At 33.0% G+C, this 72089-nt stretch overlaps 5 protein-coding genes and 2 long non-coding RNA genes across 7 annotated transcripts; 4 read left to right on the forward strand and 3 right to left on the reverse strand.

Moving 5' to 3' along the window:
• Nucleotides 1-17846: 17846 nt before the first annotated feature.
• On the reverse strand, nt 17847-18592 carry LOC114378141. Its single transcript, XM_028336686.1, has one exon. The coding sequence runs from the start codon at nt 18495-18497 to the stop codon at nt 18048-18050; it is 450 nt and encodes a 149-aa protein (XP_028192487.1). The 5' UTR covers nt 18498-18592; the 3' UTR covers nt 17847-18047.
• Nucleotides 18593-27841: 9249 nt separating this feature from the next.
• Nucleotides 27842-29254, reverse strand: LOC114378142. The gene is made up of 3 exons (XR_003659261.1): nt 29036-29254; nt 28701-28811; nt 27842-28022 (listed from the first exon to the last, which is right to left on the reverse strand). It is a non-coding gene; the product is annotated as an uncharacterized LOC114378142 (long non-coding RNA).
• A 3761-nt stretch (nt 29255-33015) lies between these two features.
• Nucleotides 33016-34672, forward strand: LOC114378138 (aquaporin PIP2-7-like). Its single transcript, XM_028336684.1, has 4 exons — nt 33016-33394; nt 33556-33851; nt 33958-34098; nt 34209-34672. Exons 1-4 carry the CDS (start codon nt 33082-33084, stop codon nt 34320-34322), a joined length of 864 nt encoding a protein of 287 aa, XP_028192485.1. The 5' UTR covers nt 33016-33081; the 3' UTR covers nt 34323-34672.
• Nucleotides 34673-38993: 4321 nt separating this feature from the next.
• LOC114378143 lies at nt 38994-41073 on the forward strand. The gene is made up of 4 exons (XR_003659262.1): nt 38994-39309; nt 39389-40021; nt 40135-40752; nt 40845-41073. It is a non-coding gene; the product is annotated as an uncharacterized LOC114378143 (long non-coding RNA).
• A 731-nt stretch (nt 41074-41804) lies between these two features.
• Nucleotides 41805-42353, reverse strand: LOC114378977. Its single transcript, XM_028337552.1, has one exon. It carries the CDS (start codon nt 42351-42353, stop codon nt 41805-41807), a length of 549 nt encoding a protein of 182 aa, XP_028193353.1.
• Nucleotides 42354-54945: 12592 nt separating this feature from the next.
• LOC114378139 lies at nt 54946-55748 on the forward strand. The gene has a single exon (XM_028336685.1). It carries the CDS (start codon nt 55003-55005, stop codon nt 55534-55536), a length of 534 nt encoding a protein of 177 aa, XP_028192486.1. The 5' UTR covers nt 54946-55002; the 3' UTR covers nt 55537-55748.
• Nucleotides 55749-58857: 3109 nt separating this feature from the next.
• Nucleotides 58858-59479, forward strand: LOC114378978. Its single transcript, XM_028337553.1, has 2 exons — nt 58858-59372; nt 59476-59479. Exons 1-2 carry the CDS (start codon nt 58858-58860, stop codon nt 59477-59479), a joined length of 519 nt encoding a protein of 172 aa, XP_028193354.1.
• The last annotated feature ends 12610 nt before the right edge of the window (nt 59480-72089 follow it).

Raw genomic sequence — 72089 nt, forward strand, 5'->3', positions numbered from 1 at the left:
TAGCTCGTTGACTATTATGACGTACCTTGCAGCTCAAGTACTTAACTTTTTTGCCTTCTCTTCGTCTGTCAAAAGCATGCCTTTGAGCAGATATTCAACATCTGACTCTCAAAGCTCCTACTTCCTTGGATAGTCTTAGGCCTGCTAACAATGCTTCATATTTGACCTGGTTGCAAGTGGCTTTAAATTTGAAACGCAGAGATTATGACAAGCCATCAACATGTAGAGTACACTGCTAATCCTACAACTGAGGCAATGGTGGGTAAATTCATTTATGAAATCTGCTATGCTTTGGGCTCAAATGATGCCTTTGGATTCATAATAGATCTCATACTCTAATAACTCAACGAACCAAGCCATCATCCTCTTGGCCAACTCAGGCTTTCACAACATTTCAGCTATTAGGCAGTCGATTGAAGCATTAATCCTATGGCTTTCTGAATACTGCCGAAGACACTGAGCAGTAGTAACCAATGCCCATGCCATTTTCTCCATTACCTGATACTGAGTTTCTTGATCTTGTAACACTTAGCTAACAAAGTATATCGATCTTAACTCATTGTTTTCTTCTTGGACAAGGACATCACTTATGGCTTCAATGGAGACTGAGAGGTATACTAAGAGTATCTTACTAGTGCTAGGTTTTGAAGGCACTGGAGGGTTGCACGTCTAACTTTCAACTATCGAAAGGTTTCTTCACACTCATCATTCCATTGGAAGTTCTTTGCCTTTTTACGAAGATTCATTATCGATTTGGCCTTCTCGACAATTCTTGGCAAAAACCTAGACAAGGAGGTTATTCTACAAACCAACCTTTGTGCTTCCTTCATGTTCCTAGGACTACTCATCTCCAAAATGGCTTGACATTTATCAAGGTTTGAGTGTATTCCTCTATGTGTCAACATAAAGCCTAAGAATTTCGTCCTTTTACCCCGAAGACACATTTTTTGGGGTTTAGCCTCATGTTATGTTTTTGAAGTTGTCCAAACACCTCCTTTAGATCCTTAATGTCTGCCGACAAGTCGTCGAACTTGAGGAACATGTCATCCACATATAGTTCCAGGTTTTGCCATAATTATGCATCAAATACCTTATCCATTAGTCTTTGATATGTGACTCTAACATTTTTCAACCCGAATGGCATAACTTTGTAACAATAGTTTGTCGATCCAGTGATAAAAGTGATTTTATCATCATCTTCTAAGTCCATCTTGATTTGGTTGTAGCCTAAATAGGCATCAAGGAAACTCAACATTCAATATCCTTCTACGCCATCTACTAAGCGATCGATCTTGGGGAGGCGGTATGCATCCTTTGGACAAGCACGATTCAAGTCTGTATAGTCTATGCACATCTTTCATTTACCATTCAGTTTTTTGAGAATGACTAAATTTGATAGCTATGTGGTGTAGTCCACCTTTCTAATAAATTGGGCCACCATCAGTTTGGAAACCTCTTGTTGCACTACCTAACACCTTTCTTCCCTCATATTTCTCTTCCTTTGAGCAATGGGTTTGGTGTCTTAACATATGGATAATTTATGGCAATGGAAGGCTAGATCTATGCCTAGCATGTCAGTCATGGACCATGCAAATAGGTCGGCATGCACTCGAATAACTTGTTGTAAGTTGTTCTTATCTTCCATGGAGACTTGATTGCCAAATTTAGTAACATGTTTTAATGTCGAGTTGAAAAGCAAATATTTCTTCAATTGGTTTAACCCCATTGTTGTCATTGGTTCTCAGGTCTAGATCTAACTCCTTGAATCCTTTGGCTCCCGCCCCAATCTCGATATATTGAATAACTCAATATGGCTCATCTTTCGTTAAGGGCCAAGCGTGAGACTTGCTATAGAATTCTCTAATTGTTCTCTGAAGGGAACTCCATGGCTAAGTGGAGGGTGGACACTATGGCACCAGAGCATTTAGGGACGGGTGACTGAGAAGTATGTTGTAGGAGATGTGGGAATGCACCATCACATATCAAATCTTCAAACCATCTGATACTTGTACCTACGGACTCCTTTTACCATTAAGGATAAGTCGGTTTGGTCCTCCATGTGTGCTTCTCTATGCTATTGAATCCCTGGTTGTTCAATTGTTGTTATGTTTGTTCCATATCATGTAAATGCCATAATTCTTGGGGTTGGGGGACTATATTACACAACCCCACAATAGGCGGCAAAAATGTTTCTATGACAATATAACTAAGTACTACTCCTTGTGTTGAAGGGTCCTTGTTGTTCCTCATTCTTCTTTACTTCATTTGACGGGTGATCCAAAGGAGGGGTACTTGGAAAAGGTACTCTAATGCTCAAGTAAGGATTCAACCTAGAGTAATAAATACGGATAATAAATGTTAATTCAATAAATAGTGGTTTTTATCTGGGGGTTCCTACCCTTCTTATATCAACCTTATTGGGCCCTAGACCTTGAGCTTGTGTGTACTGATTACCATCTAGGTAATTTTTCCTCTAAGCAAGATTAAGTGGCCTAACCTTACGATTACTTGTAACTGCAATTTCCATCTGGGGTTCCTACCCTTTTCATATACTTCTTACTTTTAATTTTAAATTTAATTTGATTCCTACATTACTGCAATTTCCAATGTAGGAAGTTTAGCTGAATCGAAAAAATGCATGGTTAACGAAGATCGTCCATCTCCATGGATCATGTTATATCATTCAGTAAAGGCTTCATCAACTAGCAAAATCATATGATAAGAACCCATTGTGTGTTCTCATTCTGATAAGGCCTAAATTAAACATCTGGTTATTTCATTCCAGTTTTCCCTACTTTTCCCAATTCAATTAAATTTATTTTTAACACACATCAAATATTCACTTAATGCATGTAAAATTACAAAACTACCCTTAATACTAAAACTAGTCTAGGTGTTCTAAAATACAACGACTGAAAAATCCAACATTTCTAGGATACCTTACCTATATTATGGAGTCCTAAATACAAGGCCCAAAAATAATGAAACATTAATCTAATATGTACAAAGATAACTGAGCTCATACTTAGCCCGTGGGCCTAAAATCTACCCTAAGGCTCATGAGAACCCTAGGGTCTTCTCTTGCATCTTTGACCCAATCTTCTTGGAGTCTTTTATCTAATACCCTTGGGGGTAGGATTGAATCATAGGTAATGTGACATAAAGATTCAACCACAACAAGTAACAAACATAAGTCTTGAAGATTCAAAATTCACGTAATGTGATGGCCCTAGAAAGGGAATCCTAATTAGGAGTGAAAAATTGAGTCTTGAAACCTATTCAAATGCAACCTATGCAGGCTCTTGCTTGATAGGACTTAGGAGGTCAACATTACGGTATTGTAATTTTCTAGGAGGAGAAAATTGGTCACATGAAAGAGTAAGAAACAAAATAGAGTGGCTAGACCACCTCCAGAATTAGAATTCATGTCATTTTCCTAAGGATCGTGTGAACTTCCATGGCTAAAGATTATTCTAAATGACTTGAAGTTGAATTAGAAGGTCCCGTGAAGCTCTATTGTGACAACACATCAACAATCAATATTGCTCATAAACCTATATAGCATGAAAGAGAAAACATATTGAAATTGATAGACACCTTATCAAGGAAAAATTGGAAGTAGCTGATATGTTGACTACAGGGACTGAGTAGCTCCAAATTCCATGATGTAGTTAACAAGTTAGGAATGGAAGACATCTATTCCTCTGCTTGAGGGGTTACTGAGTGATAACGATTGTCAAATCATTCCGAAATAAATAAAATTAGGATTAATTTTGCAGTACAAGAATAAACTAGGTTGACTCAGAGATACAATTCATTAGGCTTCTAACTTTAATCCACTTATAAATAACAGGATATTTTAACAAATAGTTTGCAGACAATAGAAGAAAATTCAGAAACACAAACAAAAATCCAGAAATTGACACAGTTTGTTACAAATGATGATCATATTGTGTAATAGATTCAAGAGCATCAGTCCAATTCATCAAATCCAAGCAATTTGAGATATCATAGCTTGCTACAGAGGATGATCATATTGTAAAAGTGTAGTCAATGTCATTATAGGTAACTCAATCAAATTAATCCCTAAATCCATTGAGATCACAAAACAAATTGAAATATCATCCAATCAATATGTAATTTGATTCAAATTAGGAAATTAACCAACAACCTAATATTTCTAGCATCAAAGCAAGTTTGTAGTTTGTTGTGTTTGGTTATTCAGTTCTTTAGGCTACATATTTCTATTTTCTAAAAAATGGAAAACTATCAATGATATTATTAAGTTCCATTGAATTAGTTATTAGCAGCACCCTCTCTCGCCATCCTATAGATGACCGAACAATTATTTAGCTCGGCCAGTTGAAGTATGACTATCGAATTGATGTATGAGCTGCTAATTGTGCAGATGGTTGTATTCTTAGTTTTGTTAATGGCTACATTTGTCACTACTGCTCTTTGTTTATTTAATTCTGTTACACTTCAGACTTTTTAGATAGAAAATGGTTTATGCTTCTTTTTTCGTTTCACTTCCTCTGTTTTTGTAGAACGTGTACTCTTACACCTTCCTAGCTGACTCTTCCTTTAAACACCTCTTTTTAGTATGGGATGAATGTATTCAATTTCCTCTTCCATGGCAACCTCTGTCCAGGTCTACTAAAAGCAGAAAAATAAAAATAAAAATAATAATAATTCATAACTAGTCACACAAAAAAAAATATCAAGTAACACAAATAAATAAAAAATGCTGAAACTACGGTGAGGTGGAAGGAAAATGAGCCACTCATGTCAAAAACCCAGATAACTACTTTTAATTGTTTTTTTATCCAACTCTAATACTAAGGTAAAAGGGTATTAAGTTAATTAAATACAGTGAGTAATTTCAATTAAACAATTCACGACATTTTAAATTTATGTTTTTGAGATAATTAGTTTATAAGAGCATGTGTTAAATTCTTGTCTTTATTGTTTTAATTAAGAAAGAAACAAATTTCAAAACAAAGCGAGATAGATTTACATGTTATTTATGTTTCAAGTCGTAAAGATACCACGTGCCAAAATATTTAATATAATATCATTCATGTTTAAAAAAAAATATCTTTTGATATAATTGATGGCTCCGTGTTTCCATTGCCATCCTTAGCAATTGCCAGAAAGAATCATATGCATCATTATATTACTTGAAACAGATTGGAACACTACAATATGACGAGCAATATTGATAGATGCAGGTAAATTTGGAGCCTCTTCCATAATCATGTTAAAATAGAAAGCAACCAATTTATCAACACACTGTGATAAAAAATCAAAAGCGTTGGACAAAGGTAGAGTACTAAAAGAAATCAAATACAAAATATTTACACCAGCAGAATCTCACCTAAGGAAATGCCATGGGTTCAGAGAACCACTGAATTGGTTTCAGTATATTAGTCTAACATAAGCAAGCCAGCTGACCTGTTTCAGTATTTGCAGTTCTCACATTGAATATCAATTGAAACTTGTCCAATATCGGATCTAGTAGTTATCTACCCTTGCATAACCTAATAAGTTAAACTGTAATGTTTCAGTATGATAATATTATAATAACATATTTATAAAAAGAGGAATAATAGCAAAAACACAACACAAATGAATTGATGAAGTATCTCCCAAAAGATATATCTCTAGCTAGAGTATATTGCAGGCAAGTGATGCTCAAAATCATGATTACAACAAAAAAATGTAAAAAAAAAAAAAAACAAACAAAAGTAACTCCATAACCATGTACACATACAAATCATCCTCAAAAGCATTATAGAACTAAACCATATTTTCACGGCCTGTAAATTCCAAGTCCTACAGCTTTTCCTTTTAGTTGTTTTGTGAAGATCATTAATCCTTCATTTTCATCAGGATCAAGGAAAATCATCAAGGTTGAAAGCAGTAGAGATTTCTGCTGCATACACTTCCTTGTCTTTGATTTTTCATATTCAGACTAATTGATTTTCCCTTGAACTTTGATCTTTCAGTATTGTGTTGTATAGGTGGACTAAAAATATGTAACTTCACCCGTGCAAATCAAGTCTATATCCAATTTACAATCAACATATTTGGTTAGGATTAGATAAAAGATTCACTTTTGATTGTAAGAAATGGTCAACGGTTCTGTGGACTGAGTAATATAGAATATATTTAGTTTCCCATGTTTAGTTAATTTAACTGTCTCCACTCTCCAACACTTGCCAAGTTCCCAGAATTAAAGTATTTGAAAAGGACATTCAATTGAAATAATACAAAGAGGAAATCATAATGACGGGTGGTTAAGTTGTAGTACTTTCATAGTATGAAAAGTAGAGGCAATTTTTTTTGTTTGTAATTGTGAGCATCTTCCAAACACATGTTTAGAATGAAACTTAAACGATATAATTATCTCATTCAACCAATTTAGTTATCCCTCAGTCACTTAGTTGTCATCATTAGCTATAGGATTATGATTTTTTTAACACTTTCTCTTATATATATATATATATATATATATATATATATATATATATATATATATATATATATATATTGTTAATCATACATTATTGATCACATCTATCAAATATAACAATTTTCACTAGACACATCGTATTTCAAGCACACACGAGCAATTAAAACGAAAGTCTTAATTATTTCTTAACCAAAAGGGGATCTGAAATTCCATGAATTATAAGATAATAACAATATTCTTGTATCTATCCAAATAGAAAACAAAAGTTCATACATAATATGTTTAACAAGTTTTCAATTTCTTAGAGTAAGCTAAGCATGCTATACAACCTTCAAACACAAAAATACGGGCTTCCAGCGTTGTCAATGAACAATCATCAATGTGATCTCTTGCGGTACTTTTGATATATTTATCGCATTGGTCTAAGAACCCAATTTTACTGATTAATGTAGTGAGGGATTGCCAGATGGATTTCATATAACTCCTGCATTGTAAGATTTTGAAAAGGAACCTCATTCTGATGATCAATGTGGTGAGTGATAGGGCCATCAAGATTTGGAAAAGAAACTCCATTCTACTGGTAAATGCGGTGAGGGACAGGACCATCTGGTAGGACCATGTCATGAATGCTTCTTCTTTTGCCTTTATTACTTGAGGCCTGACGAAGGAAATACTTTTGGGCATGACTAGCAACTTGAGTTGGGTTTCTTGTTTTGATGATTCTTGAAATTTTTATCCAATCTCCCTTTCCATATTTCTAAAGCCCATGCAGAAACAACCTGTCATAAGAAAACAAATCGGTATAAATATTTGAGAAAAATGAAATATTCAAGAAACAAAATACTTTTAAGAGACACAGACAGTACCTGTGTTCTTCTTCACTCCATCTTCTGCACTCATTGGACTTCAAAGAACTGCCTTTCCGTGACAGCGAGTGATTGATTTGGGAGCCTGGCCACATGGGAGCAACCTGGTTCGCTGCACTATTAACAAACTGTGTCTGCGGGTGATCATAAGCGTTGTTCCCGCTATTGATGTTCTGTAACGCTGACAATTGATCTTGGAGGTTGGGTTGAACGTAGGTGGCATCCTCCACCGGCGGCAACATAGGAGGAACCCGAGTGGCGGTGGTCTCCGATGGGGGAGACATCGATAGTGGAATAACCTTAGGGGCAAAGTTATTTGACAGAGACAATAAATCGAGAGGAAGGCAAATGAGGGTGCCTTCCCACTCCAGATCTTGCAACGCGGGGTACTTCAAATACAGTGGCTCATCGAAGTCATCATAAAACGTTATCATCAATTGGACCAGACTTAATTTTTATATTTGATGAACATGATGAGGAAGATGTTATTGATACTGTAAAATAAAATATAATACAATAAGTTGACAAGAAAATTTATACATTATTTGTACATAATATAAAAAAAAATTAAGTACATTTATAAAAACTTAATTAAATATATATACAAAATAAATTATGTAACACAATATGTAACAAAAATTAATATACAAAGAATATACTATACAAATAACATAATATATATATATATATATATATATATATATATTTGAATAACAAAATATATTATACAAATAAAAAAATTTAAATATATTCTACAAATATATTAAAATACATACAAACACAACTTTAAATAAATAACAATATATATATATATATATATATATTTGAATTTATATATTTGAATAATAAAATATATTATACAAATAACAAAATTTAAATATATTCTACAAATAATTTAAAATACATGCAAAGACAAATTTAAATAAATAATAGAATATATATATTTGAATAACAGAATATATTATTCAAATAAAAAAATTAAATAAAATAAAATAAATTAAAATACATGCAAAGACAAATTTAAATAAATAACACAATATATATTTGAATAACATAAATTAATATGCAAAGAAAAATTTAAACAATATATATACAAAATTAATACAAACTAATGTACCATATGTTTGAATGATAACTTAGAATACCTAAAACAAATAATATTAACATACAAACTAAGGTACCATATATATGTAACACAAATAATAGCATACAAACTTAGAATACCTAAAACAAATATAGCATACAAACTTTATAATACCTAAAAAAAATAATTTAATTATCAACAGCAGAATAAATAGAACACAAAAAATATTAACTAAGTTACCAAGTTTGAGACAACCAAATATGGACTCGAGAACACCACAACTGAAGCTACCACACAACACAAGCTTTTTGCCATCACCACAAGCGTAACAACACCAGAAGATGAATGTGTTCATTCATTCGTTCTGGAGAGTGTTTTATACAAGGGAAACCATAATCATGAAGCTTATTTCGCCACTCCTAATGGTGATACCCTTCTGAAAAGCTTGCCTGCTACCCTGCTACGTTCTGTTGCCTGCGACCCCTGCATGTGTGCCACGTCACCCTCTATCTCGCCAGCGCCAATAGCAAAACGCCTACTTCACATGTTTCGTCAGTGCCACTGGCGAAATATGCTCCACGTTAGATGTAGCCCGTATTTCGCCAACATTTTGGCGACATGACCTGCCTGTTGCTGTATCGCCAGTCAAAGGGGCAAAATCCAATGACAATTATTTTGCCAGCAGCTTTGGCGGAACCAGCATAAGCTACCACGTGTCAATCCAAGACATATATCGCCAGCCTGACAAGTTAGGTTTAAAAAGAAACTCCCTCCGTAAATTATTTGAAAAAAGACCCGCACGGGAAATTAGTTTGTAAAACTAATCCCTTAGGGTCAATTTGCCAGCCAGATGGGGTTGTTTTGATATTATTTCTGGCAGGGGGCACTTATTTACGTGATTTGCATGGGGCTGCTAGCAAACCGCCATTGCCAATGGCGAGTTTGCTGTGCAACGCCCACGTGGCATGGAAACCGCCACCACGAGTGGCGAGTTGCTTGCAGGTGGAAACCGCCAGCATGACTGGCGAGTCTAATCCTGGTTTTAGAAACCGCCAGTCAAACTGGCGGGTTTGCTTTGCTGGATTGCAGGTAGGTTGCAGGCTTTTCAGGCGTAGGCACGTTAGGGCTGCTTTTTTTTTTTTCATAGAAAGGGGAGTTGCAACTGCCATTGGCGATTTGAGTGCAAGTTGCAACTCCCTCTGGCGATTTAGGGCAGAGAAAATAGCCACTTCTAATGGCGATTTAAGGGCTTTAAATAGACAAAATTCTTCTCAACGTTGTTGCATGTGTACTCAGATTTGAGTTTTGAAAAAATTGTGAGTGTGTACTCAGATTTGAGTTGCGGGTTTTGTATTTGCTTCTTCAGTCTATATTTTAATCAGGTTTGTAATTTTGAAATTAATAATTTATGTTATAATTTCTTTTTAAGTATGTTGTTGTTTGTTCAGATTTGTCCGCATAAGGTTATGGAATTTGGTAATATTTGAGCTGTGTTATAATTTTTACTCAGATTTTGAGTTGTGTTTGTTCAGATTTTGTTCAGATTTGTCCGCATAAGGTTTTGTATTTGTTTCTTCAGTCTATATTTTACTCAGATTTGAGCTATGTTATCATTTTTTTTTCCAAAATTGTGAGTGGAATTCTACAATTAAAGTCCAGAAAACTAAAATCATGGATTAAGAAATGAGGAAATCAAAATTACAATTTAATGAAAATATATGATACGCTAAAAGCTTTAACTTGTAGTTGTAACAAAAAAATATATAGCATTTCGTTACTCGTGCCACAAACATAAGGCAATATAATAAGAATTAAATGATCAAAAATGTAAAAAACAAAAAATTTACATGATGAATCAATTAAAAATTATTGTTGTTATAACTTTTAGAATATTTATTATAAAAGGCAATAAGTTTATGATGCATGATTCATCTATGAGTTATTTTCTCAAATTATAATAAATACTAGGTTTAGTCTTTTTTTTTTTTTTGCTAACTAGGTTTAGTCATATTTTGCTCATTTAAATTCGGTGTTGTTTTAGTTTGTTAAATTTGTTATTTTAATTAATTTATTTGTCTTTTATATTAAAAAAAATTAATTATTTAATTTTTATTTAAAATTCTTAAATTACCACATTTATTCAGAATCTTAAAAAACTTAAGTAAATTAAATTGTTTTAAACCTTCGCATTAAAAATTACCAATTAAAACATTATATTTTACTCACAATAAAAATAAAAATATTTCTCTTCAATAAAGCCTTATTCTCAAATTCTATAAAATCTTAAAATTTTAGTACCACTAAAATTTTAAGTTTTGAAAGAAAATATTCTCATTTTCTATTTCACTATATCATTAAATTTCAAATGTTTAGATAAAAAAAATGAGAATTTAAGAGTTTTATAAAATATAGAATTGATATAAAAAGACTAAACATACTTAATTTTAAAATAAAATATAGTTAAGAACTTAATTTAAATACATTGACATTGGTTAAGAAATGAGAATACTAAACTACTTAGGTCAAACAACATTTGATAGTTTCCTCTCTTTACAAACGAGCATGAATCTCTCTAGTTCTCTGCTACGGCTTGTGGGGCTTTGTCTTCTTGTTTAATATCCTTAAATATGACACTTTTATTTGATAGTTTCCAGTAAAATAATTTGTATTATAATTTTTTTAAGTAATTTTTAAGTAAAACTAGATTTTAGCTTTGAAGTAATTTTTTTTATTTGTTAGTTTCCAGTAAAATAACTTGTATTCTGATTTTTTTTAAGTAATTTTTAATTAAAAGTAGATTTAAGCTTTCAAGTAATTTTTTTAAGTAATTTTTTTATTTGTTAGTTTCCAGTAAAATAACTTGTATTCTGATTTTTTTAAAGTAATTTTTAATTAAAAGTAGATTTCAGCTTTCAAGTAATTTTTTTAAGTAATTTTTTTTATTTCTTAGTTTCCAGTAAATTAATTTGTGTTATAATTTTTTTAAAGTAATTTATTTTATTTAGTAGTTTCTAGTAAAATAATTTGTATTATAATTTTTTTTAAGTAATTTTTAATTAAAACTAGTTTTCAGTAAAATGATTTGTGTCATCAAATTTTTAATTAAATTTCTTCAGTGTTGGTGTATATTAAAAACTACATTTCAGCTTTGAAAAAGTGTGAGCGTTCTTGAGATTTAAATTTGTCCACATAAGGTTGAAATTTGCTTCATGAGACTTTTTGTGATTACATTTTACTATTTTGAATTTATTATGAATAATTATTTAAAATATTGTTTTTGTAGGTACACGAAGAATTTGGTTATAACAGTGTTGTATTTCATTGGAAGGGTATATGAAGATAATGATGGTGTAATATTTGAAGGCAGTAAAAAAGCGATTCAGATTAAACGTGGAATTAGTTTCAATGCTTTGAAGAAAAAAATTGGAGACAAGGTAAAGTTAGAAAATAATGAAATTATTTCTGCTATCAGTTGTAGATTTTTAGTGTTAGGAAAATATATTGCCTTGCAAATTTGCGATGACGAAGACGTTGAAACGATGCTAGAAAATTTTAAACAACAACAAGAAATGTCAGTTCTAGAATTGTACATAGAAAAGGATGTGGTTGGTGGTTCAATGTTTCATTCTGCAAATTCTCTTACATCATGTGGAAATTATTTATCTAATGATGCCACACAACTGCCGACAAATATGAGCAATTTAAATCTTGACGAAGATGATGATCATGATGATGATGATTATCTTGTGTCTAACTCATACGTTGAAGAGTCGTTAGACGAAGATGACAGTGTTGACGGCATATCAGATACCGACAGTGAAGTCTCCGACATAATTCCACTAGTAAGAATTGTTTACCCAGCAGAAGGTATGATTTCCTCTTAAAAAATACGTCAATACATTTATTATTTAACGACAATTGTATTAAAGGCCAAATAAGTATGATTTGAATTTTTTTTTTGGACTATAAGGTGTACAAGGAATTCAGAATCCATTTTGGAATGATGCTTTGCATTATAATAATATCAACTGGAGTCATCCTGATGAGGAGGACATTTGTGGTTTGGAGATGCCATTCAGTTTTAATGTTGGCCAAGAATTATATGTTGGCATGGAATTTGATAGTAAAGATGCGGTCAAGAATGCGGTCAAACAATATGTTATGAAGGTGCATCAAAGTTTCAAAGTGGTTGAAAGCAAATGGGACAAGTATGTGGTTTGTTGCGTGAATAAATATGCAGATTGTCCTTGCCCTTTCTACATGAGGGCAATTCTATCTAAAAAAACTGATTCATGGAAAGTCACTCAATGGGGTGGACCACACACATGTCTCAATATGACCATGACCCAAGATCACGAGAAACTTGATTCAGATTTAATTGTCACTTGTGTAGTAGGTACGTATTTTATGTTCATATTATGTTATTGTTTACCCTTAACTGTCATTTAAATTTTGTTATTCTATTCACAGGCATGATCAGAGAAGATTCATCCATAAAAATTTCATTGATTCAAGAGAGGATTAACAGTCAATTTGCGTACAAGGTGTCGTACAAAAAAGCTTGGTTGGCAAAACAGAAAGCCATTGCTATTGAATATGGCGATTGGGATGAGTCATATGCGAAACTTTCGTCGTGGCTAACACACATGCAAAATCATTCTCCTAGATCGTATTTTCAAATACTACATGAAGATTTTATCATTGGAAATACGGTTAGTCGCGAACACCGCCAATTTCATAGAGTTTTCTGGACTTTTGGCCAATGTAAAGAGGCTTTCAAGTACTGTAAGCCAATCATACAAGTTGACGACACACATTTGTATGGCAAATACCGTGGGACCCTCTTAATGGCCACATCTCAAGATGGAAATGGTGGTGTCCTTCCTCTAGCATTCGCGGTGGTGGAAGGTGAGACGTTGACAGCGTGGTCATGGTTTTCGGCACACTTGCGTGAACATGTCACAGATAAAAATGGTATTTGTCTGATATTTGATCGACATGCGAGTATAAAGTCCGCTGTCGTTAACGAAGCACTTGGTTGGCAACCTCCCCACGGTTATCATGTCTACTGTGTGCGACACATAACAAGCAACTTCAATAGAAAATTCAATAATGCCAAACAAAAAGAAATGTTGAAGAAATTGGGTAAGATTTCATATTTGATGGTCACGTTTATTTTACTTTCATTTATACTTAAAATTGTTATTCATAACTAATTTTATGCAGCCTACACTCCATGCAAGCACATTTTTTATCAAAATTTAGAAAAATTTCGTGAACTGAGTCCAGCCATAGCAACATGGATTGATCGCATCTCAAAGGAAAAATGGACGATGACTTACGATAGAGAAGGACGTCGATATGGCCACATGACAACGAACCTCTCAGAATGTATCAATAAGGTTTTAAAGGATTGTCGCAACATTCCCATAACAGCATTGGTGAAATCAACGTACAGTAGGTGTCGAAAGTACTTTGTTGAGCGTGGCCGCCAAGCCCAAAGACAGTTAAATGAAGGCCAAGTATATTGTTCAAAGCTTGTTAAAGAACTGAGAAAAAATCAAGAACAAGCTTGTACGCACATCGTTCGCGTGTATGATATCCACTCAATAGGCCTTCTTGTCGAGGATAAACGTTGACCATAAACTCAACTCGATTATTCCACTGACTGATAAATGGGGCCAACAGCTGGAACCAATTTTCATCTTGTTTGCCTTTCAGCGTTAGCCCATGGATATTTTGTGGTTGCGAAGGAGACTCCGGAATAGGTTGTTGCATTCCAAATTGTCGCAACACCCTATCCGGTTGGTGCCACTCTACAACATGGAAACAAATGAGTGGCACCACTGCGCACCATGCCACACTGCCAACCAAACAAATGGGAGGCAACATCGACATAACAGTTGCTGGGTAAGGCTCCCATAGAAACTGCATACAATAACACAATTGTTAATTTTTCTTAAATCATGACATTTAATTTATTATTTAACAAATACATAATGATCTTGTTACCTCATGTCGTTTCATGATATCTAATTTGCGACGGAAAACTATTAGATCATCATTGCCAATATGTTGGTTTCCACGTCGCAGCCACCTACAAAAAAAATATGAAATAATTAGTGTCGACGCGTTACATTATTGATTATTTTCAAATGATTTTTTTTTAAACAACTAACCTGTGTCCGAGTGGTTTGTTTTCCATTATAGGAGGAGTTCTCTTTGGAGCTAAAGTCGTGCAGCGTTCCCATGCCCACATTTGGATTAAGATACACATACCTCCGATTGATTTTATTTTGTAATCGGTGGCGATGCACATCTCTCTGTATAAATAAGCAAGCACGGCAGGTCCCCATGCATACGTGCTGCACTGTTCAAAGTCCCGTAAAAATTGGAGGTACCTTAGGGAAACTTTACTGCTGCTTTTATCAACAAATAGAACTCCACCTATGAATCTAAGGATCCATGCACGGGTAAATCTTTGTAACTGTTCTACGTTACCATCATGAATATTTATTTCAGAAAAATGGTGAGCCAGCCAACTTAATTTGACCACACTGCCTTGAAGTTCACCTTCCTGTGGTCTGACTCCCAATAATTCTTCACACAATTCAGCTCAATCAAGATTAGTCTGACCAATTAATGGTGTCCCCTCAGTATGAAGACCTAACAAGACTGACACATCTTGAAAAGTAATCGTAGCTTCTCCGCATCTCAAGTGAAACGTGTGTGTCTCGGGCCTCCATCTTTCAATCAAGGCTATAATTAATGAAGAATTAAGTTTTAGGTACCCCATTTTCATAATCCAATAAAATCCCGATTGGCGAAGCAGAGGAATAATTTCCTCTGGTATTTCTTCTTGCCCTTGATAGATGGGTACAACTCGTCTGATATGTAACTTCCTGTCTGGTTCCTCATTCCAAACATGTTCGGAAACATGTTTAGGTTGCAGCCATAAAACGTCTCCATCTATTGGACCAGACTTAATGTGTATACCAGATGAAGATGAGGACGAAGATGCCATTGATACTGTAAAGTAAAATATAATACAAAAAATTCACAACAAAAATTGTACATTAAAAAAATTAACTACATTTACAAAAAATCAATTAAATATACATACCACATAATTAAAATCTGAATAAATAACAAAATACATCAATTTGAACAAATAACAAAATTAAAAATAACAAAATTACAAATTTAATAACTACACAAATTTAAATAAATGTTCTAAAATACTCTACAAATAAAAAAATTACAAACTTAATAGCTACACAAATTAAAATCAATGACCAACTTAAAATACATAAATTTGTTACACGTATAAAAATTTAACACAAAAAAACTTAAAATACTACCTAAAATACTCTACAAATAAAACAATTAAAAATTACATACCTACACAAATTTAAATAAATTACCAAATTAAAATACATAACAAAATTAAAAATTTAAACACGTACATAAATTTAACACAATAAAACTTAAAATACTACCTAAAATACTCTACAAATAACAAAATTAAAAATTAAATAGCTACAAAAATTTAAATAAATGACCAAATTAAAAATACATAACAAAATTAAAAATTTAAATACGTACATCAATTTAATACAACAAAACTTAAAATACTACCTAAAATACTATACAAATAACAAAATTAAAAATTAAATAGCTACAAAAATTTAAATAAATGACCAAATTAAAAATACATAACAAAATTAAAAATTTAAACACGTACATAAATTTAACAAAAAAAACTTAAAATACGACCTAAAATACTCTACAAATAACAAAATTAAAAATTAAATACATACACATATTTAAATAAATGAACAAATTAAAATAAATAACAAAATTAAAAATTTAAACACGTAGATAAATTTAATACAAAAAAACTTAAAATACTACCTAAAATACTCTACAAATAAGAAAATTAAAAATTAACATACCAACATAAATTTAAATAAATGACCAAATTAAAATACTTACATAACAAAATTATAAAATAAAAAACGTACATAAATTTAACACAACAAAACTTAATTTACTAACTAAAATACTCTACAAATAACAAAATTAAATATTAAAATACCTACATAAATTTAAATAAATGACCATATTTTTTTCCAATTATTAAAATTTAAATTAAATAACATATATTATACACAAAAAAATGGCATTAAATCAAAAAATTACCATGGAATAAAAAATTTAAACAACGTATATATATAAAATTAATAAAATATCATATATTTCAATAAAAACTATAAATAAGTCAATTAAATAATATTCACTTTCTAACTAAAACTAAAAATACCATATATAAAATACAAATAATATCATACACGCCTAATAAATCTAAACCAATTAATAATAATATAACAACTAAAATTAACGTACAAATCATTTTATCACAAATAATAACATAAATTTAAAATCAACTAACCTACAACTAAGGTACAAAATAATAATATACCAACTCAAATTTGTAACATATACTACTTAAAATTTAAAAGTCCAGTTAACATCAACTAAAGTTGTCAAGTTAAGAAAAACTTACCAATATGAGAAATCACCTAACAGTAAGACAAGAGAAACCACTTAAGAAGAGGAGAGAAACCACTTAGGAAGAGAAGAAAGTTACTGTCCTACAAAAATAAACAAACGTATCAACTAAAATTAAGTTAACATATATATTTATATAACACAATAAATATTTATCATTCAAAAATACTTACCAAAAAGAAAACGCAGGAACAAAATAACAAGAACGTTGGGAGAACTTATGAGGAACAATAACAAAGAAGTGCAAGGAAGGCGAAGCTGTGTGGAGTCGGGAGCTTCTTCTTTTATAAGGGAAGGAGTGAAATTTTTTTAAACAAAGCAAACCGCCAGCCAAGCTGGCGGTTCCTTCTCAAAGCAATTCGCCATCTGTATTGGCGATTTCGTTCTACACCACTACTGCACCTCCTGCGCGCCTAGCCCTCAACCTAGGAACTCGCCAGTCAAACTGGCAGTTCCCTATGCTTGGTCATATCGCCATTGCAAGCAGCAATTCCTTCAGAATAACCAAACTCGCCAGTGGTACTAGCGATTTGGGTGCTGCATGCATGCCACGTACAAAACAGCTCCATGGTGCAAAATGTTTTAAAAAGACTCCATTTGGAGAAAATGTTTTTAAAAGGACCCAAATAGGAAAATTTGGGACCTATTGTCATCCACAAACCGTTGCTTTGCATCGAACACCTACTACTATGCCTACTTCCACAATAGCACAGCCAATTCACCATTTCGATTTTCATCACCGCATAATAATCGGTCCAATCCGAAAGCTAACAAAATAAAGCGAAGACTGAAAGATAATAATACTGTAATACTAAACAACAACAATATCAATATTTTAAATAAAAATAAATAAATAAAAACCTCTCGATACAAATTAAAATCTCAAATTCCGATCTGATACACATAGATGCTGATCGAAGAAACAAAAAATAAAACTCCGTGGTAAAATGAAAAATCTAAAAATGACCTCTCAACAAAACTCGTTTCAATTCGTAATACAGTAGTAAATTAGTACGGTAATTAACTCATGTTATGATCCTATGGTAAGGGTCTAGTCCTGGAATCCTGTTTTAGCCCAAATCGCGTTTCGAACCCTACTGAGATCGCGTCCTTTGAGAGTCCTTCCAACTCCTTCGTGCACCGAGAACGAAGCGATTCCCGTCTTCGCCAGAAACTCGTGCGGAGGCACTCTCCCATCTCCATCTTCCTCATCGCTCTGCGCTTCGTCGTAGTTCCTCCTCTGGTTCCGTCCGAACTCGTCGCCGAGAATCTTCGACCAGTCCGGCACGTTCACCGGAAGCGACACCGGAGTACCGACGCGGCCGCCGGAGGAAGAGTAGTTGTGAAATCTGGAGGCGCGTACGGATTTGCGAAATTCGGGAGAGTTAGCGCGAGCGGAGTTGTAGAGATCGGATTCCTGGAATTCGAAGTTGGAATCGGAGAAAGAATCTGTGTCCATGGCAGGGAGAAAGCGATAGGTTGCTCTTCGAATGTTGGTCATGCGAATCGCACTTTCGATATCTTTGTTAGTTGTGGAGTTTGAACGTTCAATTGCTGAAGTTTTCTACTATAGTACTGTGTTTTGGGTTGCTGTGACTGTGCTTTTATAAAGGTTAATGGTTGGTTTTTGTCTGGTTGCTTGCGTAAGCATTTTGGATAAGACACAATGGATTGGAGGGGGTGGCATAAATTACGAATGTACCCTGTGTCGGATAAAACCACCTTTGTGGTTGGATGCATTGAAAGTTTCATATATAATGGATAATCTTAGATAAAAGAGAAATATGTTAGAAGTTTTAGTTTTAGTTTTACATTGATTATTGAAGATAGTGACGAAATACATTGTTTTTTTATTTTTAATTATAAGATTTTTTTTAAAAAAATCATTTGTTGCTTTCATAATTTTTAAATGTATTATTTTTTTTCTCTTTTATATATATATATATATATATATATATATATATTTTTTTTTTTTCATACAATGGATAATTGTAGATAAAAGAGAAAAGAGGATAGAGGGTCCCGTTGAGAGGTTGGAGGAAGAGGACAGGTGTGAAGCGTGGAAGGGGGAAAGGCCATGACCCATGAGATGGCAATGGCTTGGATTGGATCCAGTGCACAGTCGTTTTGTATTGCCAGCTGAGTACTAACTGGATATCAATTGTCCTCTCAAATCCGACACGCCATAATCACGCACCATGCTTTATCGTTTCAAACTTCGAAAATATACTTTTCATTTTCTAATTTGATTAATGGAGCCCTATGTTTTCTGTTTCGTCGTTTCATTTTCTATCATCATTTCAATGTTCTAACGCCATCTTTTATTTATATATAATACACAAAGAACAACCATAAAAAAGGTCACATTTGCGCACAAATATATTGAATTCACTATAAAATTCTATTCCGTTTAGATGGTGATCTGAATGAAATCATATAAGAGTACTCAATTAAAATTTTATTTAATGAAAAATGAACTAAAGATATATCCAACCTTTCAATACTACACGTTACTATGCTCCTTCCAAAAAAAACATGTTATTAGGTGTTATCTATTATGTAAAATTTGATTAAATTATAGAGATTAAATTTCAATTTATTTGTTTAGAGATGGATAAAGGAACCTCTTCAAAAACAAGCAAAAAAGAAAAAAATTGAGAAATTTAATTATGCAATCGAAACAACTTATTTTTTTATTGGAATTATTCATTTCGATAATTTCATTCACACGTGTGAGATTCGAAAGGATTGACGAGTAAATTATTTTTCGACAAATCGAAGTACAAGTTACTATGATTGTGAAAAAATTATGCAAAAACAATTATTAATATTAGATCAATGTATATAGGAATGTCTTTGTATACGCGTCAAAATCATGTAATTCGACTGTTAATATTGTAAATCTATAAATAAAATTGTTGATGATCAATTTAGAGAGATCGATCCACAATCACTTAATTCCTCAAAATAGCAACACACCTACCATCCAAATTGGCAAAAGTTCATCATCATCCTCGTATGTATTTAATTCTCAACTTTTATAAATTCATATATGTTTACTTTATCGCACATTCCTAAACCCTTGATTTTTTTTCCAATTTTCATTTCTTCTCAAATTTTTTTTACTTTTCCAATTCTTATTTTTTATTACTATCGAAATCCCACTATAGTAATGCCAATAAAAATAGAAAATGAGAGACCCAGAGTAATGAGAAAATGACTTGAAATTACTTACAAACTAATTACTGAATTCAAAACACTTTTATCAAAAGTTATTCTATTATCTTATAAATTATAACTAAAATTGATATGTTTATTGAAATTATTATCGTAATTTGTATTAAATATTAAATGATTATCTATTAAGTTAAAAATTATGAACTTGCTTGTTTAAAAAAAAAACTCGTAGTTGAAAATGAATTTTATATCTCATTTTTAAATATTTATTTGTTAATAAAATCATTCAATGAAATTTTTTTTACTATCTTAAAAATATTTTCCTTTCAAGAAATAAATATAATTTTCACGATTAACACTAAGTGTGTGATAGGTGCTCATCAATTCTATAAAAGAAAGGGTGTTGATCATCAAGTTTTTTTTTTAATACTTTGATGTACTAAGTACTACTATTCATTTTCTGAAGAAGAGTCATTTTCTTATGTGTATATACGAGGTGTAGATTTGTGCATTTGAGCCACAATTTCATTTACTTGTCACTTAACAATTAACAGATGCCAAACCATAGAATTGAAAAAAGAATTGCTTTATGCATGTTAAGTATGAACATTGAAGGCAAGATAACATTACTAAAAATGTGTTTTTTATGACGCGATTTCTAAGTCGGTTATTCGGAATCGTCTTAGAAAGTGACGCGGTGACAAATTTGTAATTATTCTCAGAACTGTCTTAGAAATATCAGTCTTTAAAGACAGTCTAAAAACCGTCATTGTAAAAGTTGACACATTTTACAACACTGCGTGTTATGACGGTTCAAAACCGTCGTAAAATGACCTTCAAAACCGACTTAAAAAGCTTTATTTGTAGTAGTGTAACTAAGCTCAACAAGGGGAAGTGCAAGTGTTACTTTCAAATATGAAATGACTAATACAAAGCCTATGGGTCTAGCAGAAATAATTTCTTATAACTTGACTAATTTAAGTTCAAATATTATTAAGAGAGGTGGTTTCGTTTACTGTTCAACCATGCTTTGCATAACATTGCTTTGGAAAGATGACATACATATGGGGAAAAAAGCTAATACGAATAAGTTTCAAATAAATATGAAAAATATTCATCTGATTATTATCTGAAAAAGTCTTATATCAGATAAAAATGAAAAGATTAAACATCATAAAAATGAGAAAAAAATATATAAATTTAAATTAAGATTTTGAGTTAAGATATGATGTTAGACAATTTATATAATTTCCTCAATTTATTTCCAATATTTAATTTCCTCAATTTATCAACACTTTCTATTTCCGAGCTTGTCGAAACTTGCTTTTGCAAGCATGAGAATGCAGAATTGAAGACTTATTTGTATTCATCTCGCCCTTTGCTAGGGTCTGCTACTATGCTTCGTAGGACCTAGGCTTAATTGGTTGGAGTTTTCTTGCAATAAATAGATAAAGAAATGTTATTTATGCACGATATTGTAATTTCTACACAATTGTTGCTATATAATGGATTGTACAGGTTAAGTTGGATACATCACCACTACTCTGCAGTTTCTAATTATAAGATTTTTTTATTGTTTTTGTAAAAAATAATTAATTTAGTTCATGGTATTAAATTTATTAATTATTTATATTATTATTTCAAAATTATTATCTTTTTATTTTTCTATTCACTTAAAAGAGAAAATAATTAAGTAAAAATATGGAGGAAAAAAATAATTAATACTTTTACAAATAAAAAAATCTTATAAATAAAGATAAATAAAATTTTGAATAATTAAAAATGAAAGAAATACAGTATTTGACTGTTGATAATCAATGAACCCCTTTTAGATTGTGAGAAATTATTAAGTGATTCTTCTTATCATGTAGTTTATGATGTCAATCAATCTTTACATGATATAATAAGATACTATTAATTATTTTATCTTAAATTTAAAATTTAAATAAATGTCACTTAGAAATTGGTTGAAACCGTGATAATAATATAATTATCTAATTATTTTTCATACGTTGCACTTTGAAGTACCTTTTGTGAATGGACTTGTCTTATGTTTGTGACATTCGCAGTACGATACTGTTGTTGGGCTTTGGCCTAGCCTTATCATGAATGCAAAAAAAACACTTGAACAAATGAAAAGTTCCTACACTGTCAGAATGGTGATCTTACGCAATTAGGTGAAAACTATGTTTTTAATTACGGGGCAAAATTTATAATTACAAACCATAACCCCGTGGCTGCGATCTTTTCACGTGGAGATTAAGCTGATAATAAAGGATGAGTTTATATATACAACGAGAGGGTTTATATATATGATCCATCATGTTGTGGATTCTTCTGAACGTGTCATTGGTAACGAGTAGTGAAAATTAGCCAATAATTTTAACTGATCTTACTATATAATTGCCACTGTCAATGGACCCTAGCTAGTATGTCATCTACAATAAGATTTCAATCATGCATATACGCAAAAACACCCTTTCAGTATCCTGTTCCATCATGCTGCAGCCTAAACAAAAGAGAAAGAGTAAGTTAAAAGGTTTTGAGAGTGAAGTATATATAATGACCAAATTTGGCTTCAGCTGGTGCGACGTTTAATTTAGTCATGCTAAGAAGGGACGAGAATGGTGCAATTAATGCATAGACTCTCGTGCTTTAAGGTTGAGATGGTGATTCAAGTAGTCGTCCTCTGGTGACATTGTTTGATGGGTTGAAAAATTGACTCAGCTCTCTGCAGGAAGGAGGGTGAAGTCGCAATTTGCATGAATTATAACTTATTGATCCTATTCAGTAAAATATAAATATATCTAATGGTGGAGAGTTAGTTGCCTTTGCAATTCTGTATCTATTCTATACGCATCAAAAACTTAAGTATTATATTATACATATTTTTGTGTTCTTAGTTTTACTTTAATAATTAATTGTACCGACTTTCATTTGTGAATTATGAAAAAAGAAAATTTATTTGAAGAATAATATTAAAAATATTTATAATATTATTTTTTTTTCTTTCCTCGAAAGTTGTTTGATACAAAATATTTAAATAATTAATTTATTGAGGAAAAATATTTACATATACAACAGAGATTAAGGTATGTTTGGATTAGGAGAAAAAGTGAAAAATAAAGATAAAAAAATATTAGAAAGTGATATGATTATATTAAAGTTAAAAAGTGTTTTTTTATTAATTATATAAAAAAATAAAAGAAAAAAATATGTATATAAAATAACATAAATACCTCTAATAAGAAAAAAAAATCATATACAGAAGAGTCTTTATTAATTATTACAACATACAACTCACCCTTTTCTTTTCTCCCCAAAACCAACGGATTATATTAATTGGTGGTAAGTTACAATTTTTTTTTTCTTTAAGATATTCCAAGAATTAAATAAAAGAAAAAAAGTTTTGTTTTTTTGTCCGTTTATTTCTAATCTGTCTTGATTTTTGCGTTCCAAACTTGCGATAATTTGAGAAATAAGGATAGAAGAATAGAAAACTTGATTCCCCTATGTTAAGCTTTAATCTGTCCTTTGTTGCGTTAATTATAGAGTAAAATAACAAATTGGTCTTTCAGTTTTGGAGGCATTGTCAATTTGGTCCCTGAGATTTAAAAAATGTCAAATCATCTATTTTACATTCTGTTTGTCACGTTAGTCCCTGCCGTTAGTAGTCTTTAACACCGTTAGTAAATATATGATGTGGTACGTTAAGTGCTACCGGGACACACGTGGAACTTTCACATCAATTTCTTCTACTTACCACGTAAGGAGAGACTAAATTAACATTAAAGGGATTAAAATGACATAATTTAGGTGATTATCTTTTTCTCCAAAATGTTAAAACCCTAACGCATTCACGCTTTCATTCTATTTTTTCTCCTACTCATACTCTCATCCAATTCTTATTCTTCTCCTATTCATCTTTCTCTAAGTTCTTCTTCTATTATTTTGTGGTCTACCATGTCGCTAATTCAAGCACAAGAGGAAATGTCACGTCAAACCATCTTTGCTATTGTCGTAGAAGAGTTATCATTCGAACAACAAGGACGACAAGAAATAATGGGAGACTGTTTTATACTTGTCCATTACCACAAGTAAATAATGTTAATGGTATTTTTTGTATTCTAATTTTTGTGCAAGATTGAACATGAGTATTTTGTGTTGTGCAGCAAGATGCAGATCGATGTAATCTCTTTTCGTGGGTTGATGAATACATTGATGTTGGTGCAACTGAAATTGGTAGAATAGAACCAATACCAAACTTTGGTCTAAGGTTGAGATTGGAGATTCTGCAAAGAGAAGTTAGGGTTTTAACATTTTGGGGAAAAAGATGATCACCTAAATTATGTCATTTTAGTCACTTTAATGTCAATTTAGTCCTTCCTTACGTGGCAAGTAAAATAAACTGATGTGAAAGTTACACGTGTGCGTCCAGTTGACATTTAACGTGGCACATCACACATTTACTAACGGTGTTAAAAGACTACTAACGGCATGGACTAACGTGACAAAGAATGTAAAGTCAATGATCATTTTGATATTTTTTAAATCTCAGGGGCCAAATTGACTGCGCTTCTAAAACTGAGAGACTAATTTAATACTTTACTCGTTAATTATATGTTTTTTCAATTAATTTTACATATGCAATTAATTAGTTTAAGAAGATTAACACAAAAAAAGGGCTGACGACTAACGTGTTCATATTTTCCACCTAAATCTAAAGTTCTTATGATGTTTGCCCACTTACTGTTTTGCTGGAGAGGATGTCTCCATAGTATACATATCCTAGCCTACTACGTAACTTAATTCCCAAGGAATTTGGACAAGATTATTCTACACTAAACATCTTTTAAAAAAGCTTGGCCCAAATATCATATACGAACAGTTTATTCTGTCAATCAATTAACAAGAAGGCGAATGTTTAAACCTAACATTTAGAATATCACATCAACTATTGGAAAGCCTCCAGCGTGTCAGCACGCTGTGATATATAACAGGCTGACTAATCGAATTGGACCTAAATAGCTAGTCATCTTTGCTTATTATATGGTATTAGAAATATGCTATGGTCTTATTTTTCCAACCACTCTCAGGACATGGACAACAAATCTGCCATTGAAGCAATGTTTTTAAGCAGATTTTTATTGAAATAAATAAATGGGGGCAAATAATGATGACGACCATAACGATAAGAACACAAAATTGACATGTATCGCCGCCACCTAATTCCGGTACATATATGATTTAGTCATATATATTATTCCCGTATTTCAAATATCATGTGCATAATTTAAGAATGAATGAGTGAATTGTATTTGGCATTTGTCATATGAATTTCGATTTTTCAATACCCAAAGTGATGTTGTGGCTGAGAAAGCACCACGTGTTGAACGCTTGTGCACCAAGTTTTTGTTGTGTACAACAAATCTTCTCTCACACTGTCTGTGTAAGATGAGAATGACTCTTTAGGTGGACGGTGGCTCCTTTGAAATTTTTAAGGAATAAACACAATTTCATTAACTTATCTTTGCGTTTCAGCGGAATTTTCTCGCCTTGTGAATAGAATTTTCACTAGGCATTTAAAATATAAATATTTTTACTAAGAGACATAAAATTGTAATTTATAATTAATTTTGTTTTAGTAAGAAGACGATCATTATGTATGTTACTCATTCTGACTGGGATTGCCACGTTTTTTATGTATGATGGACCAAAGGCAGCTTAATTATATGTCACTGTCCAATAATTCCTTCTCTCTACAGAAATTGTAGACAACTTCATTATTCACTGGAAGATGAAGGAAGGAAATCAGCAAATTGAAGCAAAATATCCGCAATCCGTGAACAATTAGCCAATGGAAAAAACTTGTGATTCTAATTCATTAGTAATCTTTTCGACAGTCCCTACTAACAGAAGAAAGAGAAATTGTTATCGTCCATTTATACATGTTTTATTCGTGAATTGAAGTTGACTTGAGCTACACTGCTACGGGTGATAAAATAAGCTTACCTCTAATAAATATAAGAAATTCGTTCTTGAATGGATAATAACAACATATATAATTTCCTACCCGTAAAAATAGCCACACATATAAGCTTTTTTGGTTAAGCTTAAAAAAATTAATTTTCTTTAAAATCGTTATAAAAAGTATGTTATTTTTTTGTTTAATTATAATTGCATAAAGTATTCTTATTTTATGTCAAAAAAATGTTTTTATTTATTTTAAAAATTGGTTAAAATTAAATCTTTTACAACTATTCAAAACAACTTCTTGAAATAATTAAAAAAAAATTACTTTTTGTTCTTCTTTCTTTTGAAAGTTTAAGAATTACGTACACTGAAAAAAATTGAAGTATTTTTTAAAACAAAAATTGAAACAAATTAAACTAACTCATAAGTGACGAAGTACACATTTTGTTATGTTATAACAATTTATTTGAATCAACATGGTTGGGTCAAAGGGAAAGGAGTTACTAAAGTTTGAAATTCTTGTAGAAGATGTGCCCAGATTTAATGTTCTATAATGTATTAAATAAGATTGTTTCAAAAGAAAAATACATATGTGAAACAAACAAAAAATGAAAAGGAGAAAGAAAAAAGAAATGTCAGTAGTATATTGACTATTGAGGAATTTTTATTACATTTATTTTATAAAATTGACTAATAATAGTATAATAAAAATAAAATGCAATTAGCATTATTTCATATAAATTGAAACAATGAATTTGTTTAATCTATTAGTTTAGATATAATTTTTTTTTACAAAGTTTAGATATAATTTTAAAAATATGTTAAATAACACTAATGCATTAGTAACTTACAAAAAGAAAAGGACTATAAAAGTTGTTACGTTTTAAAACTTAGCTTTTATATGTCAATCTGTATATATCGACTATTATTTTATGTTCTCTTTACCTATAATTGGTCATTATATATTCGTAATAATTTTGCTTTTGGTACCAATATGTGTACAATTTTATATTACACATATCAACAATTTGAAATGCATATTTAATAGTATAAAAGTGCATTTTTTTTTTAAAATATAAAAAGTATTTCAATGTATTCACTATAAAAAAAAATAACATATACCTACGGACAAAAACTGTCACTATAAATAAAAAATCCATAGATAAATGTATGATAGACTTTATCCTTCAAACGTTTTCTTCCGTTAACTTTGAGGGGACGTATAATGACGATTAATTGTCTATCACTATAGGTTTTACCTACTATGTATAATGTGTAGGTAAAAGTCATTAACTTTTACTTACATCTTCTAACTGTAGGTAAAAGTCTTTAATATGTACCTATCATCTTCAACTGTAGGTAAATATGTTTAACATGAACACCTCTAATAAGAAGACAATTCTAGGGTGCTAATTTGAGAGCCTAACTAGAAAGGCTATGACCTGTTTGGTAACTAGGGATGTACCTTGGCATTGCAATCTGCCCTCCTCAACCTTGCCTTGCTATAACATAAGTGTCCAAGTACTATTTTTTCTTAAATTATTACTAGCTGGAAGCTTACCAATCATCTTATACGGACACACTTTGCATAGAACCAATATTAGAGAATCTCAAGTCAGAAGCATATCTTTTATTACATTAGAAAGCGCAACTATACAAGAGAAACAGAGAAAATTCTAGCTAATGAACACCATAATAAACTCTACTACCAGTTGCACTCTTCTCATAGTTATCATTAAAGGTATTTACATGGCCCCGTATGCAAGCCTTACCGTCACAAGCACATAAACACATTACTCCATTAATGCATCACACGGTACTCTATTTGAAAATGGATCTTTTACTCTGTGCCTGCAAGGACTGCTGACCCTTTCACCTGATAGTTCATCGCATCAAATAGACAAAATATATCATAAGATATAAATCTCAAAGTTCATAAATGGAGAGAGCCACACAGACAAAATAAGCAAACTAACTATGAATGCAAAAACAAATATTGAAATAAATAATACCACTATTATGTGTAGTGGAGCTTTCCAATTTTTGCACGTACCACTCGATTTTCTTGTTAACCAAGGCCGAAAAGACCACCTAAACGAGACTTGTCAACCACTTGAGAGCCTAACCGAACTTGCTTAGATTATAATTTTGCTCTTAGGAACTTACAATGTTATTTCCTCGGTGAAATTTAGTTGCAATGGGCAATCCTAGTTACATAATGGATATTCAACTCTAACTTCTTAAGCTCTAAGATTACCTTCAAAAGTGATATGAAGATTTAAGTTTAAATTAGTCTAACCCATTCATTTTGGACACTACACCTTCCGTTTAGTGAAATTTTGCTGTATGTGTGGGCTTTTTATGAACTCCTATTCTATTGTCTCTAACCTCACATTTTCCCTTTGTACCTAATGTAGTCTCAACTGACATTAACCTTATATTACTGTTGGGACTGATCATTGATTCTCTATTCTAAACAGATGAAAAGAATATTTTGCAAAGAGAACTAAGAACAACACCAGTAATTATATTTAAACTCATGTCATCTCGTTACCTTGAAGAATGCACCCCAGATTTCCTCTTCCTCAACAGGTACTGCAGTAATCTTATTCTTTTGGATTCTCATAGCATCTCAATCCTCCAACTACTGTAGAGTAGAAACATCCTGTACAATTTACAGAATAACAATGTCAATAGTAAGGGAATACTTACAATTCTAGGGAACAAAAAAGAAACAGAACATAGATAACGTCAATGTAAAAATCCTCATATTATGAATTATCATCATCTTGAAGGGGAGGGAGGAAATTATCCAATCTGGGATCACTTGGAACAAATAGTTGCCAAAATGTTGAGGATTGTGATACGCTGGAACAAAAAGAAACTCACCTTGAGGGAAAGAAGCAAGTGACTTGCCACAAGAACCTTTAAGCAAATCTGCATCATCAGCAAATGCTACGTATCCATCAGTTGTAATTCCCCAATAGAGAGGAACCTTACTAGCTTGATCCTAACAAAAACAAAACAAGCAGAAGGTTGTGAGTAAAAATGACTAAAGATCATGTGGTGGATCGTCATAACAAATTTGATGGGATAGATAACTTACAGAAGCCACAAAGAGGGTAGAAGAGGACTTGTCAAAAACTATTTGGTAATATATCACCTACCATCATTGAATACAAACCAACAATTGCGGGGAAGATATAATTTACTTTACTTGTTTGATGAACAATATATAAAATTTGGTCAAGTGAGACAACAATATAAATACTAAGTACCAACTAATACAATATATATGCCTTTTTATATAGCTTTGCATTAAAAAAGTAATAGAAAATAATATGTATCTATATTGGGAGTATATTTTATTATTATTATTAAATCATTAATTATGATAAATATTAATTTTTTAATTTTAATAATAAATTTTTAATAGGAAATAATAAATATTTTAAAAGCTATATAACAAGGGATTTTTAATTAATTGACAACTTAAAAAGAAGTTGTCAATTAATTAAAGAAATTCAAATACTTCAAGGATTGCAGACAATATGGTCACAGCTAAAAAATTGTAGAGCTAAAAACTTCTAACTAAATGCTTAGGTGTAACATAAATGGGAAAATAAAAAATTTGATACTTACTAGGTATAGTTCAAAATCAACAACTGGCCCAATGTTTAATATGTTCAGAACCTCACCTTTTGACAAGTCATGCTGTTTAACACTTGTCAAGAGCTCATTGATGTTCTCTCTTGTTTGAACAGAGGCAGTAGTTTCAACCAAATAATCATAAACGTGCTAGATATACATCACATTCATCTACCAATAAAACTTACAAGTATTCCCATTTATTAAAAAAAAAAAATCAAATCTAACCTTGTATTCAGACTGCGCTACTTTGGCAATAACTCTTATTGGATCCTTTGAAGCTCCTTTAGCTCGTAAGAAATCAAGGACCTCAAAATTTGTGAGTGCACTAACATTGCCCTCTAAGCTATGACAAAGCTATTAAACCAGCCTATAGTATTACAATCAGCATCCCTATAATTTAAGTGTGATTCTTGACATCAAGAAAAATTAAATGCTTGATTACAATCAGCATCCGTGTAATTTAAGTGTGAAATAACTACTATCTTTCATTCATTTCCATAAATTATCACGAAATTCATCTCTTTCTATTCCTTTTAATACATGTTAAAATCAAAAGATAAAGATTAAACCAGCCTATAAGATTTAAAAGATAAATTCACTAGAAATTACCTTTACCTTTCGTTAAGTTATCATGTATTAGTCATGAGAGTGAACACTAAATAAAAACAATTGCAATATAAATATATACATGAAGAGCTGGGTCAAACAAACAAAAAGTAGAAGATGAAGATTGAGAAAAACTGAACACAAAGCCATAACTGATATATATCCGGTGTAGGTGTGTGTTAAACAAAAGAAAACTTAAATATTTTTTACATAAAATCCACGCATTGAATTGGCTAACGGCCAAACCAAATACGCCGAATAATACAGTGAGTTGCATATTAATGACCACTGGTGACAAATCAAAATATTGTCACTAAATATTCCTAGTGACGATTTTTTAAATTTTTAGTCACAATTTTTTTCATCACAAAAGATATATTTTCTTGTAATAGTAGTATTTTAAAATTTCATTAATTTATCTACACTATTCATCCATTTGTAAGTAAAAATCTTTTTTATTTTACCTATAATTTGGCTGTAGGTATAAGTTTTTATAAGGTTTTACCTACACTATATAGTTATAGGTAATTTTTTTTTATATTTTACCAAGATTTACTTATACTAAAAATTGTAAGTATAAATCTTTAAATTTAACCTACATTGAACAATGATAGATAATAAAGTATTTTTAAAGTTTATATACACTAATTTATGTTTGTAGGTAAAGGTATTTGTAAGTATAAGACATTTTTCTTGTGATTCTTTCCAACTCTCCCCAACCTCTTTTCTATTTTAATTTTTTTAACAACTTGTCAATTCATCGAATAAGACAGCAATGAAATCACAGGAAACTTCGAATATTCTTTGTTTTATGGTTTTGACTTCTTCTTTTTGTTGGATTATCAAAGCAGATGCGCAGAAAATATAAACTTAGAAAAAGGAGCACTAAAACCATGTTTAAAATAGTTATTATGATCTAAACTTTGCATAATAAATTGATTTAATTACAAATATAGTTGCCTCATAATTGTGACAAGGACAAGGTGAATCGCCCTTTAATTTTGTTCACAAGCTATAAGATTTTAGGTGCGTCCAGATAAGTTCATCTGGCAAAGCCTTCGTCACCCAACAAAATTGACAACTACTTTTCTCCTTATTTTAATCACATCAACAATTACATAATATTGACACTAATTAATGATTGACAGCTTTCTTTTATTTCCCAGTATAAGATATCTTAATCTATTGCTATTTTTTATGCAAATATTTCTTGGCCACTAACTTGTAGTGCTCGAAAGTTCTACAAGGGTATACTCAAATTTTACGAAATGGCAAAGTTCAGGCAAATCAAAGATAACTTCACATCCAATACATTATCCTAAAAAATAAAAGATAAAAGATAACTTTACAACCTTTAGCAAAATAAAATAATCCACAGTCTAAAAAACTCCAATTTTCTGGGTGCCACGAGATCGTATATGAGATTGGAGTTTCATTAAATTCAATTTATGTGATGAAGTTCAATAAATTGACGTAAGCAAAAATGTTGGATATGAAAGAAACAACTTAACAAATTAATATGAAAATTTCGTGGTTAATTTTTATTTGTCTGTCTATTTAAATCACTATTAATAAATTGTGTATGTTTGAGAAGTGTTTTTAGTTAGTTTTACTAGTTTGTTTGAATTTATTAATCAAGTTTGATAAACAAGTTTATTTAATAATTAATTTGCAATATTTTTTAGTAGCTTATTTTATTAATATGATGGTTAAACATTTTCGCTATAATTCATATTAAAATTTCGAATAGCAATGTTCTATAGTTAAAATTAATGATTAGGAAATTAAATTTATCTAAAAATCAGCCCCAAATCCGTGGAGAGAGAAGCATGAGACCGTTGAATTGGCTATTGCTTGCTGCATAACTTGCGTGTCTAATTTATATCTCATGGATTTAAATGAACAATATCATTTATTTGCCTCTTTTATTCCTTCTTTAATTAAAAGTAATGTTTAACAAAATTCTTCTTTTTGAAATAATTTATTAATATTATTATTATTATTATTATTATTATTATTATTATTATTATATTAAAATATTATTTTTTTTTACTTAAGAAAATACAAAAAGGTTCTTATAAACATATGTCTTATTCTCTTATAATTTATTTTTGCCTCTTTTCCCCCTATTTTTCTTTATATTTCTCATTTCATCGTATATTATATGTATTTTTTTCTTTTTCTTGATCTCTTTTTCTTTCCCACCCTAATTTACTCAAAATGGAATGAATGTGTACAAGTTTTTCAAAATAAAAAAACGGGTAATAATTGTTGGTTAGTTTACCATTTACATGACTAGGCCTTAGCCTTAGTCACATGTAACCGTTGAATTAAAGAACGTTATTAGGCCATGTTGGCCCAGGGAATTGAAAGATAAGTAAATGTAATACAAAAATTGCAGATTTAAATATAGAAAAGATAATCGCAGAACGTTGAGAAAAAAAAAAAAGAGTGGGGCCATGCAAGCGAAATGAAGCTAATAGGGCGGCAAAAAAAATACGCTAATCTTGTCATGGTTGCCACATAACCACATACGTACAAAACCTTCCCAATTAAATTATTAATTCCACTCATTACAACACTCTTCCTTAAATACCATCATTCTTCACCACACACATAGTAGCTAATAGCTATACTCTCTCTAGAGTAATTGCGGAATCAGCTAGAATTTTCTAATAATGGCCAAAGACGTTGAGCAGGTTACAGAGCAAGGTGAATACTCCGCGAAGGATTACCATGACCCACCTCCGGCGCCGTTGATCGACCCAGATGAGCTCACTAAGTGGTCCTTGTACAGAGCCGCCATAGCTGAGTTCATAGCAACACTCCTTTTCCTTTACATCACCGTGTTGACCATTATTGGCTACAAGAGACAGAGTGACACCAAAATCCCCGGTAACACCGAGTGCGACGGCGTTGGCATTTTGGGCATCGCTTGGGCCTTCGGTGGCATGATCTTCATCCTTGTTTACTGCACCGCCGGCATCTCTGGTATAGTTGTTCTCACAAATCCCACATCAACTAATCATATAACTAAAACATAATATATAAAGGAAAGACAAACACTTTTTTGGTTAAAAGAATGCAAGACTTTGGAAAGTATACTAGTATTAATGTTTATGAAATTGTATTGTGCATATTATTATTTATAGGGGGACACATCAACCCTGCGGTGACATTCGGGTTGTTCCTGGGACGCAAGGTGTCTTTGGTGAGGGCGTTGTTGTACATGATAGCACAGTGCGCCGGTGCAATCTGCGGTGCTGGGTTGGCCAAAGGGTTCCAGAAATCGTACTACAACAGGTACGGAGGTGGAGTTAACACTGTTAGCGATGGCTACAACAAAGGTACCGCTTTGGGAGCTGAGATCATTGGTACCTTTGTTCTTGTCTACACCGTTTTCTCCGCCACTGATCCTAAGAGGAGCGCTAGGGACTCTCATGTTCCTGTAAGCATAAATACCTTAATTAATTCTTAGCTAGGTTTGGTGTGTTTTTTGGAACATATATCACTTAATTTGCTCACTAACTTTACTTTTAAATAATCAAAAAAAGGTGTTAGCACCACTTCCCATTGGGTTTGCCGTCTTCATGGTTCACTTGGCTACAATCCCTGTCACTGGAACCGGCATTAACCCTGCAAGGAGTTTCGGACCAGCTGTGATCTTCAACAACGACAAAGCCTGGGACGACCAAGTAAGTAAACCTTAACTTTTGGACAAAATAAGGTTTTTTTTTTAGCATGAAAAAAATATATATATATTTGTTAGCACTAATTAATATATGGTTGTGATTATTATTTTCAGTGGATTTACTGGGTTGGACCGTTTGTTGGAGCTGCGGTGGCTGCATTCTACCATCAATACATTCTTAGAGCTGCTGCAATCAAAGCTCTTGGATCATTCAGGAGCAACACTTAATTAATAATCTCCACTACCTAAATTATGATCATTTGTCCTGTGTCACCCAAAACAATAACAGTGTTTCAGTTCAACTCTTGGAGTTCCTTCCTTTTTGGCTTTTCTGCTTACCCGTGGGTTTGGGGCAAAAGCCAAATACCGTGGGTTTGGGGCTCTTGAATTTGTAGATAAGAATGCTTTTATGTCAAGGGTGTATTTGTATCCCTTTTGTTTTGTTTTTTTGTTTTTTATTTAATTTCTTTCTTTCTTCCAGTATTTATCATCATGTGTTCACTTTTTATATAATGTGGTGGATCATTAGCCAAATTTTACCTTTTGCCTGCTTCTTCGTTAGTGGTGTATTTTCATCAGCTTCGATCTGCTTCTGCATAAAATTTATCACTCGTTGCTTCTGTTCTGAATGCCTTATCAATTATCATCAACCTTGCCTTTAGTAATCAAAGTTTTCCGCACTTAATTATTGCTGGTTATTTCATAATTCATACACCTACGCGTGAAATAAAATAAGTAACAATTATAGCCTTCTTCTTTAATTTCAACTATTGCTATTCTTCAAGTGGTATTTATGAAAAGTAAATACAGTATTCAAAGGACATAAGAAATATTTTTATTGGGAGTTAGAAAATTATGTTATTTATAATTTATTTTAAACTATTTTATGACTTATATAATAAATATATATATTTTTTAGTTTCTCCAGACATTTATTAGAGATTCCTTATGAAATACTTGAATGTACTTCTATATATGGAACAAGTCTAGTAGTACGTTTACTTCTAATTAATTTTAGTAAAAGAATATTTCTAAGAAGAATTTTAAATATAAACAATGTAATAGTTGTTAAACTTTTTTTTTGTTTTGTCAAATATAATATTTTTAGAAATAGTTTAGGTGTTAGTCTTCATCATAGCCTCATAGACTTGAAAACGGATAAGAACAAAAGTGATGGCCCTTCCAATGGGCAAAATCTGTTGTGCTTTCACAATCATGCTACCTGTAAATAAGTAACTACAAATTTCTTGAAGCTCCACATTAACTCACCTGTTATCGCCCCACTCATCAACTTCTTTCCCTAAAGAAACAAACATAACTTTCCCTCTCTCTGCTACAGATTCCTCAAGTACTGTTAACTGTTGAAGCTTAATCTCGACAACTATTCTCTAACATTTTTTATCATAAATTTATGTTTGGATGCTTATCCCCAATGTTTAAATTATTGGGAAGAATAACAATGTAATTAGAATGGTAGTTAAATTATAATTGTTGTAGAAAACTCCCCAGCTTATAATATTATCTGACTCGGTTTTCGTGCTGGTCGTATTGCACACGAGATAAAGCAGTGATTTTTTCTTTTTCTGAAAATTTTTTCATGGTTGTAGTTGTTATGGACACTATAATATAGTTTGAAAGAAAATATATGAAAAAAGAAAGAAAGAAAGAAGTAATAAACACGTTAGGTTGATCATTCAGGATTCGTTAGTTTTGTGCCCCTCTGTTCGTATATATAATAATAGATTGATGAGCTAAAGTACTTATCTTTGCCATATTTTATATGTCTCTGCTTGGTACTTTCTGGCTATTTTTTATGTATACGATTACGAATCATTTAGTCATTGAGATAAGAGATATATTCATATAATAAGTCCAAGAATATTTTTTAAGTTCCTTTTCTAATATCACCATTTTATTTTTTCTTTTTTTTTTCTTTTGCTTTTCTTTTATTATAATATGTTAATTGTTTCATATATATATATATATATATATAATTTTTCTTGGTTGTTTTATTTACGATCAGAGTTGAGTATGGATAATTGAAGTGGGACAGTGAGTGGGATGGTACAAAGTACAGACAGAGATAGGGAAGGAGCACTCATTGTCATGATAATAGTAGCGGTAATTAATTTCTTCGTGATTGAGTATTTATGAAATTTGTCATCATCCCATAATTGGTTCTCTTCGTCAATCTCACGTTTTCAACTTTCTTTGTTGTTCTCTCTTGTTTGGATGGTAACTGATAGAGTTTTTACAGGATACTGTCTCTCTGTCTATGAGGAAAAAGGACAACTGAGCTTCTGTTAGGTCAAATTTTTATAATTATTTTTATGCAAAATATACCGTCCCTCATACTCACATTTTTTAGGTAATTACCCAAGTATTATAAACTCAAACTTATTGAATAAATTAGAGCATTCTTAATCCTAGATCTGTTTTTGAGATCTTGAATCAGTTTTTAGTGGTTCTAACGATGTCACATAAAATTTAAAAATTTCTTTCATTTTTTGTTTTAATAGTAAATTTTATTCTGAGATTTTAAATTACTTTTTATATTCTTTTTTTATGGAAAAATATATCGTCACTCTAATTGCAATTTTTTTAGGTAATTACCCATATATTATAAACTTAAACTTATTGAATAAATTAGGAGGCTTCAGTTTCCTGTAAAACAAACTACGCTTGAGTCTACTTTTGATATTATTTCTACCTTTCACTTCATTAATATTATACTTATAATTTTATCCTGTCTTTTAATTTAGGTTTAATTTGAAACTGTCATAACTTATAAAGTAAAGTCAGATAGACATAAACCTAAGTGATAAATTTTTTATTATATTTATACAAACATACATTACAAGTCATAAATTATAGTTATAATTTCTATAAACTTTTTTAAATAAAAATTTGAAATTATAAATGTCAATTACAAATTTGTATTTTATTATTAAAAAAATATAAAAATAAATTCATTGTTAGTCTTATCAACGACTATATTTATTTTATTATTTGTCTTCATGTAAAATTCATTTTATATATGAAATAATAGTTAACTTTAAACTACAAAGTATCAGCTTATCGATTAAAAAGTAAAGTCATATACCTAAGAGAAGAATTTTTCATCATATCAATACAAGTATATAATATAGGTAATAAATTATAGTAACGACTCTGAAAAAAAGCATAGGAAAAATAAAATAAAATTTGAAGCCACAGATGACAATTATAATTTTTGTATTTTATTCTTATAAAATAAAATGTAAAAAAAAATAAAGCCATTAACCCTATTAACCATTTTATTTATTTATTTTTATTTGTCTTCATGTCATTTTCTTATATTTAAAATAAAAAGTTCTTATTCACACTTAGAACCTACTTTTGAAGTAGTTATTATCCGTAATCAGGACTTACATACCATTTTTAAAAATTATACAAATTGTTTAATAATTTAGAGAGTAATTTTAAAATAAAATTATCCCACTTTATGAAAAGGCAAAATAAACCTAATAAATCCACTAAGATTGGTCTTATATAAAAGAAATTTAGATAATTTCTATGAAGTTATAAGTTCAAACCTAATCAACAAAAGTCCAACCTCCAAAAAGTTGAGTCGTCCAACAAAAAAGAAAAATCAACAAATGTCATATAAGCTTCAGGTTGATCCAATCCAACAGTGAATAATGATCTTTCTTCCCCACTCTCGAATGTACAAAGCTTCACACTGCCTCACTTTATCTGTTTCGCAAAGGTTGGGTATCTTAAATTGCAGGAATTGCTGGGTTTACTCTTGGAAATTGGTTGGGGTTTTGCTTTGGGCACCAGCCCAAGCAAATTTGGGAAAGTGATAAAAATATTCTCTTCACTTATTTTTTAAAAGCGTTTTGTGTTTGTTCTTATTTCTGCCGCTACAGTATCTTCTTCTCCCTCTCTTTGTGCCCATTTTTTGTCGCGCCACCGCCTCTGTTGTTCGTGCTGCCGGCGCACCACCAGTGACCTCCACGGTAGTAACCTTGCCGTTGCCCATCCCCGTTGTAAGTTAGTTTCTCTTTGTCATTTTTTGCGCATTCATGGTGGTGGAATTGAGGATTCATATAGACAATTCGTATGTTTTATACGGATTATTAATCCATATATTTATTTTAATTTATTTTTTAAATTTGAAATAAAAAAATTATTTTATAATTATTTTAAAATTTTAAGTAAATTAATATTTTTCTTTAATTTTTTTTGTAATAAATAAATATTATTGTAAATTTTTTGTGTAATTTTATTTAATTAATTATATTTATATTTTGAAGTTGATTTTTATTAAGAACTTAAGTAATTTGTTTATTTTAAAACAAATATATATATATATATATATATTATTGTGATTTAATTATCAGTAAATTATAATTTGTTATATTTCTTATTTTAATTACATAGTTATTGTAATTTTTAATCAAGAACTTAAGTAATTTTGTTATATTTGATATTTTAAAAAGTGTTTTATAAATTTGTTAGATATGATAAATTTCAAATGTTTATTAGTATATATTTGACAATTTAGTATTAAATATTTATATGGAAGTATAAAAATAAAATATTTTTATTAGTAAAAAAAAATTAATGTTATTGTGATAGTAATTTGATGAAAAATGAAATAGTTATTTGTTAGAAATAAAAACCAAAATTGTAGTTTTATTTTGGTCATTTCTAAGTTTTTATTAGAATTAGTGTTGTCAACTCTATATATTTGAAAAAAAAATTCTATATGCATTTATCAATATATTAAAGTAATAAAAAAGTTAATGAAAAAATAATAAAAATTTTATTTATGAATTATTAAATTGGGATTGATTGAAGTATTGTTTGAATGCTTACGTAAATTATTATGACTCTTTTAATGTGCAGATTATGGTTAGAATCAGAGGTTTGAGTCGAGCTTTAGGCAATGTTATAGGAAGAGTCCTAGGAAAAGAAGTCAGTCGTGATGCAGATGAAGTCATCCTAGTGGCGAAGGCCCACAACATCCGCACATAGGCAACGGGAAGTTGCGCATGTTGTTGAGGATGTTCACGATATGGATCATGCAGATGACGAGATCCATGAACAACATGAAGAAATAGCTGCTGATGATGTGGCGGATGCTAAGGGTTTTTCAGGCGAACCCCACAACACATCAGTGTTGCAAGATTATGTTTATCATGTGGCCGCGAAAGTTTAGAATAGAGAGGTATTTATAATTTTAAATAAATGTTATTTTCGTAAGTAATTGTTATTATTGTTAAAATGATTTAAATTATCATTTTTAGGAACGTCCTGAGGTGAAATTATCCTCCCATGGAAGGAAGGTTGAGAAATTTGGCAAGCCTGCCCTAGGAACGTCCTTAGTGGCTGCCACAGGATTAAGTCCTTTAATCACATGTTCGCTAGACACTCGTGATCAGGGACTTATGTCTGCTTTCATGGAAAGGTGGCATAAGGAAACTAGTACTTTCCGTCAGTCGGTAGGAGAAGTGACTATCACCTTGGATGATGTGGCATCGTTGCTGCATTTGCCCATTACAGGCGCGTTCCATACTTTTGAGCCTCTTCATATGGACGATGTCATGTTGCTCTTAGTTGAATTGCATGAAGTAAGTGTTGAAGAGGCAAGAGCTAAGACAGTACAATGTCATGGGGCATATGTTCGACTATCCTGGCTGCAAGACGTATATCGGAGCAAATGTGACACAGTACAGTGGACTTTAGCAGCTCAAGCATATTTGTTGCATCTGCTTGGTTGCACACTCTTTGTTAACAAGAGTGCCACACACGTTCATATGGTATACTTGGATGCATTTCGAGACCTGACGCATAGTGGAAGCTACACATGAGGAGTTGTTGCACTGGTGCATATGTATGACAATTTGAATGATTCATCAAAGAGCACTGTCAGGCAGCTTGTAAGATATATCACACTTTTATAAGTAATTTGAATTTTTATTAAAAATTTATTTTTAGTTGTTCACTCTATATTGAGAATTGTGTTGAATTTATTTTTGTTAAATATGTGCAGTGTTGCATCTACGAACACTTTCCTTCTATTGGTTCTGCTGTTGCTGCTGAGGATTATGAGAGGAAACCACGTACCTGCCATTGGAAGTCTGGGAAGACATTACTAGTATTGACGTATCGTAGGTGTTTGGATAGATTGATGTCTAATATTGTATGTTGGATTCCGTATGGTGACCACCGTGCATTCAGAGAGTTTGAAGTTATCTCTTTATTTTCTGGACATATCAGATGGGGTCTATCTATTGTCATACACTGACCGAAGAGGGTTGTACGACAGTTTGGGTATGTGCAGACCATTTCCCCACACTCTGCTGCTCCTTCTCTCTGTATAGAAGACATTGATGATAGATGGATTCAATTTTTTGAATACATTGCACTGGTGGGTCAGATATGTGTAGCGCTTGGTAAGTGTTCACTAGACTACATGGATTGGTTCTACTTAATATCTCATCCCTTCATGAGTCCGGCACAGCCTGGGGATCCTCCTATACATCCGTCCGTGCAGCACCATGACACATTTGTTGAACAAGATGTTGCTCAGCATCTAGTGGCGGCAATGGCTATGGATGAAGCACCTGAAGATGCACATGTTGATGTAGAGCAGCCTCGACATGTAGTGGTAAAATATATTTTCAAATGTCATTGTTACTCAATTTATGTGAATATTCATTAACCCTTAACATTTTTTTGGTTTTTTTTATAATGTCCTAGGAAGCTTGCCAAGCAATAGTTGAAAGGTTGGAAAGGCTATTGAACCTAAGAATAGTGACCGAAGGAATAGAAGCTACACTGTCACCGAAGAATGCTCGAGGATCGCAAGAGGTGTCACTGCACAATGAAATGTCTACGTTCGATCGAGACTAAGGCGGCGTATGGAAGACACATGAAGAGTTTTTTTATTTACCGAGTTTTATATGATTTATGGTTTTATATGATTGAACAATGTTTATTATTTAATATTATTTGTTTAAGTTCTATTTGAATTTAAAATTAATGACCAATTTACATTATTTTGTTAATCATTTAATAACCCTAATTAGTGAAACCAACTTAATTACTTAAGTAACACTAAACCCTGATTAGTAAAATACATAATTATATCAACGTCGAAGGAAACACGCGTATATTATCGTATTACATGACAAGCGCACAAGTAAGTAAATGTTCAATCTTTACCTAAATCAACAAATTTTGTGTTCAACCTTAACAAATTGTATACTGTTGCATTCTAATAATATATGGTGTGAGCCACTGCTTTTCCTGATAATGACAATGTGTAGACCATAACAATGTTATTGGCGGTAACGGACAACGGTCTCTTAGAAATACCTATTACATAAGAACATAAAAATTGAAAATACCATGGGGCATATTTTTTTACAATAATTACACAAAGAGAATGATCATGCATTTACTTGAACAAAATGATTGTCACATATAAACATATCACGCGATACACAGTAGAATCTGTTGGTGGTTGACTTCTAAGAGGGAAAAATGTCATGCTTTGTCAGAGTGAAAGAGAAACAATGATCACATTATACCTTGATGCAATGACAAATCCCATGTTAGTTATATTCATCCACTTGTCCATGGTAACTTACATGTAACAATCAACAAATTGAATTTTTTTAAAGTAAATTTAATTGAACATAATGTAACAATAAAGTTTTATACCATGGATAATCCATCAACAAGTAGGGACCGTTTTAATTCTTCAAATCGGTCTATGCCACCAACTAAGTTCATATACTCATCAGACCATTTTGTAAGTTCTTTAAGCAAATGGTTGCGCACCAATGACCATGAATCTTCACACATACCTAATAGGGCAGCAATTGCACGATATCCACATTTATCATCAACTTTGACATTAACAATGTTTACAATGGAATCATGAATGCATGGATGAAATTGATCCAACATCGGCATGGCCTTTCTTTGAATTGGTTGCTCAGATGATGATGCACTACGTTTTCCTGAAGAATTACCATTCTGCGCAGAATGTAATGCATTAACATACTCCCAGTAGGACAGATCACACTTTGTAGATCTTTGTTGCTTGGTCATCGGTCTCTTTTGAGAACTTTTTGTTTTCACCTTTTTTGGATGAGCACATATAGAGTTTAGATCAAGGTAAGAAATTTCTCGAAGTTTACTCTTCGAAGTAACTTTGCCACAAATATCAAGCTCTTCAAATCGCTTGGATATGGTTTCCATCTCTTCGGTTATGCTCACTAGGCGCTCAGATAACCCTTGGTCTGAAAAACTTAGCATTCGTCAAAACATATGGATTGTCTCAAGTGGTATGATACCAACAACATATTTGGATAGGTCACATGCACATGAAAGACTGTGAGTAGTTCTCATCACACATCCACAACGAGAAGGATTTTTGCTAGCATAATGTACACGCTCAAACAAAGCAGAAATCTGATTTAAAGCATACCTTAATACCATGCTAAGTAGTCTCTTGTATAAGGTAACTTTAAAAACATGTCCAACCACATGTGTCAAAAGATGCCTTAACTTCAGTGTGTTGCAGCGTGATCATGTTATTCATGGCTTCCCAAACACTACATAGGTCTCCAAGGCTATTTTGTAGTAGTCTCTTTAAGACCCAATGAGCAGACTCAACCCTGCATATGAAAAACACAACCAAGAGAAGAAACACATTATTTTTTAATCAATTCAATCGTAAAACCTGACAACTACATAAATTTAAAATTTTCATACTTGTTAGTTGTTGTGTTTCCTAAGTGCATCACCTTATTCGTCCAGACTTTAAGAAATCTTTCTTTCTGAGGAATTACTCATGTGGTTGACATAGTCAACAAACATTGGCCATGGTGAGCAAGCAATTTCAAACTTCTTAAGGCACTCATCAAACTGTTGCTCAGGAGGACAATCCACCAAACTCCCACAGGCTTCCATTAGATAATCCCATGCATTTTTTTGACCAAAAAGGGTTTTACACTTTGCCTTCACATTCTTATCAATGTGAAATCAGTACAACAAATTCGTAGCCTCAGGGAATAGAATTTTCACTATATTCATCAATGTTAGATCTCTATCGGTAACAATAACTCAGGGAGTGCATCACGTCTGAGGAAAAATACTTGAAACCTTTGTAGAGCCCAAACAACATTATTCAGAGGTTCTCTCTCCAAATAGGCAAAGGCAGTAGAGAATGTCATCCATGTTGGTGTCACACCAACAATATCAAGTAATAGCAGCCTGTACCTGTTTATTTTGTAGGTATTGTCTATAAAAAATACTACATTATAGGCATTGGTTAATTTGACTGCATCAAGATGACTACAAAATATGTCACGAACGACATCTTCATCCTTTAATCTATGCCAATGAGTATACTGATCTAGTTCAAGAAGCTTCATCAGTTGTTGCATTTTAATATTACTGCCTCTTATGGAAGAATGATAAGCATTTATTGCATTGTATATTTGTTTGATTGTTGTATAACTATTGACATTGTGCTCCTTCAACGTTAGAAGAATATTTCTTGGTTTCACCATCGACTTTGTCATATCAGCAACAATGATCTTCTCATCCTTAGTTAGTCGACCAGCATATGGATATCCTACTAAAGACTTTGCCAATTCATTATTGTGACTCCCACAAGTTAAATTCATCATCCATCCTTCGCCTCCCACAACTGGTTTTGCACGCAACTTAAAGGAACATCCACATTTTCTACTTTCAGTACATGTTTTTACCAAATCCTTCTTCTTGACCCTATATTGACCACTCCTTTCACAATCAATTAAAACAAATGAGTTCCTTCCTCTAATATCATTATTTATGTCTGACCTTATAATCACCGCCACAAATCCAATTTCATAAGCAACAGATCGAGCCCATTGCAGAACATCATCATGGGTAGCAAACACTTACAATGCAATCCATACAAATTTAGTCTTCAACGAACATTCATTTAATTACTTTAATAACAATAAATCATATTAATACCTGAGAAATATTGAACGCATCAAAACAATCAACATGTTCTTCATTCACACCACCTTCATCTTCATTTTGGTCATTCATATAAACTTTTTCACACATTACATTATCATACATCGACTGATCTTCTTCCATCTTAATAAAACATTCAAAAAATTCAATGACAAATAAAACACCCCAAACCGCACCATAATTATACTATCATATAATTTTCACATTTTTACTACATTTATTAATATAATACATTAAACTAAATTAAAAACGAAAAAAAATTATGTATAAATTTTTTAACCCTAAATATCACTTTCTTACTATACAACTATAACTATCAAATGAATATTCTGATTATATCTATTTAAAAGTTTTATAATTATCAATTCTAATTTTTTTATAATTAAAAAATTAAAAAATATATAAATTAAAAAAAATTAAGGATTGCTAATCTGTATGAAGCATACGGATTGAGAATCCGTATGTTTCATACGGATTCTCAATCCATAAGTTAAATTAAATTTACGGATTATTAATCCATAAAATTAATTTAACTTACGGATTACCAATTTGTAAGTATTACGTAAAAAAAATTGAACACCTTACCGCCGCTGTTAACGACCAAACTAGCCACCGCCACGACCACCACTTGCCGACCAACCACCAAAGAGGACACAAGAACGAACAACAAACTCTCACGGATAACCTCTCATGGAACGAACGACGGTGAAGAAAAAATGAAAACAAGCTCGGACAAAAAATGAAGAAGTAAAGCGCTACTTATAACATAGGGATATAATGGGCATTTTCAAAATTTTGCTGGGTGTATCAGCAAATCTGTTGGTGCCCGAAGCAAAATCCAATTGGTTGTGCACTTTGGGCACATAACAAGTTTAGTGGGTTGGGCTATAAATACACATCTTTTCCAAAATGTTACTATTGGCCCCTTCTAGGATTAGTCTTGGCCCCTACCTAGAGGGGAAAAGTCCATCCTACCCCCATTTCAAATTTCTAACCCCTCCATCTTCTCCCTCAATGCTACCTACAACCCTTCCTAGCCCCCCTTCCCCTTTCCCCTTTCTCCTTCTTCTTTATTTGAGCCTTCTTCTCTTTCTCCTTGCTCTTACTTCTTATGCGGCCCAACCCCATCCCCAACCTTCCTTTCTCCTCCCCAACTCCAACCAACCCTTCCCTTCTTCTTCCCCAACCTACTCGTCCTCCCAAACCTTTCCTTTCTTCCTCTTTCGCGCAACCCATCCCTTCCCCAACCTTCTGGTATTTTTTTTCTAAGCTTATGGTTGGCAACAGAATCATGATCTCGCTGTAGATTTTTCTACAATAGAATCACAATCTTGTTACTATTTTTTTTTTGTGTTTGTGAGAACACAAAACAAATCACAATTTTGTTTTTTGTTTTTAAAGTTTTTTTGTTATTATTTTTAATTAATTTTTTTCTTATTTTTTATTAACAGTTTAATTGTTTTTCCTTTAATTTCAGATGCTTTGACCTAAACATGCTTCATATGTGGCTAGACGTGATCCTTCTCATGAGGGCGGGGGCCCCTCACATGAAAAGGATGATGCTTGAGAGAGGCATCGGAGGCTGATTGCATCAACACGTGGCCGATGACATCCTTCAGTAGAGCTAGAGCCAAAAGGCGCAACCAAAGTCAAATGCGGTCAGGGTTATCCGCCCTAGTTACGGCGCAATACCCTGCGTTAAACAAGGGCTTCGTGAATGCCCTTATGGAGAACTGGCACTAGGAGACCTTGTCCTTACATCTATCCGTCGAAGAGATGACCATTACTCTAGATGATGTGTCATGTCTCCTACACTGCTTGTGACAAGCAAGCCCATAGATCATGTCCCCTCCACCTTCACTAGAAAGGCTGTGATGGTTCTACTCATGACTCGCCTTGACATTTTGGCAAAGGAAGAGGCTATAGCGACGACAACTGCAGGTGTCAGGGTTAGGTTGACGTGGTTGGCAGACCTAGATCACTGGTACGTCTAGTCAAGATCGTACTTGTGGGCTGCAACAACTTATCTTCTGCACTTGGTGAACAGTACCATATTTGCAGACAAGTCCTCGACTCACGTCCATGTCGCCTACCTCCTCTACCTTGCAACCTTGATGACTGCCATCGGTACGCTTAGGGAGTCGCTGCACTAGTGTACCTATACGACCAATTCTCCTATGTGAGCCAATACACCAACAAACACGTTGGAGGTTATATGAAATTAGTCATGGTAAGTAAACAATTTTTTAATTGTGTTTATTTGTATTTTATTTTCTTATTACTGTAATTAATTTGTCTGACATTGTTTGTTTACATTTTTGGTCGTTTGCGAATATGCCCACTGTTGGCTATTTCGAGCCTGGGACCAATGCTCTGGATGACCCGATAGTCAACAGATAGAAGCCAACATGAGGCACTGTTAAATCATTGACAAGTGCACCATATTGTCCCAAGTAGTAAAATAAAACTGAAGTCCGAGTATCGAATCCACAGGGACATTGTTTGTACTCAGAGTAGTGTCTATCCAATTTTCAAGCAATTAATGAATTGATTTCAAGATTTGAGAGATAGAAAATTAAAAGTAAATTAACATAAAATTAAACTAATTATCCAATGCATGCAAGGGAAGAGAAACAAGCACTCAGAGCTGTGAAACGAAAGTTGATTCAGAATATGGAGGTGTTGGAGCTTAGCCTACCAAACAACTCTCGATGTAATGTTAAGGATTTTTCTCTATTTGATATTATTCCAATAATCACCTACATCTACTCATATACTCTAACCATGATCCCTCATATGAAAGAGTCTAATTTACCTAATTCCTCTCCTAATCCCTTAAGAGAATAAACCAGTTAAATCGCATTATTAGTAGAGATGTATAACAGGCTAAATAAAATCATTCTATACCTAGAGATGAATTATTTAGATGCCTTATTTCAGTTGTTAAGAGTTAAACACTTTCCAATGTATAAACCCTAAAACACATACATGAATATGGGTGATCAAAACACAAACATGGAATCAAGCATAGACAAAAGACAATGAAATTGAAATAATATTAAATAGATAGTAAAGGTTTTTACATCGAAAATGTTTGGTTGCTAAGCTCCCAACAATGGGGGTTTAACCTCTCATTCTCATGAGAGACTTTATAATTGCGAGAGGTTGATGAAAGGAGAAGAAGAATGGAGATGGGGGGAAGGAATAACTCCTAATGGTTGATTCTCCTTATTCCTACACGAACCCTATCCTTAGCTCTCTATGGGATGCTTTATACTTTTTGTGAGAACTGCCTTTTTATTTTCTTTCCTTCCTCTTCTTTTAGAGACGCAATCTGCTTAAATTTTACACGAGCTCGTGCTAAGCGTGACTTCGCCGGGCTGAGCAAGTGAGTTGGTGGTCACGCGCTTAGTGCACCTTCACGTGATATCAGGCTTTAGAATATGACTTCTTTGCGCTAAGCGAGTGTTTCTCACTAAGCGACTGCATCGCGCTGAGCACGTATGGTGCACTGAGCGAGAGTCTTCAGATTTTTAACTTCTCTTCCAACCTTTTTTCTGTGTTTCTACAACAAATACACCATCAAAATGGTATAAATTTACCAGTTTAACACTTATTAGAGAGAACTTAGATGGTGTTAATATCCTAACGATTTACACAAAAAGAAGCAATAAAAGAGGGGAATTTCAACAATTATTATATGACTTGATCACAAAATATACCTATGCACAAAAATTATCAGGCACTAAGCAGGCTCATCTGATTTGGGAGATGTTGGATGACCTCTAGATGTATGTTGTTGTCTGGTGTCCTTATGAGCACCACAAGGGTGTCAGGCCTTTCCCCTAACAAGCCTTTTTCTTTGGCTTCATCTGGTGTGGGATGGATGTGTGGCCTTATTTTCTAGAGAGGGTGATGAGGTAGTTTGGTCATGTTCATCGCATCACACACCATCCATCGCAGCATCCTACGTGTGAGGCTTTTGATACGGTGCGGGCAGACTAACAACAACATTTAATTTTGTTGGGCAATGTTGTGCCACCTAGGGGTCCATAGACTTGTACCTCTGATTATCTGCCTTGGTTTTACCGGGTTTCCTACCCCTATGCCATTCTACCAGAGGAGGGAGAGCCATTATGTCCTCTTGTACGTTTACTACCCATCCCAATGCAGCTACCGCCAAGGCAACCACTGGCAGTATGTACTAGAATGAGACTACTCTTGCTAGATAAATCAAAATGGATTTTGTTAATTCCCCCCTCCCCTAAATTTTAACTTTAAAAATAGTTACTAATTGAAATTGTTCTTGTAGGATTGATTCCGGATGGCATTAGGCGCCATGTTGAGCTTGTTGAACCTTAGAGTTGTGCTAGAGGACTCGGGTCATCATAAATCCTTACAACAAGCTTTGCAATTGTTGCAGGAGGGCTTTGAAGGTAGGGCAACTTAGAGAGGCAAAGAAAGAGGGTTGCCAAGGATGGCGACAAGGACGGTAGAAAGGGTGGCAAAGGCGAATGATTATTTAATTATTATTATTATTTGTAGTTTTTATTTATTGTTTTGACATATATTTTTTTAGTTAATGGTGTGTTTCATTTACTTATTTTTTGTGTTCGTCGACTATTTAAACAACATATGCCTAGTAGTAACAATAATTCTTCAATTGATTCATAAAACAAACATCTGGAAAAACAACAACTAAATAAGCACGTATAATACAAACTTTTTTGACAATAAAATACACAAATAGTGTAAAATTTTGATAAAGTAAAAACATGACTACACATATTTAACACACAATAGAGCTAGAAGTGGGTAAACGAGCCCAGGTCCATGGACTGACCCGCGGAGCCCGCGGTCCGCTTGGGTTACGGACCAATTTTTTTAAACGGTCCATGGTTATGTCATATTTTTGGACTTGCCGTGCTTAACCCGCAGACTATGCGGGTTTGGCCCGCAGAGTCCGCGGGTTGCTCGCAGCCCGCATTATGTTTAATTTGTGTGATCTTGACCCAATTATACTAGGTTTGATTTTCTCTTTTTCACTTTAAACTTATTTTTTAAAATAACAGATAAAGAAATGTATTAGATAAGATAAAGATATAAAGATAAAAATAAAAGATTTAAATTAAAAGATGATAAAGATAAAAAAGGATAAGATAAGAAAAATAAAAGATAACAAAAATAAAAGATTAAGATAAAAAAGATAAGTGATAACCTGTTAAAAATCTTCTTTTTTGATATTTTTCTCAATCTTTTTCTCTTTTAATCTATCATTTTCATATCTGAAAGTCATAAATAATAAAAATATCAGTTTTTATCATTTAAGCCAAAAATAATTGTTAAATAAATATTTTTAAAGATATTTCAATATATTTTTATAATAAAAAATAGCTCATATCATATTTAGTAGTTATAGCAGGTTAAGAATATTTTTTCTCCTCACGTGTGCTTAACAAATATCGAACTAGGCTTCTTTTAGACAATATATACTAAAAATTGGTTACTAGTATTTGATATGCAAGGTAAATAATATGTAATAATTATTGTCTTTTAATCACTTAACTTGATTTTATTCTAATATTTATTATTATTTCGAGTTTTAGGAAAAGAAAATGAAGATATGGAGATGGAGAAGACTCAAGCTACTTCAAATATGAAATCATTTGTTGTTGGAGATGTTTAAATTTCATATTTTAGATTTATTGCTTGGATTTTCTTTTGTTAAGACATTATTTATTTTATTGATGTAATTGACTAATTATTGAGATTTTATTTACATTTGTATTGAACTTAATTTGATTGTATTATATTTTTATTAAAATTAAAATTCTTTTAAAATTAGGTCCGCGGACTGGCCCGTTTGACCCGCGAGGTCTGCAGGGTGGGGGCAGACCAATTTATTTGGTCTGTGTAAGAAGCGGGACGGATTGGACCGGTCTGCTACCAATGCGGGTTTATGCGGGCGGGCCTTATACGGGGCAGGCCGGCCCGCTTACCCACCCCTAATTAGAGCAATGATCTCATTAACAAATCTTGGTTTCATTGGTCTGCGCAGTAGGACAAGGATTTCATATGGAGATAGGCTAAAATTTGTATCCAACTCAATCAGATTTGTGCTACTAAATTTTGAAAAGATGAAAAATATTTTTCCCACATTATTGTCACGTTAAAGCTTCATACACTCGTACTCAACACAATCATCACCATCGTAAATTGGTTGATGATAAAAAATATCAAGTAAAATTCTGCAACCTCCGATGGCGTCAATAATTGTTTTCCTTAAGGCATCAAGCGACATGTGGTCACTTATTGTGACGACTTGAAGAACATTAGGACATTCAAACAATATCCCTTCAGGTGATGGAATCATGTCACCATCGCAATACACTAAAGCATATACACTCTCCATGTTTTAAACAATATGGTGAATATCAAACAAAGGTGTTGAGTTGCATCAAATCCCTACTGCTATTTATATTAGATGATCTACTGTTCTCTCGTGACTCATACCATATCAACGATTGAGGTGATACCAAAAACATAAATGGTTTAGATTGCATCTATATTTAATCGGTTGGTATGGGTATTAGGAAAAATAATTGTTCAATAAATATGTCTTAGAAAAAGTGGTGTTTAGTCAATATGTTTTAGAAAAAAGCAGTCTTAGTCAATAAACAGATAATAAATGTAGTGTTGCAGTGTTCAACAACAAATATCATTTAAGTTTCACACAAATGTGTTTCTTTTTAAAACACTACAACGGAATCAAGATACTGTTGTGAATATTTTTTTATCCCAACAGAATCATGATTCTATTATAGATAAAAAAATTTATCACAAGGGAATCACGATTCCGCTGTGATAAAAAAATTATTCACAACGAAATCACGATTCCACTATTTATAAGGGGGGTTGAAAACTGATTCACAATTTCATTATGTATTTTATACAACGAAATTAGAAGGGTGTTTTTGAAATAAAAAAGTCTGAGCCCTTTAGTAGGGCCAAGAGTAGTTATCATGGAAACAATAATAACTCCCTCTTTTCCCCCTTAATATCTCATGATTTTTTTAATTGTTAATTATTTTCCTTTTTCTAGGCATCTCTTAAAGCCCCTATTTTTATTCCAAATGGGCCTTAGTCCATAAAGACATGCGACATATCAAGGATGAGTTTTTCTGTGATAATTGAATAAAGTATAATAATAAATAGGCTTAAATGTAATTATGGACTATGGTCCTTCTATTTTATTTTATCTGTAATTTTGGTTTTGCATTTTAAAATTGAGACATTTAATTCTCTTATTTAATAAATACACAATTTTAGTCTTTTCATTTTAAAATAAAAACATTTAATCCTTCTATTTTAGAAATTTTTTTAATTGTTAATTATTTTCCTTTTTTTAGGCATATCTTAAAGCCCCTATTTTTATTCCAAATGGGCCTTAGTTCATAAAGACATGCGACAGATCAAGGATGAGTTTTTCTGTGATAAATTCGAATAAAGCATAATAATAAATAGGCTTAAATGTAATTATGGACTATGGTCCTTCTATTTTATTTTATCTGTAATTTTGGTTTTTCATTTTAAAATTGAGACATTTAATTCTCTTATTTAATAAACACGCAATTTTAGTCTTTTCATTTTAAAATAAAGACATTTAATCCTTCTATTTTAGAAAAATTATAATTTTGGTCAAATTTTCAATTTTATTTACGTTTTATTTATTCTATTTTGGTCCAATTGAACACTAAACCTAACATATTCATTTAGAGTATCATCAAGAAATGATTTGATTAATTACAAAATAAGAAATAAAAGAAATAAAAGTAAGAAAAATTAAAGATTAAACTAAAATTGTAGATTTTCTAAAATACGATAATTAAATTTGTGAAAAATTTAAAATAGAAGGATCAAATGTTTCAATTTTAAAATAAAAGAATCAAAATTATAAATTAAGTAAAATAGAAAGACCAAAATTACTTTTAAGAAAAATAAATATTATGTGTGCATTTTACATAGCAATATTATATACAATGACAAAAAATACAAAATTTTAAGCTGGTGAGATTTTATGTCTGAAATCCATTAGAATCAGGCTAATGGTGGAAGATTTGGTTAGTATACTTGAAGTCTTAGATTTAATTCTCGTTGCTATCGTTGTAAAAAAAAAAAATTTATCCCTGAAAATCGTGTATGAAAAGATATGGTCTAAACTCTAAATAAACTTCCAAGATAAATAGTGAGTAACAAGAATGTGTCCAAAAAAAGACCTAAGAATATGTTTGGATAGAAAATTTTAATTGAGGAAAGTAATTTATCAGAGAATTTGAATTTCTGTAATCTAGAATTCATTGTTTGGATGTTTTTTTTAAGAATTTAAAATTTTGGAATTTTAAAACAGAATTTTAAACAACTAAAAATCTGCAATTTTAATTTCCTTCTGAAAGATGAGAAATTAGAATTCTCTACTAATTATACCTAGAGGAACATGTATAACTAGTACACCAATTATATCTTTTCTTTTTTTTTTCATTCATTTTTTTTCACCCTCATAATTTGAGCTTTTTTTTTATCCAAACACAAAATTTTGAAAATAAAAGAATTTCAATTGAAGTATTTAAAATTTTTAGAATTTTAAATTTATCAGAATTTTAAATTTCTCCATCCAAACAAACTCTAAAAGAAAAACAAGTAGTTTAGTTTTTCGGGCATCATCATCAATGTGCATATTACGGTTCAAGATGCAAAGAAATTGGCCGGATAAGCAATCATGTTAAACAAACCTTAAGCTTGTGTTTTTTTAACGTGAAAAAAAGAGAGGAAAAGTTGCTGAGGTAAAAAAAATGGATAAAAGGTGTTTTTCTGTCGCATTTGGTTCGCGTAGAAACGAGAGAAGAAAAGTTAAATGTGATATCAAGTTTAAAAATACTGGGAGAGAGATACTTATTATTTTATATTTAATAATTTTTCTGATGCACTTTGTTACATCAACTTATATAATATTATATATTAAAACTAGCTGTAAAAATTTAATATTTATATAAAAAAAAACAATTGGGGTCAGTGAGTTTATTTAGTACTAGTTTTGTGAAATACATCACACAAATTTTAATTAACATGGCATCATATATATTCACATACATGATGTAGTGGAGGAGTGGGGTCTCCGAGTTGGAGAAGAACACATTTGATTAATATTCACCTCTAGCATGCGCTTTGTGCCTTTGCAATAATGTGACAGGGTAGACCAAACAGAGCCTTTGCTGCCCCTCTAAGCTAAGGCAACCCCATGCCTCAATTACTACTCCTTTTCCACGTAGCGAGTAAGCTAAGCATAAATCCCCCTTCCTTAATATAGTAATCTTATACATGAATTAGTTAAATGTGAATTTGTTTAAATTTAAAAAAAGATAATTTTATATATAATTTTTTTAAGAAGTAAATAGAATTTGTTTCTTAAAATAAACAAAAAATTATTTTTTTAAAAATAAAAATAATTTATACAAACATAGTAAAAAAATAAAAAATTACTTATTTTATTAAAATAATTACTTATTTCAATAAATAAGTTGAAACAAATTCACCCTAAATCTCCTTCTCATTAACAATTACCGAAAAGTTCACAAAAATTCCATTTGACTACTAACACGTGAATAAGACCCCGATGACGAAGATGGGTTTGTAATACACCAATAACCAATGCATTGCATGCTATGCATATAAGCAGTGAAGGCTTTACATCAAGGAAATGATTACTGTTTTAACTTCGCAAGGGTGGTTAATTAATTACTGTATGATTTATTCTCTTGTAACTAACTAATTACTCGTATTAATTGTGTGCACTTGATTTAAGGCACTCAAGTACATGAACCAAGCATTCACAGTCCTTACATACTCAAGTGTAAGCATCATTCTTGGAGCCACGTCAAGACATTCCAAATAGCACAATAATAATCTGTATGGTCGTGACAAGAAGCCATTTGACTTTTTTGCCCAAGCTGTTCCAATCAGTACATTTTCTTGTACTTAAAGTACCAAACCATTTTGATGCGGTCAGGGACAATGAGGAGAAAGATCAAGGGGAAAAAAACCCTCATTGATAAAGGATTGAACAAAACATAGATGCAGTTGTGATTAAAAGCTCGTGTTAAAAGTCAACATAGATTATCAAAGTAAATTCCAATTTTGATTAGAAAACAATATCAGAAGTAACTTATATAAATACCTCTATGTTCTGTCCTAAATGATTACCAATTCAATTAGTAAAATATTAAATATTATGATTGGCAGTAGAGATGAAATGAATGTAAAGACCAGTTGTTAATTGGAATCTAAAAGTAGTTAGAGTTGTTACATCTGTTACACTATCAGAACTAGAAGTAGGTAGTGATTCATGGTGACTGTTTCAATTAACAGAAAGAAGAAACAATATAATTTATTGAACAAATGAGCAGGAAAGTTCATTTGGGGTTCTCTTCCTTTACTAGAAACACAAGGAAGGTGTCTGCATGACAATCAACAAGGGATTAGTAGCCTACATAATTTAGTACTACTGTAGTATGGAAAATACTAACCAATGTCCTTAGATATGTTTTTATTAATAGACGAAAAATTGTGTTATTTATCATTTTTTTTATACTCTCTTATGACTTATACAATAAATATTTTCTTTTTTTAGTTCCTTAACCACTGCATTAAGGGTATTGGTTAGCAAGAGGTTACTAGTATTCACTAAAGCTAGATGAAGGTAGATCTGAACATAATTAATATTTAATGGGTAGTTTTGGGAATTACAAAACATTCAATGTTGGAGTGCTGAAAGCAAACCTCATAATTCTGTTTCCTCCTTGTCCCAACACAAAAATTCATGTCCAAGGAACAACCACTTCCTCAGGACCATAATACCATTATAAAAGCCAGTTCAACCCAGCCACAAGTGGTTCACACAAAGACAAGGAGACAAAACAAACTAAACATGAATCCCATTGGTTTCTCTCTTCTCAGCCTCGCTTCTCTAGCACTTGTCTCGATTGTCATAGCCCAAGAAAGAGCCCCTCACGGGCTTGTTTACGAGAACCCAGAAGCCTTTTCACCATCAGCATATAACTTCTTTCACCCCAATGAACGAAAGCCCGAGACAAAAGACCCTTGTGCTGCATCAAAATGCTCACCAATGCCTTTAGCAGCACAAGTGGAAGCTACTGAAATTCATGAAAGCAAGGCCTCAACCCCTCAAGGAAGTAAGAAACAATTGGGAGCTGGTAGCGTAGCTGGCATTATCTTTGGTGTTGCTTTTGTTGTGCTTTTAGCATTGGGGGTCTACCATGTGAGGGTCACTCGCCGAGCCAACATGAGTAAAGCCAAAGCCAATGGTGCTGTTCAACCAGATGCTATTGCTTGATGTGCCTTGCCTTTAATTCTATAATGATTACTTCAAAATCTCACCCTAGATTTAGAACAAGGCAGTGTAATGTAATACCCCTGAACTTTTATTCCTCTAATATCTTACTAGTAGACTATTAGTTATGTGCTTTTATCTTCAATTTGTTTTTGGTTAGTCAATGTATCTATTGTTGTGAATTGTGATATAGTCATCAGTTTCTATTTTGGATATTTGTCTGAGTCTAACAGTCATCAAGGTCAAGCGTTTTCAATTTCGTACTAGCTTCTTAGATTGTCCAACGGGAAGCACCAGCAAATGGAAGACAACGTATGATACGAGTAATGCAGGAAAAACTGTGTAGGTACTAATTAAAAGAATCTTGTCGTGTGTCATATGCACACCGATTAAGACTTCAGAATGCAAAGGTAAAAATGAAATCAAGGACTAAGGAATGCTAAGGGCAATATTTTCTTCATAAGCTAAAATTTATTGAAATAAACTCACATGGATTACTTGAACTTGTATATAAGTTCAGCTCATAACTACATTATTTAGACCTGTAGACATTGTTCAATACACCTGTGTGTCCTTTGCAATATTAAGTGAGAACCATGACTACTCTAATAGTCGTTTTTTTAACTAGAAAAATTCCGATGTATATCTTAACAAATTCCATCATGTATTTCGACAGAACTTGTACAGATATACAATGAAAATAACTAAATAAGTCTTTGCTTTGTATTTTGACAAATCTTTATCAGTATACATCAATAGATCTTATCAAAGGACACAACGAAAATAAACTTCCGCTATGTGTCTCCACAAGATTTATCAAAGATATACAACAGAAACATTTTTTTTCGTAGGATATTTTGATAAAATAAAAAAAATCTTTAGAAAGTTAGGACGAGCTTAGCAAAATAGGGGTGAGAAGAACAGTCCCCATGGAGCAAGAGTGTTGCTAGGTGCACCCAGCAAAACTTTTAAATGCCAAAATTGTTCCTACCTCCTTTCTTCCTTAAAAATGCAACTTTTTTTTTTTTTTTCCGGAAAAGCTGTTTACCTCCATTTTCAGAAAGCTGTGCTTCTCGTTTTCTCTTTTTCGTGCGGCATTGCCTCTGGTTCGTGGGGGTAGCAGCGTTGAGCGCAGCGGTGAAGGTGAAGGTACCGGCGTCGAGCGTTGCGGTGGTCGGTGGCGGCAAACGAGGTACGCAGATGGTGGTTTGACTGTCGCAGACATACGGATGAGTTCCAGATCAAGTTGATCCGTAAGCATATCCGAAAGTCTCTTACGGATCAACTTGATCCGAAAGAGTATTAAGAAGCTTCCGGATCAAGTTGATCCGTAAGTGTATTATTTTTGGTATTTGTTGTTTTTGAATTTATTTTCCTTTTTTCTTTTATATTACTAATTTTTTTATATGACCATTTTTTGTTTGATTTGGTTAGATGGACGAAGATGAGTGGATGTATGAAATAATGTTTGAACGAGCGGATATGGATTATGAAAATGCAGAATCATGTGGTGCGAATAAACCACATGTTGATTGTTCGGATGCGTTCAAGACTTCTCAGGTTATAATGTTAATGTTTGTCACATATTTAATAAAATGAATACTAGTAGAAAACTTAAATTATGTGGATTTTGTAGATGTTTGAGTGCCGAGAGGATGCTTTGCGGTGGGCTCGATCCGTGGCTCATGAAAATGGATTTGTGGCGGTGATTTTAAGGTCGAACACAAACACAGGTAGTAGAGGAAGGACTACGTTTATGTTAATTGGTTGTGAAAGGAGTGACGAGTATAAGTGTAGAAAAAAAGAATTTATCAGAAGAGATACTGAGACTAGGAAATGTGGGTGTCCCTTCAAGCTTCGTTGCAAGCCAGTGGTTGGAGGAGAAGGCTGGATGGTGAAGTTGATTTGTGGAGTGCATAATCATGAATTGGCCAAGTCATTAGTTGGACATCCATATGCGGGGCGATTGACTAAAGCTGAAAAAACACTTATTGCTGATATGACGAAGTCCATGGTGAAGCAAAGAAACATTCTGCTAACTCTGAAGGAATACAATGCCAACAGCTGTATGACCATTAAACAGATATACAATGCAAGAAGTGCATTCCATTCTTCCATAAGAGGAAGTGATCTTGAAATGCAACATCTGATGAAGCTTCTTGAACGCGATCAATATATTTATTGGCACAGAATAAAGGATGAAGACGTGGTTCATGATATCTTTTGGTGTCACCCTGATTCAGTGAAGTTAGTCAACGCATGCAATTTGGTGTTTTTGATAGACAACACCTACAAAACAAACCGGTATAGACTCTCATTGCTTGATTTTGTTGGGGTGACACCGACTGGGATGACATTCTCTGCCGGTTTTGCATATGTGGAGGGTGAATGCGTTAATAATTTGGTATGGACTTTACAACGCTTCCGAGGCCTTTTTTTAAACCGTGATGCCCTCCCTGGAATTATTGTCACTGACAGAGACCAACATTGATGAATGCAGTGAAAGATGTATTCCCTGAATGCACAAATTTGTTGTGCAACTTTCACATAAACAAGAATGTGAAGGCCAAATGTAAATCACTAATTGCGCAAAAAAATGCTTGGGATTATGTCATGGATTGCTGGGGATCTTTGACTGATTGTCCTTCAGAATAGCAGTTTGATGAATGCCTGAAGAAGTTCGAAATAGCTTGCGCACCTTGGCCAATGTTTGTTGACTATGTCAAGGAAACATGGATAATACCACACAAGGAAAAATTTGTTTCCGCCTGGACTAATAAGGTGATGCACTTAGGAAACACAACAACAAACAGGTATGAAACTGTTCAACTATTTCTATTAACGTTGAAAAATTTATGGAATTGTATTATTGTATATGTTTATTTTTATTTGTGTATTTGAAATGTAGGGTTGAATCTGCTCACTCGTCTTTAAAAAGACTGTTACAAAATAACATTGAAGACTTATGCAGTGTGTGGGATGCCATGAATAACATGATTACGTTGCAGCACACACAGATTAAAGCATCATTTGAAACAAGTACACATGTCGTTGGACATGTGTTCCAAAAAACCTTATACAGGAGGCTGCTTGGAATGGTTTCAAGGTATGCTTTAAATCAGATTGTTGCTGAATTAGAGCATGTTGACTATGCTGGCAAGAATCCCTCAAGTTGTGGTTATGTGGCTTGGTCTTCCTTGTGCTTGTGAGCTATCCAAATATGTTGGTGGTTGCATCCCACTGGATTCAATCCATATGTTCTGGAGGAGACTCAGTTTTTCAGACCAAAGGTTATCTGAGTCCGAGGTGGGCATCAAGGACGTAATGGAAACAATATACCAAAAAATCGAAGAACTTGATGTTTGTGGCATGTTTACTCTAAGAAGTAAACTTTGGGAAATTGCACACCCTAATCAGAATTCGATGTGTCCTCCTCCAGCAAAGGTTAACACAAAGGGGGCACCGAAGAAAACTACGAGCAGGAACCCAAGGTCAACAAAGCGCGATCCATCTTACTGGGAGTATGTAGATGCCTTTGAATCACAACAAAATAGCAATTCATCGGTGAGGCGTACTGCATCATCCTCTGAGCAACCGAATCGAAGAACGATGATGCCCATTTTGGACCAGTTTCAGCCATTTATGCACGACTTCATTGATAAGATTGTTGATGTCAAAGCTGATGGTAACTGTGGATATCGGTCGGTTGTCGGTTTATTAGGTATGGGTCAAGACTCTTGGTCGGTGGTCCGCAACCATCTGCTTAAAGAACTTGCCAATTTCTCAAAAGACTATATCAAGCTCTTTGGTGGCACGGAGAGATTTGAGGAATTAAGGATGTCACTACTTGTTGATTGGTTAACCAAGGTATGTAATTTATTTATTTGATTTTTAAGACTTTAGTTTGAAATTAAGTTTGACGTGTATATTTGTTTTATTTAGGTGACAACGGATAAGTGGATGAATATAACGGACATGGGACATGTCATTGCATCAAGGTATAACTTAATCGTTGTATCCTTGTCTAAACAACAAAGCATGACATTCTTTCCCCTTAGAAGTCAACCGCTGGCAAATTCTTCATTGCATCGTATAATTTGTATCGGTCATGTGTATAACAATCATTTTGTTGAGGTACATTGTAGATATGAAGTGTTTTTTTTATATGATTATGCAATGAGTTTTGTAGGATTGAGTTAACATTTTTTTCGCATACACAACAGGTTTATTTAAAAGAACGTTGTCCCTTACCGCCTGTATCATTGTTATGGTCTAGCAATTGTCATCCGCAGGCGAAGTCATGGCCAAATCCATATATTAGCAAAATGCAGCATTACAAGAGCTTTGTGATGTTCAAGAGAGACTATGTTGACATAAATGATAATTCAACATGTAATTTATAAATGGCTGATCGTTTTGAACATGTAATTTATTTGTTATGTCCACAACAAAATTATTACTTAATTCTAAAAAAGCATGTATGATATATCGTTGTCTGAGTTGACTACACATTGTGGAAAACCGTGTATGATAAATTGTTGTCTGCATTAACATAAAGCACGTGAAAGGACCCTGCACAACATGACTACACATGCAGATCTGATCCAAGCTAAAGCATGTCATGTCATTCGTGTAGTTGACAACACATACAGAAAGCATGTGCATGTGTATTTTCAATCTTTAAAAAATGCAACATTGATATTAAAACTCATCTATATGTATGGCACAACCTAACCTTGTAAGAAAGCACAAGTTTCAGTATCAACCCAAGTCTTACAAAAAACTATGGCATTCTTGGGAGAGACAAGCAGTCAGACAGTTGTGAACTCCACATTAGGTTTCATTTTTCCAAATGGATCCATTGTTCACAACGACAGTGGTGTTTCCTTCCAAGCTTCCACTCCAATTCCCATTCGAGTACCTAACGGGTGTGATTTTCAAACGTTAAAAACCAGAATACACAATACCCTTAAGCTAATCGACAAACAATTTTTGGATGAAATTTACTACCGGTAGCCTTTCACGTATGCAGGTAATCAATTTCGGTTTCAATGTATGCAACTGAAAGATGATGCTGATGTTAACACAATGTTAATGTGTAATCATGAATTTTCGTTTGTTGGTCTGATTGAGTTATTATGTAGCATTGCTAGAACCCCAAATGGTATTTTAAACTTACTTGAAACTACTATGACCCCTACTCATGATGCCCTGCTATATTACAATGGGAAATGGAACATGTCACGCCAAAATGAGTTTGTTGGTTACTTGTTCACAGGAAAAAATCCCAAAAACTTTGATATTCCCACCGGATGTACCATGGATGAATTGAAGGATTTGATCAAGCAAGTTGCGCCTCGTGGGATTCCCCCTTATGGTGTTGATGAAACACGAATGGTAAGACGATTGTTTTTTCGGAAACCAAGTCACCATGAGTATTCAGAAAAAGTTATAAAATTTGAAATAATTGAACTCAAAACCAACGAGGACGTGATGAAGGTGTTCATTGAGTCTAACTACCGAAAAAAGATTGGGCCAATAGAAATTGAGTGAATAGGCAATTTAGTCCCTGAGATTGTAACCAGTTTGCATATTAGTCCTTGACTTAAATTTTAATTCATAATAGTCCCTAACTTTACATAAGTTTTTCAAAATAGTCCCTGTCGTTAAATTCTCAGGTGACGACGTTAGTGAGGTGTATAGGTGGCAATTCAGTGCCACGTAGATTGTCCAACGTGGCATTGAGGTCTGCATCTATAAACTCTCTCTCACGCAAGGTTGCTTCTTCTTCTTCCCCAAAAAAATTAGGGTTTACAAAGCTGTTGGTTGCTTCTTCTTCTTCTTCTTCTTCTTCCCACGCTGAGTTGCTTCTTCTTCTTCTACTCTGAGGCTCAGTCGCTGCTGCTTGTTCACTTGATTTCTCCATGTTTGCAAGTGGTAGTTGTTGTGCATTTTCTGGTAGTTTCATTCGGCAATGCCACCATGGAAGACGCGCAGCTATTCGAACTGCAAGAACAAGGAGGAACCCAGGAAGGTTGTTCTATACTTGTGCATTACCCCAAACAGACCCAGATAACTGTCAATTTTTTCAATGGGTTGAAGAAGAAAACCAACTTTCTAATTCGTCTTCTGTCTCAAGAGAAACAATGGTAGTGACTGATTTGAGACTACAAATTGAAGCTTTGCAGAAGAAAATGAGAAATTTAACAAACATTGTGTTGTTAGGTTTTTCATTTTTAATTGTAATGTTAGTTTTAGGGGGAATGCATTTTAGCTAAAATGTGTAATAGCAGCTTTTGATATTGTAATTGTTGTTTTGCTGAAAAATTTGTAGTAGGAAGTAACTTTTGTAGTGTAATAGCAGCTTTTGTTGCTACTGTCAATTACCCATTTCAATTAAATATAATTTGTTGGTGAAATTTGTTGCTGAAATTTGTAGTTTATTAAATATAATTTGTTGTTGTATAACTTTTTGAAGTTATTGAAGTCCTACCCATTTTAAGATATGCAAATAAGTTATTGAAGTTATTGTATAGCTTTTGTAGTGTAATAGCAGCTTTTGTTGTTGTATACAATTTGGTCCTACTCCAACTCCAAATCCAACACAGTGTATAATTTATAAAAGAAAGAGAAGAAACATGACATTAAATCAATTTCACATAATGTTTGACATCTCAAAGCATGGTAGTTAGAAGCAATTGTTCAGTAGGCCATAATGTTTACATCATTTTCACTTGCCAGTGAAGCTTTCAAAATATACAACTACACATCATAATATCAAAATGCAACAAAAAATGCTTCTTCAGTTTTCTTCATCAGCAACCTTGAAACTCAGCAACCTTCAAAATGCAACAAAAAATGCTTCTTCAGTTTTCTTTATACTGCATCATCTTTATTAGCAACCTTCCTTTGTTTGGCTCTTGTTATGGTTAGCTTATTCCTTGCTATTGGTGGAACAATAGTTGCAGGGACCTACATGCAAATACCAAACATGAATAATTGTAATATATAAAAATGGAGTGCTGCAACAAATTAGGTTGAGATAAAACTACTTTGTTGTAACAAATATTTACCATCAACTCCATGTCACTATCTTGTGACAAATGAGGCTGAGATAAATTAATCTCCACCGGATCTTGTTGAACATGAGCAGCAGCTTCTTCAGCCTCATTCAAAGATTGTTCATCTTGAGATAATAGGTGGTCATCCTCATTTGAAGTTGATGGTGCAACATATTTCTTTGGCCTAACAGGAACTCCAATATTTTTACAGCTTCTAATGTTATGATTGGTTTGGCCACACCTTCCACATGTAAACTCAGCCAATTTCCTCTTTAGCTTATGTCCTTTGACATTGTCCTCATCTACAGATCTCCTTCTATTTTTCTTTAGCCTTCCTCTTTGGACCCTTTTATGTGGTGGAACAGGGTGTGTATATTGTGTCTGGGCCCAATATTGTGGTCCTTGGACTGGTTCAATAAAATGCTGGTATGTCTTATTATAAGCTTCTATTGACAGCCACTCATGACACATGTCCTCAGGCTTCCCTCCTTTGTGAGTTATTGTTGCAATGGCATGTCGGCATGGCATCCCTACATCAAAGTTGTAAAATTAGCACACATGTAGGTTAGGAATGGAAAAAAAAACTATAAAGAACACAACCTGTTAGTTGCCATACTCCACAAGTGCATGTCCATTCACCTAAATTGACCTCAACCTTATTCCCCCACATGTGGACCTCATATCTCAGGCCCATGCTATCACCACACCAAATGGGAGTCCATTGATTAGCAAAATGAAATTCTTTTTCTAGTCTTTTATACTGCACTGGACATAATGGTCCAGGCTTTCCAGAAAGTTTAACCTTGCGGGCAACCATGGTTCTCATGATATAACTTCTAATTTCTTCAAGCATTGTGATAATAGGCTTGCATCTATACTGCAGAATTCTGGAATTGAATACCTCACAAGTGTTGTTGCATATATTGTCCACCTTGGGTATTGTACTGAAGTGGGCTTTTGTCCATGCTTGTTTGGGCCATTTATTCAAATCCTCCCAAGCCTGGCAGTTGATTGTCTTCAAATGGGCCATATGGCCTTCAAACTCAGCAACAGTAGTGGATTTTGCACATTGCCACACAATTTCTTTAAGTTCCTTGCTTTTCCATTGCTTTGTAAATTTTTTCCAAAGATGCAAGACACAGAATCTATGAGGTGCACCACAGTTGATTGTCTTCAAATGGGCCATATGGCCTTCAAACTCAGCAACAGTAGTGGATTTTGCACATTGCCACACAATTCCTTTAAGTTCCTTGCTTTTCCATTGCTTTGTAAAATTTTTCCAAAGATGCAAGACACAGAATCTATGAGGTGCACCAGGCATGACTTCCTGTAAAGCTGGAATAAGTCCCTGAAAAATTGCAGCAAAGTAGTAAATACTTCTGGACTAGTCCCTAACCTATGTCATTAACTTTAATTAAATACCTAACTTATGATAACAATTGCAAATCACACCATGTCATACCTTTTGCATGTCTGACATGAAATTCCACCCAATCTGTATGTAATCCCCAAGATCTTCATGCAACAAAGTTAAAAACCATTTCCAATTGTCTTTGTTCTCAATGTCCACATCAGCATAAGCAATAACAAAGATGTGGTTATTGCCATCAACCCCAACAGCAGAGAGCAAGTTTCCTCCAAATGCACTCTTTAGGAAACATCCATCTAGACCTACGAATGGTTTACATCCAGCAACAAACCCCTTCTTACAGCCAGCAAGACAAATATATAGTCTCTGAAATTATGGTGGACCTTCTGGACTTGGCACTGTGTTGATCTTAACTGTTGATCCAGGATTGCTCCTCAACAATTCATATGCATAATCAAATACTTTGGCATATTGTTTCCTCTCATTCCCTTCCACTAATTGCTTTGCTTCTTTCATGGCTCTCCACATCTTTGTAACTTCAATGTGCACTCCAAACTCTTGCTTGAAATATTCCAAAGCTTCAACACATTTAAGGGTTGGCTACATTAAGCCCCTCAAGTTTACTGACCACCCACTGTCTATTTGCTTGTTTGTTGTTCACTTCTCTGCAGCAATTATGGTTATGCTTAAATGTCTTTATCTGAAAAGAGTTTCTAACTTCATTCTTTGCACAGTAGATTTCCCAATCACAAAATGCCTTAGCCCTCTATTTATCATTCTTCTTCCACTTGAACTCCCTGCCCATCAATATGCTATACTCCCTCAAGGCAGATTTAAATTCATCTAGAGTACCAAACTCCATCCCTAATTCCAACTTCTGTTCACCAACTCCACTACTTTGACTATATTGAGGATAAACTTCAACATCCTCATCTTCATCATCACTACTAGTGGGGATATTAAGCTCCTCTGAATGATAACCATCTGTCTCAACTTCAGCTTCAACTTCATTCAACATACAAGAGAAATTTATAAACCACTCATCACTGTCAACTTCCTTTTCCTCCTCACTATCAGCAACATCTCTCTCTTCACCACCACCATCTCTCTGCTCACCAGCTTCAGCATCCCTCTGCTCACTACCATCTCTTTGCTCACCAGCATCAGTATCCCTCTGCTCACCACCATCCCTCTGCCCACCAGCATCCCTCTGCTCACCAGCACCAACATCTGCATCAATGGTGATCAAGTAAAAATTAATCATATTAACTAATTATGGTAACCATGTCGGACCAAGTACAAATGAATTAAAACTTACCTTCCTCATGGCCAGCAACAGGTACATCATCTAAATCATCCTCATTCTCAACAACTTTTGGAATTGGATCACATTCCAAGTACAACATCTATGGGACTTCTTCTAAAATTGGATCTACTTCATGATGAAAATAAACATTTATCTCATTCTCATTTTCAAAAGCATCTCTAACTAAGTGTAATATATCTCCATCAGTTGTACAACTCCTTAACCCATGATTAAAATCTAAGTCCTTATCAATCAACCAAAAACATTCTCCTATATTGCTATACTTCTTACAAGCTTCCACCAGATCATATAAGATAAATGCATTCAGGCAATCTGCAGATATATCCTCCCAAACGTCAAATTCTCCGCCTATATATTCAACCTTTCCATCACTGGCACGTGGAGCGAATCTTCCTCCATGGTGCAATACTAAAGTTATATTGTCATTCATTCTACACAATCACAAACCACAAACATTGTCATATATTAGGAAATAAAAAAACCTACCTCAAACTCAAACATAGGCACATCACACAACAACATGCAATGTCATCTATAAAAATAGAGCATCATAAACGAAAATAATAAAGGATCATAAACCTCCCTACGAAGCGCGAAGACAATGCAAATGAAACCCTCAAACATATAAAACCCCAAATCAAACCACCAAAACAATGCAAACGAAATGAACGAAACCACCAAGTCATCTATAAAAACAGAGCATCATAAACGAAAATAATAAAGGATCATAAACCTCCCTACGAAGCGCGAAGACAATGCAAATGAAACCCCTCGAACATATAAAACCCCAAATCAAACCACCAAAACAATGCAAACGAAATGAACGAAACCACCAACCTGACAAAAAGCGCGAACCCTCATAATCACGATAATGCAGGAGAGGGAAAAGCAAACCGCAAACAGTTAAAAAACCCTACAAGTAGTAAGACAGTGAAAGGGAAAATGGGTTTACTTCATTTTTGATTTCCTTTTAACCTAATTTTTCAATTCAGTCCTTGCCTTGCCACATAATATTGCTGACTTGGACTCAAACCTGCCACATTGGGATGCTTACGTGGACTGAGGTTTACCAAATAGACATTTGACCAACGGAGGAAATTAGATTTTAACAACAGGGACTTATTTGCATAAAGGAGGTAAAGTTAGGGACTATTATGAATTAAAATTTAAGTCAGGGACTAATATGCAAACTGGTTAAAATCTCAGGGACTAAATTGCCTATTCACTCAATATAAATTTTAGTTGTTTTCAGTAAACATGTACCGCAAATGGAAGACGAGTTGTCCTTGTCGCAAAATTAGCATGAGTTAGTTGTAGTATTTGATGCAAATTTAATTTCGTTCGACTATGTTGAAGTTAATGTACTGTTTGAATTCATGTTTTGCATAATCGTTTTCAATTACAAGAATCTCAACTAAAAAAATAGATTGCTATATATAACAAATTAATTAATGTAACAACGACATTACCAACGATAAGAGTGAGAAGCATTGGCAGCAAAGAATAAACAATTCCAAATACCTGCCAATGTTTATACCTCAACAACTAAAAACTAAGACGAAGAACACAAGTCTGAAACACAAAAAACAAAAGGGGGATAGTAGAAATGAAAATAAAAAATTAATTATTTATAATAAATCAATATTTATAAATTAATATAATTAATAAAATAAATATTTGTATAAATTATATTATAAAATAAATATCTTTAAATGTATAATTAATAAATTATTGTTTTTCCTCTTACGAATCAAGGTGATCCGTACGTTGATCCGTAAGAGACATACGGATCAAGTTGATCCGTAAGTCTCTTACAAATCAAAGTACGAATCACCTTGATTCGTAAGAGGAAAAAAAAGCAGGGACAATTTTGCCATTTTGTTAGAATGCTGGGTGCACCCAGCAACACTCATGGAGCAAACGTCTTTCAATGGCAGCCCAACAAGTTTGGTGGGGATGGGAAAAAGAAAACCGCCCGACGCGTGTTGGAGTTTTTCTTTTGGCACCATGCAAATTGCTGGTACACCCAGCATAACAATGGAAATTCCAGTTTTGTCCTTTCATAAAATTATGTGACTTTCATGCTATTAGCACAATGCTCTAATCAACTAAGTTAATTGACTAATTATGTTATAAAATAATTAATGTCGCTATATATAACACTAAAATTTTCAATGTATATTTAATGCACATGTAAATTTACATAATAAATTTTGAAATAATTAATTTTTATCTAATAAATTTATTATGTAAAATTACATGTGCATTAAATATACATTAGAAATTTTAGTGTTATATATAATGACATTAATTATTTTATAACATAATTGGTCTATTAGTTCAGTTGGTTAGTGTTAATAACACAAAAGTCACATGTTCTCGTCTTCTTCCTTTGTCTTTTTTTATTTGTGTCATGCCGCTGCCGTCCGCTGCTTCCATTGCCGCCTTTGAGGATGTCTCCACCACCACCGTGCCATTTTCGGTGTCGAGGTAAGCTTTCTTCTTCTCTTTAATGGTTGTTGTTTGGAATCTGTATAACACATATGAAGTTGTTAATCCGTATGAGTTATATAAATCTGTATAACTTATACGAATTACGTAATCCGTATCTTTTTTTAATTATTAATAAAATAATTTTTTTAATAGTAGATGTTTTTTATTTATAAATATATTATTTTTGTTTTTAAATAATTATTTTTTATTAAATATGAATATATTATTTTGTTTTTTTGTAAATACTTGTTGTTTTTAATAAAAATAGATTATTTTAAATTATGTTTATAAATAGTAATTGTTTTTTAATTGTAAATATATTAATTTTATTTTTTTAAATAGTTATTGTTTATTTTTTAAATAAAAATATATCATTTTGAATTATGTTTTTAAATAGTTGTTTTTTAATTGCAAATATATTAATTCTATTTGTCTTTTGAAATAGCTATTTTTTATTTTTTATATCAACAATAATTTGTCTTTTCATCCTTAGTCAATCGACCGGCGTATGAATGTCCAACTAATGATTGTCATTCTATGATTGTGAGTCTCACACATTAACTTCACTATCCATTCTTGGCTTCCAACCACTCATTTCCCACGAAGCTTAAAGGGACACTCACATTTCCTAGTACCAGTATTTCTTCTTACAAAATATTTCTTCTTAGACTTGTACTGATCACTTCTTTCACAACCAATTAAGACAAATCCAATTTCATAATCCAATTAAGTCCTTCCTCTCATACCACTGTTTGTGTCTGACCTCATAATCACCGCCACAAATCCAATTTCATAAGTAACAGATTGAGCCCAATGCAGAACATCATCTCGGGTAGCCAACACTTACAATGCAATTCATACAATTTTAGTCTTCAGGGGCATTCATTTTATTACTTTAATAATAATAAATCACATTAATACCTGATAAATATTAAACACATCAGAACAATCAACATGTTCTTCATTCACACCAGCTTCGTCTCCATTTTGTTCATTCATATCAACTTCTTTAGACATTATACTGTCATACATCAATTGATCTTCATTCATTTTAACAAGACATTCAAAAATTTTAACATCACAAACAAACAACCCCTAACCGCACCATACATATACTATTACACAAAACCTTACGTAATTTTTTACAGCATATAATATTATAAAACATTAAAATTGATAATCCTATATATTAAAAATCAATAACATCAACTTTTTTTACTTACAATTGATAATCATATAATACATAAAAATTATAACCGAACCATATGTAGTAAAATAAATTATATTATTCAACTTAATTCTAATTCATAAACTTATAACCAGAAAAAAAAAATCAATTTTAGACTACAACAACTCAAATAAATTATACATAAATTACAAGTGTAAATTATTTTACAATTAATAACATTTCCAAAATATAAAAATAAATAATTACAAATTAATTATCAATCTACACTTATTTAAAAATATTTAAAATAATATTATGAATTACATTTCAAATAAATAAATAATTTTTTTATACACATTAATTTTTTTAACAATCATATTAACATTTTTATAATCTTAAAAAATTCAAAAATTTAATATTTCTTTTAGTTAAAAAAATTAAAAAATCCATATAACTCATACGGATTGGTTAATCTGTATGAGTTATACGAATTACCTCCATTTTCAGAAAGTTGTGCTTCTCGTTTTCTCTTTTTCGTGCCGCATTGCCTCTGGTTCGTGGGGGTAGCAGCGTTGAGTGCAGCGGTGAAGGTACCGGCGTCGAACGTTGCGGTGGTCGGTGGCGGCAAACGAGGTACGCAGATGGTGGTTTGACTGTCGCGGACGTACGGATGAGTTCCGGATCAAGTTGATCCGTAAGCTTATCCGAAAGTCTCTTACGGATCAACTTGATCCGGAAGAGTATTAAGAAGTTTCCGGATCAAGTTGATCCGTAAGTGTATTATTTTTGGTATTTGTTGTTTTTGAATTTATTTTCCTTTTTTCTTTTAAATTACTAATTTTTTTGTATGACCATTTTTTGTTTGATTTGGTTATATGGACGAAGATGAGTGGATGTATGAAATAATGTCTAAACGAGCGGATATGGATTATGAAAATGCACAATCATGTGGTGCGAATGAACCACATGTTGATTGTTCGGATGCGTTCAAGACTTCTCAGGTTATAATGTTAATGTTTGTCACATATTTAATAAAATGAATACTAGTAGAAAACTTAAATTATGTGGATTTTGTAGGTGTTTGAGTGCCGAGAGGATGTTTTGCGGTGGGCTCGATCCGTGGCTCATGAAAATGGATTTGTGGCGATGATTTTAAGGTCGAACACAAACACAGGTAGTAGAGGAAGGACTACGTTTGTGTTAATTGGCTGTGAAAGGAGTGACGAGTATAAGTGTAGGAAAAAAGAATTTATCAGAAGAGATACTGAGACTAGGAAATGTGGGTGTCCCTTCAAGCTTCGTTGCAAGCCAGTGGTTGGAGGAGAAGGCTGGATGGTGAAGTTGATTTGTGGAGTGCATAATCATGAATTGGCCAAGTCATTAGTTGGACATCCATATGCAGGGCGATTGACTAAAGCTGAAAAAACACTTATTGCTTATATGACGAAGTCCATGGTGAAGCCAAGAAACATTCTGCTAACTCTGAAGGAATACAATGTCAATAGTTGTACGACCATTAAACAGATATACAATGCAAGAAGTGCATTCCATTCTTCCATAAGAGGAAGCGATCTTGAAATGCAACATCTGATGAAGCTTCTTGAACGTGATCAATATATTTATTGGCACAGAATAAAGGATGAAGACGTGGTTCATGATATCTTTTGGTGTCACCCTGATTCAGTGAAGTTAGTCAACTCATGCAATTTGGTGTTTTTGATAGACAACACCTACTAAACAAACCGGTATAGACTCCCATTGCTCGATTTTGTTGGGGTGACACCGACTGGGATGACATTCTATGCCGGTTTTGCATATGTGGAGGGTGAACGCGTTAATAATTTGGTATGGACTTTACAACGCTTTCGAGGCCTTTTTTTAAAGCGTGATGCCCTCCCTAGAGTTATTGTCACTGACAGAGACCAACATTGATGAATGCAGTGAAAGATGTATTCCCTGAATGCACAAATTTGTTGTGCAACTTTCACATAAACAAGAATGTGAAGGCCAAATGTAAATCACTAATTGCGCAAAAAAATGCTTGGGATTATCTCATGGATTGCTGGGGATCTTTGACTGATTGTCCTTCAGAATAGCAGTTTGATGAATGCCTGAAGAAGTTCGAAATAGCTTGCGCACCTTGGCCAATGTTTGTTGACTATGTCAAGGAAACATGGATAATACCACACAAGGAAAAATTTGTTTCCGCCTGGACTAATAAGGTGATGCATTTAGGAAACACAACAACAAACAGGTATGAAACTGTTCAACTATTTCTATTAACGTTGAAAAATTTATGGAATTGTATTATTGTATATGTTTATTTTTATTTGTGTATTTGAAATGTAGGGTTGAATCTGCTCACTCGTCTTTAAAAAGGCTGTTACAAAATAGCATTGGAGACTTATGCAGTGTGTGGGATGCCATGAACAACATGATTACGTTGCAGCATACACAGATTAAAGCATCATTTGAAACAAGTACACATGTCGTTGGACATGTGTTCCAAAAAACCTTATACAGGAGGCTGCTTGGAATGGTTTCAAGGTATGCTTTAAATCAGATTGTTGCTGAATTAGAGCGTGTTGACTATGCTGACAAGAATCCCTCAAGTTGTGGTTGCGTGGCTTGGTCTTCCTTGTGCTTGTGAGCTATCCAAATATGTTGGTGGTTGCATCCCACTGGATTCAATCCATATGTTCTGGAGGAGGCTCAGTTTTTCAGACCAAGGGTTATCTGAGCCCGAGGTGGGCATCAAGGACGTAATGGAAACAATATACCAAAAAATCGAAGAACTTGATGTTTGTGGCATGTTTACTCTAAGAAGTAAACTTTGGGAAATTGCACACCCTAATCAGAATTCGATGTGTCCTCCTCCAGCAAAGGTTAACACAAAGGGGGCACCGAAGAAAACTACAAGCAGGAACCCAAGGTCAACAAAGCGCGATCCATCTTACTGGGAGTATGTAGATGCCTTTGAATCACAACAAAATAGCAATTCGTCGGTGAGGCGTACTGCATCATCCTCTGAGCAACCGAATCGAAGAACGATGATGCCCATGTTGGACCAGTTTCAGCCATTTATGCACGACTTCATTGCTAAGATTGTTGATGTCAAAGCTGATGCTAACTGTGGAT

This window comes from Glycine soja, chromosome 12 (genome assembly GCF_004193775.1).
Source record: "Glycine soja cultivar W05 chromosome 12, ASM419377v2, whole genome shotgun sequence".
Classification (NCBI taxonomy): Eukaryota; Viridiplantae; Streptophyta; class Magnoliopsida; order Fabales; family Fabaceae; genus Glycine; species Glycine soja.

Bases quoted from the DNA above. Each gene is read 5' to 3' on its own strand.
- LOC114378141 (XM_028336686.1), bottom strand. From the start codon at position 18,497: ATGACCAACATTCGAAGAGCAACCTATCGCTTTCTCCCTGCCATGGAC.
- LOC114378138 (XM_028336684.1), top strand. From the start codon at position 33,082: ATGGCCAAAGACGTTGAGCAGGTTACAGAGCAAGGTGAATACTCCGCG. The intron at 33,852-33,957 runs GTAAGCATAAAT...AATCAAAAAAAG, and splicing joins CTAGGGACTCTCATGTTCCT to GTGTTAGCACCACTTCCCAT. The intron at 34,099-34,208 runs GTAAGTAAACCT...TATTATTTTCAG, and splicing joins ACAAAGCCTGGGACGACCAA to TGGATTTACTGGGTTGGACC.
- LOC114378977 (XM_028337552.1), bottom strand. From the start codon at position 42,353: ATGGAAACCATATCCAAGCGATTTGAAGAGCTTGATATTTGTGGCAAA.
- LOC114378139 (XM_028336685.1), top strand. From the start codon at position 55,003: ATGTCCAAGGAACAACCACTTCCTCAGGACCATAATACCATTATAAAA.
- LOC114378978 (XM_028337553.1), top strand. From the start codon at position 58,858: ATGGAAACAATATACCAAAAAATCGAAGAACTTGATGTTTGTGGCATG.